Raw genomic sequence first — 72,089 nt, 5'->3', positions numbered from 1 at the left:
CAGACGTACAGATGTCAAACGAGCACATAAAAAGATGCTCAACATCATTAACCATTAAAGAAATGCAAATTAAAACCACAACGATAGCACTACACACCTATCAGAAGAGCGAGAATAAAAAATAGCGGCATCACCAAATGCTGGCAAGGATGTGGATACTCATACATTGCTAGTGAGAATGGAAAACGGAACAGCCACTCTCGAAAACAGTTTAGCCCTTTCTAAAAAATGAAACATGCAACTAGCATGCAATCCAAGAAGTGTACTCCTGGGTATTTATCCCAGAGAAATAAAAACTCATGTTCACACGAACACCTCTACGTGATGTTTATAGTAGCTATATGCACAGTAACCCACCACTGGAAATATCCAAAACGTCTCTCAGGAGGTGGATGTTAAACAAACTGTGGTATCCACACAGTGAAACACTGCCCAGCAATGAAAAGGAAGTAATTATTGATACATGTGACAATCTGAAAGAATCTCCAGAGAATTAGGCTGAGTGAAAAAAGCCAATTCCAAAAGATTGCATACTATATGAATCTACTCATATAATATTCTTAAAATGACAAAATTAAAGAAAGGAGAACAGATTAGTGGTTGTCAGGAATTAAGCAGAAAGTGGGGGTGGGAGGGAGGAGGGCACCATAAGGATCCTTGTGGTGATGAAATGTGCTGTATCTTGACTACATCATTGTCAGTATCCTGATTGTGATATTTTACTATCGTTTTGTAAGATTTAGCATTGTGGGAAACTGGGTAAAGGGATCTATCTGCATTATTTCTTACAACTGCATGTAAATCCACAATTACTTTACCAAAAGACATTTAATTTTTAAAAATCTGGAAGTCTAAGAGAACCAGAAGTGATGAAGTTTGCCTGGCGTTGATCAGACTATGATTTTTATCATTCTGTAGAGTGAAAGATGGAAAGAAAGATTAAGATAAGTTGTCAAATAAGTCAATTAAAGTAAAAAAACTTTTAAAAAACAGTGATATTGGCCGATAGTGTGTGTGTATGTGTGTGTGTGTGTGTCTGTGTCTGTGTGTCTGGGTGTATGTGTTGTCCTTGTCTGGTTTTGGTATCAGAGTAATGTTGGCCTCATAGAATGAGTTAGGAAGCACCCCTTCCTCAATTTTTTGGAAGAGTTTCAGAAGGATAGCTATTAAATCTTCTTTGAATGTTTGGTAGAATTCACTGGATAAGCCGTCTGGTCCTGGATTTTTGTTTTTTGGGAGATTTTTGATTACTGTTTCAATCTTCTTACTAGTGATCAGACTGTTCAGATTCTCTATGTCTTCTTGATTCAGTTTTGATAGGTTGTTAACCCACACATGTATGCACAGCTAATCTTTGACAAAGGAGCCGAGAACGTACAATGGAGAAAAGAAAGTCTCTTCAATAAATTGTGTTGGGAAAACTGGACAGCTACACGCAAAAAAATGAAAGTAGACCATTATCTTACACCACACAGAAAAATTAACACAAAATGGATTAAAGACTTGAATGTGAGACCTGAAACCATTAAACTCCTAGAAGAAAACATAGGCAGTATGCTCTTTGGCATTACCCTTAGCAGTATCTTTTTGAATACTATGTCTCCTCAGGCAAGGGAAACAAAAGAAAAAGTAAAGAAACAGGGCTACATCAGACTAGACAGCTTCTGCACAGCTAAGGAAACCATCAACAAAATGAAAAAACAGCCTAACAATTGCGAGAAGATATTTGCAAATCATATATCCAATAAAGGGTCAATATCCAAAATATATACAGGACTCATAAAACTCAACCACAAAAAAACAAATAACCCAATTGAAAAATGGGCAGATGATCTGAACAGATATTTCTCCAAAGAGGGTATACAGATGGCCAACACACACATGAAAAGATGTTAAACATCACTAATTATTAGGGAAATGCAAATCAAAACTACAATGAGATATCACCTCATGCCCATCAGAATGGCTATTATTAAAAAAGACATGAAATATCAAGTTGAAGAGGATGTGTAGAAAAGGGAACCCTCCTACACTGCTGGTGGGAATGTAAACTGGTGTACACTATGGAAAACAGTATGGAGATTCCTCCAAAAATTAAGAATAAAACTACCATATGATCCAGCTACACCATTTCTAGGTATCTATCCAAAGAATGTAAAAACACTAAATCTAAAAGATAAATGCACACCTATGGTCATTGCAGCATTATTCACAATAGCCAAGACTTGGAAACAACCTAAGTGCCCATCAACAGATGAATGGATAAAGAAGATGTGGTGTATATATATATATATATATATATATATATATATATATATACACACAATGGAATACTACTCAGCCATAAAAAAGGTGAAATCTTGCCATTTGCAACATGGATGTACCTTGAGGGAATTGTGCTAAGTGAAACAAGTCAGACAGTGAAAACCAAATACCATATGACATCACACATGTGTGGAAGATAAAACAACAACAACAACAACAAACTCATAAACACAGAGAATAGATTGGTCCTTACCAGAGGGGAAGGCGGGGAGGAGGGAGGATGTAAGGTGTAATAGGGCATGTGTATGGTGACGGATGGTAATTAGACTTTGGGTGGAGAATAGGATTTAGTCTTCACCGAAATTGAAATATAATGATGTACACCTGATATTTATATAATGTTATAAACCAATGTTATCAAAATGAAAAAAATTAATTAAAAGTTTTAAAACAAGGAAAGATACAAAAGTACCTTAAAGATTTTATTGTAACTTAAAATATACGAACGTACATTTATGTGATAACCTGCAGCTATAGAGCCACAGGGTGTTCTTTGAGTATCAAATACTGATAGACCTGCGTGTGCTTGCGCAAACCCATATTGTGCTCTCTACCACTTCCAATGTGGTTCTTTAAAGAGAAAAAAGCTTAAAGAACTTGGGACACAGAGCACTCCATTTCTAGGTTTTCACAGGTTGTTTTTGTTGTTCTTTCTTTTTTTTTCTAATAGTTTACAGTTATCTCTCACACAGGTCTAATTCAACAGCATTTTTTAAAGCAGTGCTCTGGTTTTCTCCAAAGGAACCATAAAAATGACATGACTATACTAGCAATCCCTCTGATACTCTTAATACGTGGTACAGATCCTTTAGTGCAGACCTAATCCCAATGTATTTTTAAATGGAGGTGATTTTTGGATGTGCTTATTTGTATTTTTTTACCTATAAATTATGTTACTTTTGTAACAAAAAATAAGCTGTTAATGTTCATATAATAAAAAATCAGGTAAATAAGTTTATGTTTTGTAATAAAAAAATAAGTTGTCAATGTTCTCATAGTCCTCCTTAGTCCCCTTTGTACCAACACAAAAAGAAGAAATTTCTGTCCAAGGCAAATTTTTTATTCACCTCATTTTCCCCTTGCACTCACGGCAATCCTGGACCACCTCCCTCCAACTTCAGGTAGTAACTGTGCTCAGGAAATATAAACTAATTTTCACCCTCAGTGAAAATAAAGCATAACTAGAATGGGAAATATGCTATATGAGTTTTACAAAGTAAGTACACTTTTCTAGTACATTCTAAACCCAAATGTAAATTGTTTGGGACAATTCTTAGCTCTGTTGTCCTGGTAATATTAAGCTGATGGAGACAGTTCATTAATGAAACAACTAATCTGAAAAATGAAAACATATAAATATCTCATCTGGGGAGTTAACCCAATGGTTGAGTAAGTGCTGTCAACCGTGTTTAGTGGTAACTGGGTTGCTCGTGTTTTGAAAGTAATGTTCATGATCACCTGAGACCTTCTGTCCTGCCCTGTCTAATTCAATCACGCCCCTGTACAGAGAGGTCTGGTAACAGAATATTGTGTGTGTGAATCAGAAAGGTAAATGTCTATACCCTGAAGTAACGGAATATGTGCATTTGTACACAAAAGATTGCTGTTCACATGTGAACCTGTGTGAACCTCCACAGCTCACACCTGCAGAGAAGCCTAAAGCTTTTGATTAGATTCCAGACCAAGCAGATATTATAGACCATGTGATATACTGGAAAGAACACTGGAGGAGAACCTGGGAGACCACCCACAAGCTCCATCTTTGATAATCCAATTTCTATGCTTGAATTTGACTTCCTGCTTACGCGCCAGCAGCTCTGCTAGCAAACTACCTGAAGACAGTGATTTCTCAGAGGACATGGAACAGGAAAGAGAAACTGGCTGAGAGAGAAACTAGTGCACTCAGGATGAACCCCACAATGGAAAGCTGAATCTCGAGGTTTAGAATTTAATTTTTCTGGTAATGGCATAATTCTACTCTCAAGTGAATCACTCTTTACTCCACTTTATTCTGCACATGTGATCTCTAAGGCACAATTTTTAATCTATAAGTATCTCATGATGTAATTTAGACCTTTGTTTATAGCAGTAAGATACGCACTACATAAAGCAGTCTGGTGCTAAATTGTTTTGCCAGGGTAGGTCTTATGATTCCCATTTTTTATATGTCTTTGTTCAGAGCCTGACTTGACGAAGCAATGGGATGATGAAACCTGTGTGACAATGGTTATGAAAATATTAAAACAAGCTCCCAACAAGCTGCTAACTCAAGGATTGGGAAAGAATGATCAGAAAGTATGCTTCTTTCTGCCAAGGGAAACTTAAAACATCTCATCCTGTTTCTCCCAAGAAGCTAAGAGGTAGAAAGAGCATGAGAGTGGATGTCAGACAGAGCTGCATCAGGAGAAAGAAAAAAGGAGGAAAAGGGGAAAGAAAGGGGCGAGAGAGAAACAGGAAGGAGTACTAAGTGCAGAAAAGTGACAGAACCTGGAAGAAGAAAGTGTAGACAGAGTCAGGACAAAGATTATTCTTTCAGTCATCACGACTATGAAATATAACCAATGTCTTCGCTGCTTTGGTAATCTCAACGTTTACTTCCTCTGTTTCCTGCAGAGCATAGCATTGTGCTTAGATGCAGAGAGAGAGAGAGAGAGAGAGAGAGAGAGAGAGAGAGAGAGAGAAAAGGAAGGAAGAAAAGAAGGAAGGAAGGAAGGAGGAGGGAGGGAGGGAGGGAGGGAGGGAGGAAGACCTGTTGAATGACCAGTCTTTTCTGTGTTTGGCCAGAGAGAAGCTCTTCTATAGAAAACATCTTATAATCTCCTACCTTCTTTCTCTGGGTCTCCAAATAGGAACACCCCAGAAAACACTCTACTGCCTTTGTCCTTAGTAAATTACCCAATAAACAGAATCTCATTGGAACTTTTGCCCTTGTCTCAGGTCAGCCTCTCAACTTAGTCATCCAGTCTATTGATGATGCAGTTGCACCTGAATTTTTATTAATCTGTTTTTACTTTGCCTGTGAATTACTTTGGAAAACAAAACTGACAGCAGATTCTCAGCAACAAACTGGTCCAAATTTGTGAGTTTTGGTCCCACCTTCTCATACCATCCAAAAGTGTCTAACATCAAAATTCTAGCTTCAGTGAAGTGTGTTAATGTACATTTTAATTAATGCAAACTTCAAAGTCTAGCAATGTAGTGGAAACACTCCCTTTAAAAAAAAATAGTTCCAGAAGGATATATGGATTTAACCTGTGCCTATAATTTCTAAGGAGTTTATTCCTAATAAATATTGGAATGTCACGTTACCTGAAAATTAAGTTCTTTTTAATCAGTGACTATGGAAAAACTGTAGAATGTATTATGCCAGTAAAAAAGAAAAAACAAACATCAAAACACTGAAGGTAATATAATACTGAGAATGTCTTGCAGATTATTATTCATATAAGATTTTAAAGAAGCATTTCTTATATTTTTAACTCAAACTTTCATCTGAAATTCATCACGAGATTTGTAAATAATAGTATGTTATATGGAAAGTCATTTTATTGCAGCAGAAATGTAAATACCCCTAAGAGCCCATAGACAATACTTTATGGTAAAAGTCAGTCAAAGAATACAGAAATAAGGTGCAAATCTAGAAACAGAAAGGTTTTCAAAGGCAAACAGAACAATGTTATGTTGCACTTATAAACACCACTCCTCAAAATTTTAGTGACTTAGAACAGAAATTTATTTCTCATGCAAAATTTACTGTCGGTCAAGGTGACCTTCAGGATTCTCTCTCAGACACTGAATGAGGACACTCCATAAAGCAACTCACTGATCCAGGCTGAAAGAGGCTCCTATAGCCATGCCATCGGGAACACATGATCTCCTGGTTCAATAGAACGAAGAGGAGTATGGAGAATAGCACATCAGCATTTATGTGCCTCTACCCAATTCACTCCTGCTTACATGTCGTTGGCCAAGGCCAATTCCATGGCTGTGTCTTTGGGGATAAGGGAAATTTTATCTTCTATGTGAATGGAGACAGGACCAGATGTATTGGTGGACAAGACAACCTCTACCACAAATAGTAAAAGCAAGTTGTGGAGAGGGAACTCAGTTTTGTTTTGTTTTGTTTTTTTATTGTATATAGGATGACTCTTTCGCCAGGGATGGCTTCATACATAACATGATGGGTAGGACTAGGGTCTGGAGGAGAAGGCATCAGCTGCATCTTTTTACCATTCTTATGTGCCACCTGAATGCTCTCCTCTCTCCACCCTACTCCCCTCTCATATTTCCATCTCACCTCCACTCTCATTTAAGACATTCACTTTCTCCTGGAAACCTAAAAGAATCCTCCTAGACTGGGTAGATGCCCTTCTTATGTGGTTTCATGGCATCCTGTAGTTTCTCCTATCTATCAGAGTGTTCACATAAAGATAAGACATTTTGATACCTGTAAATGCAAGTAAAATATATACTTGATACCTAGTAATTGCTCAAAAAAATGTTGTCATCATCATCATCATCATCATAGCACCTAGTACTTTGCATTTATTAATTAAAAAAACAAGACTGTGATATCCTGTCCCCCTGCCTCAAGTTCTTACTTGAGGACACATCCTACTCCAGGTCATTCTGCTCCCACCCAGTTCATACCAGTCTTGACCATTGACCTGGACTTGAGCTTCTCTGTGGTTCCATGTACCCACTCTTTCACTGACCCCAAAATTTCTTTATATCCACTTTCTTCTATAGTTGTGCTTGGACAGTTACAGTATACATAAGCACAAAGCCTTTCAGTAACATATACACACATGAGTAAATGGTTTCAATTGCAATGAAAATTGATATCAGGACATTACGACAGATAAATGAAGGAAGAAAATGTTCAAAACTTGTGCTGTCAGCTTCCATGTACATTACTAAAGTACTTTCTCCTCCCTCTTATTCTAGATAATTTTTTCTCCTACTTCCTGTTCCTAGTAATCTTTTCTACCACACCCCATGTAACAGTCATACAATGTTGATGGTTTGATTTCAAATTTTGTTTGTCCAAGATCTTTGCACTTTTAATTTCCAATAATTCCACAAAGCCCATTCACTTGTTCAGACATCTTAAATTCCATCTTTAAGAATAATAATTTACACATATATAATATTTAATATACATATGCTCTCTTATACACGTTATCTCATTTGATCAGCAATATACCATTTTAAAGGCCCTCTTTTAAGAACCCATATTAAAACTAGTGCATCACATGATAAATAACCAGAACCAACTATTTGTTTTATCCTAGAATAGCGTAAATTAGCACATTGCTATTATGTACATTTGTATATTCCTTATTAATATTCATTCTGGAAGTAGATTTTATCGAAATACTTTATACATCTAGTTTTCCCAAGAATAACTCCTGGCTTCTCTGGATGTCACAATGTCTTCTCCCTGTAGGGTAAAAACTCTGATCCTCTCATCAGTGTCAGCCATGAATAATTTTACAACCTCCCCAGTAGGTTATGTGCTTTGGAATTTTTCATTGACCTGTGAAACATTTATTATATTCTGAGAATTTATTAAGCATGGTATAAAACATGGAAAAGATATAGTCCCCATTCAGTACCCTCTTCATCTAAATAGCACAAGCAACCAAATAAAAATAGTGTGTCGCAAAGATTGGTTTCAATTTCCTTCATTTCTTTTTAGGATTATGATGTAATTTTTCAAAGACCACGTCCGGGAGCTTCGGTCTAAGGAGAGCCTGTGGTCATATGAGATTAGAGGATGGTTCACCAAAGAAATGAGTTTTGAGCAAGACCCACTGAAGCAGAATTTGGGCCATACATCAGAAGAAATGCTGAAATGGAGCCTAGCATAAAAGAACTGAAACACCAGCTTTTTAGGCAGAAGCATCTACTAGATAAAACCCTGAATTTGGAGTAAAGAAGTGTTTCCGTTCCTGTTCCTTGCTCTCAGCAATGATGAAGTCCATGACCTTAGGCAAATGATTTCACCTCTTTCTACTTCTGTCTCCCCAGGTGTGAAAAAGGGATGAATTTTCTGTTGAGTGCTACTTGCAGAGATGATGGAAGTGCACAGAATAAGACACAGAGTGAGCATTTTGAGATCTTGGTTGTAGGGGCCTGAGCACTTTGTGCTTGCTGACACTGGTTCCTCTCCTCCCACTTTTAAGGCACAGATGGACAGAGTAGTCAGAATCCTGTACGATTCCAAGTCTCAAGCTTGTGTGCAGCACCCAGAGGAGAGCAATTCTCCCTTTGCTTCTCACCCAGATCATCTCCCTAGCCCAGGGAGAGGGCTAACATCATGCTGTACTTCCCAGAGGAAGTCTGTGGACACTACAGATGATGTAGCCAGCTGAGCCACTCCTTGTTTGGGACCGTGTATACAAGATGGTCATGTGCCAAGGGACTCGGCCATTTGTCCCTTCTCCAAATTATGTTAACTTGTATTTACACAGGGCTTAATCATTTATCAACACTGTGTTACTTCACCAGGCTGTTATAAGAACCCCGAGCGCTATCATCCAAAAGCTGCATAGCACTAGGGGATCAGAGTCTGGAGATGGGAAGCCCTGGATTAGAATTCCAGCTTAGCCATTCACTAACTGTGCGACCTTGTGCAAAGTACTCCATGTCTCTAAGCCCCAAATCTCCATCTACAATATAAGGATCACGAAAAGGGATCTAATAGTTTGTTGTGAGTGTTAAGTACGAATTCAAGTAAGGCACTTAGTATCACACCTGGCTTATTGTAAGCACTCTATAAAACGCTGGCTATATATTTTTTTAATTGATTGTATTTTTTAGAACAGTTTTAGGTTCATAGCAAAATTCAGGAGAAGGTACATAAATTTCCCACATATACCCTTCCCCCTCACACACATATAGCCTTCCCCATTATCAACATCCCCCACCAGAGTGGCACATGTATTAGAGCTGATGAACCTACATTGATACATCATAATCACTCAAAGTCCATAGTCTACGTTACAGTTCACTCTTGGTGTTGTATATTCTGTGAGTTTCGACAAATGACATGTATCCATCATGGTATGATATAGGGTATTTTAACTGCCCTAAAAATCCTCTATGCTTCACCTATTCATCCCTCTCTTCCATCCCAACCCCTGGTAACCACCCATCTTTTCACTGTCTCCATAGTTTTGCCTTTTCCAGAATGCCATTGAAACTCCAGATGCAAATAGCTCTGAGGTATTGAGAAGAGGTACCTCTAAGGGATTCAGTAGTTGGAATCATACAGTATGTTGTCCTTTCGGAGTGGCTTCTTTCACTCAGTAACAGGCATTTAAGTTTCCTCTATGTCTTTTCATGGATTGATAGTTCATTTCTTTTTAGTGCTGAATGACATTCCATTGTGTAGATGTATCACCTGGCTATATTTTTAATGCACGTGTTAAACTGACACAGAGAGGTTATGTAATATGTCCAATCTTGTACAGACTGTAAGCAACAAGTCAGGACTTCAACCTGCAGTTCTCATCAGTACACCCCTGCAATCCAGCCTCAGATGCACCTGTGTAGCTGGCGAGCTCACAAAAGACGTGAAAAATGCAAGCCCCACTTCCAGAGTATGGTCAGTAGACTTGTACATTTCTGTTGTTGGAGAGAAATTCTTATTCCCCTTGAGTAGAGAGAGAACCACTACGGGCCACAGAAGGGTCTGGGGCCTGTGGTGGAGCAAGGAGGTCAAGCACAGGAAGTGCCTACCCTCTCTCTCAGATAGTCTGCTAGAGCCGTGCTGCTCTGATTCATGCTCTGGTACAGGGGGGATGGAGCAAAAACTACTGTGATCCTTGCTATTATGGAGTGTACATTTTATAGGAGAGGACAATTAAACAAACAAATAAAATAGTAACAAGCAAATGCGACAAAGGGAAAAAACAGGGCCTGAGGCAGACAGCGAAATAAGGATATTCTTTAGACTGTCAGAAAAGACTTTTCTCAGAAGTTGTCATTTAAGCTGAGATTTGAAGGATGAGAAGCTAGCTATGCAAAAAGTAGAAGAGGAACATTCTAGGCTAAAGCATTTGTAACATCTCTGGAATGGCAATAGAGGAGAAGAGGAAGCCTGAATTTCATTTTAATGTATTCTTCTATCTTCTGGGTAAAGAATGGACTGTGGGGGAGCAAAAATGTGGGCAAGGAAAGAAGCCAGAGACTATTGCAGGGGTTCAGGAAAGAGATGACGGAAGTCCAGGCATTTGGTGCTGAAATAAAGCATAAAGATCGCCTAGCAGAAGGAGAAGTTTAGGCAGGGGCACACAACCCAGAGTTTTTGATCTTTGTACCTTGCATCGTCAGTCTATCCCAGAGACAACAACAAAGGCATCACAAAGAGAGAAAATATCCACAATACAGAGGGGCTGGCTGCCCTCGTGGTGAGAAGGAAACATACCACCTTGGCAGGGAGAATCCAGATGGTAGCAATGATGCTGAGATGAGGACTGCGCCCCACAGCTCTAGAGCTGTGCTGTCCAGCATCGTAGCCACTAGCCACACATGACTATTTAATTTTAAATCAATGAAAATTTAATAAAATTAAATTTCAGTTTCTCAGTCTCACTAGTCACCTTTCTAGTGCTCAACAGCACATGTGGCCTGTGGCCACCATTTTGAACAGCAGAGATTCAAAGAACATGTCAATCATCATACAAAGTTTTAGTTGACAGTGCTGCTCTAGATGGCTAAGGTGTGAGTTAAAATAAAAGAAGGATGGCAGCTCATAAGATATTCCCTGAAGGAATAATATTGGTTATTTTCTGGCATATGGACTGTACCCAAGTAACGTGGCCTAGGGGTATATTTGCTGTGCAAGGAAACAGGAGAAAAATGTGTAGTGGGGCTTCCACGGGATGAAGATTGGAAGAGCAGGTACCATATAAAGAAACGAGTGGGTAAGGAATTAAAGGTGCTGACATGAGAATAATTTCGTTGCCCAATCAAGGGACGTAGGCCAGGCAGGAACTTAATTGAAGCCCAAATGAAAACAAAGGGATTTTGAGAACTGAGAGTGGTAAAGGGATTAGAGATCTGGATGTTGATCAGTAATGAATTCAGTAGAGGGGATGGGGTAGTAGTGGGTAAGATGGAAAGTGAGTGCAGATAAGGAAATTTCATGGTCGGAGACCGTGGGGGAGAAATAGTCTGAGTGATGTTGAGGTCCAACATGTGGCCTTGTCCATGGTAGCCGAAATGGAGGTGAAGATTATAGTCAGGAACTGTAAGAACAGGATTTAGGAAGAGTCATAAACATGGATTATTTTAATGTTTTATTATGAAAATTTTCAAGCTTAAATAAAAGTAAAAAAATAGTATAATGGGGGCCACCTGGTGGCATGGTGGTTAAGTTCTCGAGCTCTGCTCTCTAGCGGCCAGGGGCTTGCAGGTTCGGATCCTGGGCGCGGACCTGTGCATCACTCATCAAGCCATGCTGCAGCAGCGTCCCATACATAAAGTAGAGGAAGACGGGCACAGACGTTAGCTCAGCAACAATCTTCCTCAAGCAAAAAGAGGAGGATTGGCAACAGATGTTAGCTCAGGGCCAGTCTTCCCCCCCCCCAAAAAATAAATTTAGTATAATAAACCCCAATATACCTTTAACCCAGATCAGATCAACAATTAGTAACTCACGGCCAATCTTATTGATGTGGATTTTAACGTCACCAAGACGTTGGAAGGTCTTGGGGTGGAGAAAGGAAAGTGGGAGCAGATGGTAAAAACAGAAGAAGGATGGGAGGAACTCCTCCCCTTGGGCAACTAAATAGAAGAGGTGGAATTCAAAACAGGAGCGGTGCTGACATAGGAGCAATGGAAAGCAGCTAGCACAATATCTGGCACGTAGTAGAGATTCGATAAATAAGAAGGCAGCGAGGGATAGACAAGAAATATCCTATTTCCATCTCCCTACATTGGTAGGGTTTTGGCAGGAGGAGACAGACACAGTGAAAGAATAAACCTTGTGGAAAAAACTTCAAATTTTAAAAAATCTAGGTTGCAGTAATGGATACCGCCCCCATAGATTATAATTATAATAATCCAGCCAAGCCACATTATATCAATAAAATGTTGAGCAAAAACAGCACACCAGAGAAGTTTGTTCCTTGCTGATATTTGAAAATAAAACACAGCTACAAAGACTGGTCTCCATTAATGTGACTGCAGCTGGCTGTCCATCACCCTTTGCCCTGTCCTGATGAAGATCAGCCTCACCTTTGCAATTTGTCCTCAATAAGCTCAAAAACTCTTCATGAGCCGGAGAGTTACTCTTTCAGGTAAGTGCGGTGGGCGTGGCTGCCGAAGCACTGCCCTGCAATGTCTCAAAGACCTTCAATGGTTTTCTGCATTTCTTTCAATTTTAATAGAATTTTTGAGTGACGGAAGTCCACAGTCACATCAAAGCTGCCTTCAGATTTGGCCTCAGAGTATTCTTAGTCCTAAAAATCTAAATGCAACAAGCAAAAGCATGGGCATTAGTATTCCTATGTGTTCAAAGCAATTTTTTTTCCTAAGGAAAATACAGCAAAGATTCCTGACACCGCAGAAGTTCAATGTTTAGTTTCCTAAGACATTTTTCTGGTTCAGTTTCAGTCTGTGAGTCTCTTGAGCTGGTAGGGTGGGTACCACTAATACATGTGGTTTACATTAATGCTATTCATGATGTTTATCCTAACTCTGCAGGAAGCGGCGCACCATATGGTATTCATGTTTGCGTGTTGCTAAAATACATTCAGAATCCCCATTTTCAAGAAGAATTTATCCATTGCCATGTAAATAAAACACATGCCCTTACATTTGTTATTGAAAAGGCCATTTTCAATCAGAGTAGAAATACTGCAACAGTACGCTCAGAATTCAATGTTAAAATCAAAAGTCTTCCCAAGCCCGCATCATGATTCAGGGATCAGCTGATATCTGCAAAACAAAACAGATGCTTAGAAAGGGGAATTTTAAGTGAGTAAGAGTTTGGTGGCTTGAAGGAGGAGAGCAAGTGATTCAGTGCAAAAAGGGTAAATTTCCTCAGCACCTTCCTAACTGAGGACATTGTGCTCATCTCAGGCGGATACTAAGTGGTGCAGTAAAGCAGCAAATTAGAAGAATGTAAATTCTTTAGTAGGAATTGCACGCAGGGGAAAAATGTCTCCTAATGCTCATATTTGTTTTCATGTAAATAATGTACACTCTTCCTAAAATCAGACTGGCACAGGCCTAAGTAAGATGTCAAAACCTGCAATAGATAACAGGCTGGACTCCCAAACGACAAGGACACCCTTGTCTTCCTTCTTGGGTGCAATTCTTGCTGGCAAATGAGAACGATCTACCAAGTGTTGAAATCCACCGGTTTCGGTCTTTTCTTCCTCTCTGATTCTTGGTAGGCACCTGTATTCTTGTTCTCATTCTCTCTCTCCCTCTCTCTGATTTCTTATTACACTAAATTGTATGCTAATTGGTGGAGTGATCCCAGATGATATCATTTCTGTCTTCATTGGTGTAACTGCTATTGTTATTCCTTCCCCATCCCTCTGTTTGTCACCCTAGCACAGATCTGGTGATGCCCAGAGCTCTCTCTCAGGTTAGTCGGAGCTTCATTGTCTTGCAAAGACTGGGCCAGAGTGAGCCCAGTGGGTGAATCAGTGTGGCCTGTGTACTCCTCCACAGTCTATTATGACTGGGGGACTTAGGGGTCAAATCCCACCTCCAAAATGTCTTTAATTGGCTTTCTATCAGGCTCTCCTTCATTCTTCTGTCCCTGTTTATAACACTTACAGACCATATCTCAACAGTTAGCACCTAAGTGTAACATGCCTTGTATTGTCCACTGGGGACGTTATTCTTACACAGGTTAAGCTCATTCGCCCTCCCAAGAAAACTTCTCAAGGATACATTTTGTGGAGCATGAGGCACTGTTTGCTGCCCTCTGCTCTGTCCTGACAATTAGAAAGGTCCAACCCCAGCTCTCAGGGAGCTCATGACCTAGAGGCCGGGACAAAGGAGGTAATAAAGGATTTACAGTACAGTGCTCAGAAGGCAGTTAGAAAGGGATGGTTAAAATGCCCTGGGAGGATACCTGGTATATTTGAGGAGCCCAGAGTTCCCTGTATAAGATGATATCTCAGGATGGGCAGGATGAGTAGCAGTTGGCAGGAAAGGATTGGAACAGAACCATCTCAGGCAGAAAAGAAAAGTCAATATCTCTGGGGAGACGTGGGTGGGGCATTCGAAGACAGCAGCAAAGATGGAGCAAAAAAAGCAGATAACTTTTTCAAAGACACTCAAGGGCTATGTGTTTAGGTTGAATTATAGGAAATTATCAATCTTCAACCAGAAATTTCTGACCTAAAATATCACTTTTCATACATTATGAAACTCATAATATTATCTTTCTTTGTATTTCCCAGGCATGCTACCTATGATTTACGTCAAAATACTTTCCCATAAACAGGGTCTATTAGGTAGTTTCCATCTGGGTGGAGGGATGGACATCAGTGCTCTAATTGAGAATACTCCTTCCGGGGGTGCTTAGAATTTGAAAGACTCGAATGGAAACTTCACCCTCCACATGAGGCTCTAGCAACACTTCAGCTATCTTTATGGCCGATCAACTCCAGAGACTTTCTTTGTTAGAGTAATAGATATGAGAAATGATTTTTCTTCAGTGAAATGAGTGGTGATCAAGACGTGCGTATTGACCGAAATATTGTGCAGGCATTCCCACTCATGCGTGAACAGGCTGTAAGACTCCAGCGAGCCCCATAGCCTATGCAATTAGGAGCGGTGCCTGAGGCTTGATTCTGAAATTGTCCCGGGTCCAGCTGCTGATTCAGAGGATTCTTCTTGTCTGAATCTGGCTGGAATGTTAGCTGAATCCTGCTGCTAAATTACTGCCTCTTTGCCTCTAGTGAACCATCCATGCAAGGAGCTGTGGGAACACTCAAAGGGACCTAGAGCTAGGACTTTATCAAGCTTATAGAATAGGTTATATGACTCCTTTTGTGTCTCCTGACTAAAAAATGTATGTGTGGCAGAATTCAATCTGAGCTTTGCTGTCATTAAAACTTGGTGTCAAGGTTGTCCCAATCCAAGAGATCTATCACCCTCACCAACTTTTAATTATTCAAGGCTACCAATATTTTCCCAAAAAAGCTTAATGTGGATGATCAAATTGGCTTAGGTCAGTTCACAAAATCCCTCTAGTATAGTGCCCAGCACAGAAATAGGCATGCAACGGGTAGACAATCAAACTGTTAATTAAATTAAGGTTTTGACACAGGTTGAGATTATAGGATTATAGTTGCATATAGGCTAATAAGAGGAAGTTAGAGACATTTGCGAGAAGGTACTTTCCTTCCCCTAAACATCAGAAAGAACTGCCACTTTCTTCTCTAACGGGTGCCTGGTGCCATAATCAGAATGAATTCTAGCCCTGACCAGGAACAGCACTATGGAATTATATTCTGGCCTTCACATTTAAGAACGTTCCATTAATGTGCCTTTGGGTGCTTATGGTGAAAGAATTTCCACAGAGAGGACAACTCTTCAGAGATCATCCATTCCAACGCCCTCAGTTAAGGAGGGGGCCTCACACTGTTAATCTGTGACAATTGGCACTACAAGTTTTCTGACTCCTAGTATTCATTTCACCAGACAGTGGCCCTCAAACTTGTGTACACATTACAATTCGCTAGACAGTTTAAAATACAGATTGCTGGGTGTACCCCCAAAATGTCTGATTCGGTAGGTTTGGGGTGGGGCCTGAGAATTTGCATTTCTAACAGCTTTCCAGGTGAGGCTGATGCTGCTTGTCCGAGGACCACACTTTGAGAACTCCTGCACTACATCAGACTCCTTTCTTGCTTCTTAACCATCCCACACCCCCTCTTCCCATCCAAATACACCTGTTTCTTACAATCTGGGTCAGCTCCACTTACATGACCTCCAGCTGCAAACTGAACCAGATGCGCCCGAAACAGCACCCCATCTTCTCATGATATTCAACTTGAGGCTCTGCGTTCTCATCAAGGTTTAGCAAATGGTCCAACTTCAGGGAACTTCAAAGACATGTTTTGTTTTGTTTTCTTTTCAGGAACATAGGATGACTGAGAGGACATACAATAAGCTGAGCTTGGAAAAGCTTCTTGCAGCCAGCTTACGCTGGGTCTGGAATATCAGGTTAAGGCAGAGGACAACCAATTCAACCCAGTTCTAGTGCTAAAATTGAGCATTATGAGAAACCCCTTAGCCCAGGGCAAATTAGGCTAGTTGGTCAGCCTATAAAGTATGACGTTTGATTTGTGATTTTCAACAGTGGAATCCAGCCATTCCTCCCCCATACGTGTGTTACTATGCTTTGTTCCAGCACTATGTCAGGCCCTGGGAGACAAAATAACATACTACTCCAGATCTTCATGGTATTTGAAGGAGAAAGATAGGTAGATAACAAATTATCTTATTATATTACAGGTACTTTAATAAAAGGTGTTTCTGCACCACAGTTAGAAGAATAGGGTTGTGCTTTAGAAGTATTAGAGGCCAAGGGAGGGACATTGAGAGAAGGAAAAGCATGTAAGTTTCAAGGAGCTGTTTTTTTATAACAGGGAATGCTAAATACGTTCATAGACAAGAGGATAGAGAATAAATACAGAAGATAGAGAATAGTCCTCAACTGGGGAGGGGAGAATGAAACAGAGACAGTAGAGTTACCTGGAGAGGTTTGATTTTGTTTTAATTACACATCCACTGCTCCCCACTGACCCTCTTCGTTGAGAATGAGCTCTGTTAAGGATCTCCGGTGCAGCGGGAAAGACCAAAGTTGTCAAAGAAAGAGGGAATACTTGATAGAGATGGTCCCAGAAGAGGCAGGAGGAGGAAGAATCAATGGCATAACTGGAGGGGTTAGCCTTGAACAAGGGGAGCGCTTCGTCTTTCTCAGAGACCAGGAGGAGGGATGCATCTCTTTGATGTCCCTAATATCCCTATTCAAAGACCTTTAGCTCCAGGTGCCTACTGCTCTCCCTCCTTGAATCCCAGATCCATCCCACTCTTGCTGGGTAAACCTGAGGAAATCATCTAATTTCCCTCAGTCGAAGTTTGCCTGTTTGTAAAATAGAGATAGCAATGCCTACTTCAGCACAATGAAAATCAAGTGAGAGATAAGTCAGAGCCTCAGAGACAGTATCTAACTTACAATAGCTGCTCATTAAATAACTTCGTTTCTTTCATTCATGTCTTCTTCCCCAACCCCATGCAAAATCCTATTTGTAGATCCTTCATTCCCTATCTGTGGTTATATAATACCTTTTGAGTTAAAAACCCCTCTACGAAACCTATAGGTACACCTTCTCTCCAGAAAAATGCTTATCAATTTTGCATACAATTTCAGAGGGTTGACTGACCATTTGGATCCCATCCATGATTCCCAGATTAAGACCTTCAGTTTTAGAGCAAGAATCTATGAAGTGGGATTTGCCCTCCAATACACCGGGGATTGGGGGAATTGTATAATTTATATACATTTATATTTTCATTGTTATTTTTCCATTAGTATAATGTTGCCACTATAGTATATGTACATTTTAAATTAAAGATATACATATTTGGGATTCTCTTTAAATTCACTAAAGAGTACTCAAATTACAACCCACTCAGAGGAAATTCATATTTTAAGTAACTAAAGTTGAAGTAATAAGAGAAAGTAATAGAATTTCAGAGTGACCAGTACGTGGGGAACATTGGCAGACAGGAAGGATTTTAGGCCTTCCTGGAGGTCTTTGTGGTTTCCCTGAAATCGCCCCGCTAGGCTGCTGCCTGCTTTTTTTCTGCCTAGGCAGAGCTCAGAGAGGAAGGAAGGAAGAGAATGATTAGTATTACCCTAGCCCACAACGACAGAGAGATAGGATTTATGGCTGCTCAACACTTAAGACCTCCATACCCTGCCATCATCCATTCCCCCTTAAACAAATGCCAGTTGTCATCAAAATGATTACTATTACTATGCAGGCCAGATCCTCTGATGAATCGAAGCTGATGAAACACTCTTCTCAAGTAAAGAGACTAAACTATTCCCAGGTGGCCTGATTTATTCCCTGGAAGTTGTGGTTTTCCAAGTGGAACCCTGATCACTGAAAAGCACTCCCTCAGTGCATTAGGATGGAAAGTTAACCCTGAAGAGTACACGTCTCCGAAGCAGGAGCACAGGGATGCATATAGGTTCACATGCAGGGGACCAAAGAAGAAGGCGGCAGTTCGCCGTGGGGTATCCTATACAGTGGCATCGTCAGACTTGAATGTGTGTAAGAATCTACTGGAGAGCATGTGAAAAGTTTCCTGGACCCCATCTCCAGAGATCTGGACACCCTAGTCAGGGCAAGGCCTATGGATTTGCATTTCCCACAAGCTCCCCATGATGTCTGTGCTGCTGGGATGGCCATCACCCTTTGAATAACAGCAGGCACCCTGCTGTTCTAAGGTGTGACATCAATCCCCTCCCCACTAGTCTCTCTCCCTCGGTGCTTCCTACTTCAGTCTTTTTGCTTTGCTGGCTGCTAGAATGATCTGTCTAAAACCTAAGTATCTCATTCCCTTACTGAAAATAATGTTGACTGTAAACCCTAGTTAACTCTAAATAGAATGCAAATGGCTTTACACGGCGCAAGAAAGTAAATAGTAGAGTAAGCCAAAATTGTTTCATTTTGTTTCCATCCCCAGTGGCACCAGTGCAGGTGTGTGCACATCTTCTCCCCAGGCATCCTTTTTCCTTCTGCCAGAGGAAACCTGAAGATGCTCTGGGCCACACCAAGTCGTATGGGGAGGTCAGTGTAATGACACCAACCACAGGCTGCCTCCTGCGTTCACCTTCATTAAGACACTTTCCCACAGTGCACACCACCATCTTACTCTCACCAAAATTAACTCCACGATTTTTGCTTCTCTTATTTGCTTTTGATAAAATGAAAGTATTTTCTTTTGCAAGAGGGTGTTAAAGATATGGAGGGAGAAAGAAATAAAAGCATTTCTTAATCATAGCCTGTTAACCTAAAAAAACAAAGCAGCACATTTTACCAGCAAAATGTGTTTATTTGGGAATAGCAGAGGAATTCACATTCAGGACAAATAAGCTGTAGCAAAAGCCATAGGCAACTCCAGCAAGCAAAGAAGAGGAACATTATTCTGTAGAGAAAAAGGAGGAAGTTGGGAGGAGTTGTCTTGAAAAAAAGTCCACTATTGGAAAGTGAGAGTTGAGGGTGGTGGCAGTTTCTCATTGGCTGAGTTACTGAGGTGGTCTATTTCTTGTTGGGGATGCAATGTGGTCTCTTCCTATTGGGATCTGTAATTGACAAGCTTTTCTGTAATTGACCTGAGGACTGTGTGAGTGCTCCCCTTTCTTGCCTCCTGACTTCATTTTAAATGAGGTTTCCCTTTATTAATTTTCACAACCCTTAGTCTAGATCATCCTACACAAAAGCCATTTGTCTCTTAATATCACTTGTCAGTGTACTGGGAGAACTGAGAACACCTGATGATCTAGTTTTCCTGTCATAGCTACACTTCTACAAGTTCTCCTGTGTATTTTTATTTTTCCAAGTCAGTAGGCATCAGTAACTCTGTATTGGTGATCCTATTAGCAATCCTACTGTGCTGGGAGTAGGAGAAACTGAAACATAGTCTTAATTGTGGAGAACAAACACCACTTCAGGGGCTGTCCCCCATACCTCTGGAAGGAATTCTGTCTAAAAACCTTTATTTGGGTAACCACTAAAACAACTGAGAAAAAGAGGGAAAAAAGGCTGTGAAATAAGCAAATAAGTAATTTGGAAATTATATTCTCCTGAAGAAAGCCTAAAACACCCTTGCTAAGACATCCTTCCCAATAAAGTATGACCAAACCCTGAAATTCCCATACCCTAGACCTAGCCCTGCCTCAGAACCTGCCTCCGGTTCTGGCCCCTCTACTTGAGATAGGTAGCTAGGTAGACATGAGCAGGGGATCACAGTTGGAGACCTTGCTGCATCAGTGAAGCATCTTGCTGGCATCCTACAACATTCAGATAAAGCGGAACTGAGACCCGTCTGGCGCCACCAATGGAGTCTGAGGCCATCAACTGTGACGATAAAAATAATGGGTGCACAAACAGCACATACAAAGCCTTCTGCTCTACACCTCTAGAGGACATTGACCTTTCTTTAATTTACATACAAATTCCATATGCATTAGCCCCCATTCCACGGGGGATGACTGCCATGACAGTTCTGGAGATTCCTCTAGAAGGTCAAGAACTCCCCCTCCAGACGTGTGGGTGGAGGAAAAACCATTATTGGCGGATAACCAGATAATGCTAATTCCCTTCTAAACAACCCAAATAAAAATAAAACTAACCCAAGACACGGGGCAGATGCATTCTCTGGCACTGCCCGCTCCTCACTTGGAGTCTATCTGACCTTTCCTCTAAGAAATCTTTGCCTGCTTGCTGTTGCCGTTGTGTCGGTGTCTGAATTCCTCTCTTAGGCTGACCAAGAACCTGGGCGATCGGACCCTTCCGTCTGGTTACCTATTGATAATCCAAAAACCACCATTTTCAAGAGAATTGTTTAATTCTTAAGTTTTAGAATTTTTATTTCAAATAAAAATTGTGAACTAATTTCCCTTAAAGAACAAATTGATTTGATCAAATATCTTGGAAACCTAAGTTTATTGCAGGATTTATTTAAGTGCTTATTAAGTAGGACCTAGATATGAAACCTGACCTCTCCATATACATAGATAGATAGATATAGATATAAATAAATATATATGGATATGTAGGTATATATATTAATATAGATATAGAAACACACACACAACACACACACACAGAACTTAATTCACTTGCTACATTAACAGCCTCATTGGTACTCTCTTTATCTTTTAAGAATGGTATGGTTGGCTGCCTTTATGGCCTCATTTAGCATCTCAAAATGGGCGCTTCCTTTTTGAGAAGGGTTACAGCATGACTCAGCCACTTAGTTAATCTGACTAATTAGCATTCTGTTGCCGGTTAACAGCGTTAAAAACAAAAACTGGGGCTCTAAATACTTCTCACATTTCCAAACAGAACTTTTCAGCGTCAAGGACATTTTTTGCTCCCTGACCTTGGCGAACTTCCAGCTTAGTTAATACCCCAAGAAGCTCTCCTACTGCACTTAATAGAGAGGGCATCATTTTAAGTGGCCTCCTAAATTGTCAGCCTCCTAAATTGTACCACCTTTTCAGAAATACAATTCTAAATTAAAATTCTGTGTCGTGAGGAAAACATTAACTGAATTGCAACCATTCTTATTAGCTTCATTTAACTCCGGTGCAAAACATTAAGAAGGCAAATTTACATAAAGCTTGTTTTGAGTTTTGATGTTTCTCTTTTTTGGGAGGAGGGTGTCTATATATTCATAACTGTGTACGAGCTAAAATTTATGGCTAAAATTTAGATATAAAATTACAAAATTAAAATTCAGCATTTGTTCTAGGGCAGTGGGGAGAAAGAAAGAGAAAGCTAGCTAAATATGGAGAAAGCAGAACAGCGTGTGGATCCCGTGCCAGGCAAACTTATCAGGTTTTCCTTTACTCAAAGGGGGAAACTTAAACAGCAACTTCAGTGAGTAAAAGCAGATTCGAATTACTCATGAATCAAAGCAATGTTTTTAGACTTCTTAAATCTTCATTTATTTTATGTACACCTTTGCTGTAAAAATGTGGAAGAAAATGAGTCACTGAGTTATCTCAGAAAAATGTTGACAGTCATTCATTCATTTAATAAATGTGTGTGTTCAGTTTGTCCTGCTTCTATGCTGATGCTGTAGAGAAGGTAGACATGATCTCTGATGTTGACCACCGTCAAGGGGGAAGACAATCACGAGAAGAGTGACATAGTGGTAATCATTAGACAGGACCAGAGCAAAGAAGAGACCCACCTGCAGGCAGGGGGTTGATCAGGGAATTGTTCCAGAAGAACTGACTCAGCAAGCGAACCTTGGGTTTTCCTCTCTCCTTCCTCTTAGAACTAGGCAAGCACTTCCTTTATAGGTCTGCAGGATTTCTTCTCATTAGGTTATCTAGTAGTTACTAGGTCTCAGGTACTGTACTAAATATGTTCCATATATTTTCTCAATTCTCCTTCTCAAAATCGTATGCAATGGGTTTTAATATTATCTTCTTTGTTATGAGCTGAATTGAGTCCCTCCCCAAAATTTAGATATCGAAGCCCTAACCCCTAGTATCTCAGAATGTGACTATATTTAGATATAGGGCCTTTAAAGAGGTAATCAAGTTAAAACAGAGTCATTAGGGTGCGCCCTAATCCAATATTTCTGGTGTTATAAGAAGAGGTAATTAGAACCCAGGCAACACAGAGGGATGACGGTGTGAGGACACTACAAGAGCGGCCATCTGCAAGCAAAGGAGAGAGAGGCCTCCGAAGAAACCGACCCAGCCAGCACCTTGATCTTGGCCTTCTAGCCTACAGAACTATGAGAAAATAAATTTCTGTTGTTTAGCCACTCAGTCTGTAGTATTTTGTTATGGCAGCCCTAGCCAACTAATACACCTTTTTTACAGATCAGAAAGGGGAGACTTAGAATAGTTGCTCAAAGTTACACAGAAAGTACCAGAGCCAAGATTTAAGACTAGGTCTGTCTGACCCAGAGCTTCTCTTAATTCCCAAACCCGACTGCATCCCATGAGCCCCTGCAGACTCTGGTGTGCTCTGAACCCCACTAGGAATGATCCCGTTTGCACAGTTGCCCACCCCCTCTATGATCCCCCACTTCAGCATACCTAACTCATTAAATACTAACTTGCACCTGCAGTATACTCAGAACTGAGTGGGACACCCAGGGATCAGAGCCAGGCTGGGCCCTGAAGAAGATCACAATCCCATAGGAGATGAAAAGTAGCACAGCAAGGCAGTAAAAATAGCAATCCAAGGAATCAAGTGAATGACAAATGACAGTGTGGATGACAAAGAAAGAGCTGTCTCCCTCCCCATTGCCACATTCACCTCTCCCTTCCTACTTCAATCACTGCAGCCTTGCTTCTGTCTCCATTGCTAATTTGAAACTGCACTTGCCAAAGCCTCTTAGTTTCCAAATCCAATGCGCACTATTAGTTTTTATCTTATGTAGCACATTTTTAACTTTGACACCATTGGCCCTGCCTTCCTTCTTAAAAACATTCTTCTCCCCTGGTATTCTTGGCGTGATTCTCTGGTTTTCCTCCTTTCTTGCTGACTATTTTCAAGTATCCTTTGCTCGCTCCTTTTCTTTATCTCATCTTTCTATATGGGTGATCTTGGATTCTATTTTCAGTCCATCTCTTTTCTCCCTGCATACTCAACCTTGATGATGACATTCACTCCCATGATGTCAACCCCCACCTATCACTTCTAAATCTCTATCCCCAGGCCAGACCTGGTTTCTGAGCTCTAGACTCGTATATCCAACTGCCACAAAAACAAACTCAGCATCTTCCCACAAAATCTATTCCTTCTCAATTCCCATTTTTGGTGAATTGTACCCAGTCACCCAATCCAGAAGCATAGGATGCATTAATTTAGCAAGTTTAGGATTACAGCAACAGGAATCATAGTGGTCTTCATTTACATTCAAGTTTCATCATATCTTACTTAATTTCTTTGAGCTTCATCTCCATAAAAATGAAAATAATAAATATCCACCTGAAGAGACTTTTGTGAGGACGCAATTCAAGAGGCCCCCAAGACCACCCTCAGGTTCAATTGTTGGCTAGAAGAACTCACAGAACTCAGAAAAGCTGTTATACTCACAATTACAGTTTATTACAGTGGAAGATACAGACTAAAACCGACAAAAGGAAAAGGCACACAGGACAGAGTCCAGGCAAGTCCAGGCATGGAGCTTCTGGTTGTCCTCTCCCAGTAGAGTCATGCGTAGAGCACTTACCTCTCTCAGCAATAACGTGTGGCAACACAGATGGAGTATTGCCAGCTAGGGAAGCTCACTTGAGCCTTGGTGTCCAGAGTGTTTAAGGGATTTGGTCACATACACATGGCTGACCACCCGCATGGCTGACTTTACTCTCCAGTCCCTCTAGAGGTAAAGCTGATACTGCATGGTTCAAAGCCCTCACTGTAAATCACATTCTTACCATAGACTATCTAGCATGGTCCAAAGCCTCCCAGTAAACAAAGATTCTCATCAGGCCTAGAGGTTACCTGCAGAAGCCGTAAAGAACCAAATCCTTTACTGCACAGAGGATGAATGAGTTCATGCATGTAACATGTTTAGCACAATGCCCAACACATCCTAAGTGCTCAGTAAATGTTTGTTGTTAATAGTTTCATCTTATGTTCTTCTTTCTTCTTTACTTCCCATGTTTAGTCAGTTACCAAGTCCTGCCAATACTACCTTCTTTCTTTTCATAACTATCTTCTCTCTTTTTCATACAACTGCCTTTATGCAGAGTGGAGGAAATATCATAATGATATGATAGGAAAATATGTTTTAAAAAGAACAGGTGAATTTGAAAAGAGCCAAATAAAACTTCTCAAAAGTAGTTTTGAAACCCACTGGATATCATAAACATCAGGTCAGACACAAATAAGAAATAAATTAACTGGAGCAAACATAGCAAACATGCACCAAGGATTACTTTCAGTTCTGCAAATGTTTCATGATCTCTCTCTCTCTCCCTTCCTCCATCCCATGCCTTTTCATTAGCCAGGATTCAACCAGAGAAGCAGAACTAGTAAAAGATATATATATATATTAAAAGATTTACTACATAGAATTATCTTATGACCCACCCAAAGGAATTGAAAGTAGGGACTCAAACAGATATTTGTATGTCAATGTTCATTGCAGCATTTTTCACAATAGCCAAAAGATGGAAACAACCCAAGTGTCCATCAACTGCTGAACAGATAAACAAAATGTGGTTATATACATACAACGGAATATTATTCATCCATAAAAAGGAATAAAGTACTGATATATGCCACAACATGGATGAACTTTGAAAATTTATGCTAAGTGAAATAAACCAGACACAAAAGGACAAATATTGTATGATTCCACTATATGAAATATCTAAAATAGGCAAATTCATAGAGACAGAAAGTAGATTAGAGATTACCAGGGTATAAGGAAAAGGGGGAATGGGGAGCTATTGCTTAATGATTAGAGTTTCTGTTTGGGGCGACGAAAAAGTTTTGGAAATAGTGATGGTGATTGCACAGCATTGTGAATGTAATTAATGCTACTGAATTGTAAACTTAAAAATTGGTAAAACAGCAAATTTTATGTTGTATGTATTTACCACAATTTAAAAAATTAATAATATAATAATCAAAAATCATTGACCTGCATACTTTATTTTTTTTTTTATAGTTTTATTTATTTATTTATTTATTTGTGAGGAAGATCAGCCCTGAGCTAACATCCATGCTAATCCTCCTCTTTTTGCTGAGGAAGACCGGCTCTGAGCTAACATCTGTTGCCAATCCTCCTCCTTTTTTTTTCCCCCAAAGCCCCAGTAGATAGTTGTATGTTATAGTTGCACATCCTTCTAGTTCCTGTATGCGGGATGCGGCCTCAGCATGGCCGGAGAAGCGGTGCGTCGGTGCGCGCCCGGGATCCGAACCCGGGCCGTCAGTAGCAGAGCGCGAGCACTTAACCGCTAAGCCACGGGGCCGGCCCTGACCTGTATACTTTAAATGAGTTGATTAAATGGTATGTGAATTATATCTCAATAAAGGTGGTTTTTTTTAAAAAAGAGAGAGATTTATTGAAAGGAATTGGCTCATACACTTAGGGAGGCTGACTAGGCAAGCTGGGAATCTGTGGGGCAGGCCATCAGGACAGGGAGGCTGGAACCCGCAGGCAAGAGATGAAGTTGCTATCCAGAGAGGGAATTGCTCCTTCCTCAGGGAAGCCTGTTCTGCTCTTAAAGCCTAATTGGATCAGGCTTACTCAGATTATATAAAAGAATCTTCCTTTACTTGAAGTAACTGACCATACATTTTAGTCACGTTACAAAATACCTTCACAGCAACTCCAGATTAGTGTTGGGTTGAATGACTGGCTGTACCATAGTGAAGTTGACACAGAAAATTGACCATCACATCATGGTTTATGTTATGGGTATATCTTCTTCCTGTCCTTGACACTGACATGCAATCAAATTGCAAGTTCAATAGCATTCAATAGGGTCCACAAGTACTATGGAAGCATTTTGAAAAATATAAATTATTTTTCACATGTGATATGAAAATCGTGAGTATAATAATTACCCAGTGACTTTTAATATCTCCTAACAAAAGATGAGGATTAATGTATTTTAGTGTCTGTCATAAATTCTGCATTTACACGTGGACTTAAAAAAAAAAGTCTATGTACCAGGCATTGAGCTTAGATTGAGGACATTAAAATTAATTAGGCACAACACCTGGCCTCAGGGAGTTCATAGTCTACTCCTACTTATATAACAATAAAGCACAATTCTTCCGCAATCACTAGCTGGCAGACTCCACCGACTGTGTCTGCCCTAGACATGGTTCAGGTGTCTGTGTAAACAGCCTCAATGGATTGGCTTCAGAACCTCATGGTATACCAGTTGGAAAACTCAACAGTAAGAAATAAAAACACCTCCTGTTTCAGACAGAGTAGAGCCATTTCTTTCTGGTGTAATTCTTCTCGTGAAAAGCTTCCCAAGACAGAACTCCTTCACAGAAGCGGAAGCTAGACCCCTGTTTCTAACTGAGATGTAAGAAAATGATGGTCTCAGCACCTGAGGTAACTGATGACACCTCCCTGTGATCCAGTTTATCTGCTTGTAACCCTTTCCCCTACATTCTAGATCCTGCTCTTCTTTTCCGCTCTCCTTTTATACCTCTCTTTCCCTCTCTTTTTTCCTTTTCTCCTGCCTTTTCCTCTCTTCGGTCCTTGTGAAGCCCCGTGGTGGCCCTCAGACGTAAAGAAAATGCCATGAGCCGTTTTCCAACCCATCAGGTAGTGGGATGGAAAAAAAGCAAAACAAAGAAAAACCCTGTTCAAGGTGACACGGTAAGAAATGCGAAGTACTCAAGTTCACTGTTCCTTAAGTTTGTTTGATGGTGTAATTTTTTAATGATATTCAGTAATTATTTCATGTTGATGATGATAATGAATGATCAATGACTTTGTTCTTTTAAGAAACTTTGTCATGAAGACACAACCACTACTATAATGCTGTAACATTTTCTTTTTTAAAGCTTGTGGATTTTTTCCCCATTTTTGCTGCCTTTAATTATTAAATGTGTTTTGTAAAAGAAAATCCATACTTTGCAAACTGAAATTACAATCTCCACCCTTATTGAGCGTGATGCAGCATGCAACCATGCATATAAACTTAATTGTGAACAAATAATCCAGAATTCGATGAAATTAATTTAATTATGCTCTCAACGTTCTTCTATTGACGGAATGCGCATATAACTCCTTTAGGACAATAACACGGGTTATGAAATCTAATTCTTATGAGCAGAGGGTTTTTTGTTATTTTGTTTAAATCATTAAATTTCTTATTCCTCTCAGAAACCATTTTGTCCAAGTACGCAGTTTGCCATTTGAGAGGAGAAACTGAGGCAAATCTACTATTAAACTGGGAGGTTCCTCCCGAACATTACAACATATTCCCATGTCATTCGCCTTCTATGCATCATCACTGCATAGAAAACATCACTGCGATGTTGTATGCTGTTAGGCAATGCAGAACCCCAGCACTGCATAGTCCCTGACATTTTAGTAGAACAAATACCCAAAGGACCCTCCCAGGTGGATGTAACTTGGCTTTGGGCAATTAGTGTCCAAAGCTACATTAATGTTGTCTTCCTGGATCTGCAACTTGACAGTCTGATAAACAATAGCACTGAGAGAGGTGTGAACTTCCACTATTTATCTCAATGGGCTGTTAACTTTGAAACCTAATTATGATCACTTAAATGCCAACACTGTTAATCATTTCACTGCTGATCACTGTACCAGAAAAACCCAGCCACAGTAATGTGCTTCTTCCTGGGGCTGCCGGGCTCAATTGCCATGTCCTGATGCGCTTTTTCAGAAAGTCCTCTTGTTAGTGTAGTGTCAGCCTTGGACTGCTTAAACGGGTGTATTCAGCGCTTTAGCCTTTGGGCAAGCAAAGTGTCTACGACTCTGTTTAAAACAAAGAACATAAATTGATGTCTATTGTTGTTTCGTTTGTTTGTTGGTTTTTAAACACGGGGATTGATGAGTTTTCCTTATGGTAATCTCTTAAATCTCGTGAGTCTGTCGGGGGAGGGGGAGAATCCCGCTCCGCCCTTTCCCTTAAGGTTCTTCTGGCTGGCCAAATAATTAAAAGACAGGTTAGCAGGAGAAAATAATACCAAGTTTAATAACCTGTATACATGGGAGAAACCAGGGGCACTGAGTTTCTCAACACAATAGCAGAGATTCTCGTCTTAAGTACTATCTTCATCTAAAGACAAAGGAGGGTGTTGGGGGTGAGGGGAGTCAGTTACCGGAGATTAACAGTAAAGCACAGGAAACAAGTGTAAGGTTATTATGCAGATTTAAGGCCTCACATTCCACGTTGATAAGTTTCTAGAAATGAAGTCATCCCCCCTCTTCCCAATACAGAGAGGGAGATACCTTTACAAATGAAGATTTCCCTTATAAATGTAAATGTTTGTCTGGCAACTCCTAGCAGGGCCACCTAGAGAATGTGGCCAGAGAGACAGAATTTTTGATAAGAGGGGCCCGTTGGTGCCTTTCCTATTGTAACATCTATTTTACATTATATTACAGCCATCAGATAGTAACTCCTTCCTGGAACAGGTCTATGTTAAATTCTTTAGGCAGTTTGGGGGAGGTCAAATGTCCGTCAGAGAAAATAATCAAGGTAAAGAGACCTATTTCAGGGTGGCCAAATCTTGATCTCCCACAAGTCCTTATGGAAATCTAAATCCTTTGGAATACCGGAGTCATTACTGAGATAATGTAAAATAAGAGCAGAGAGAGTGATTTTCCAAAAGTCACTGGGGTGAATTCACAGTACAATTGAATTTGAGGAATTTCCAATATCATAGACTCCAACCTCCCATCTAAAGCAGGAATCCTTTTACGTAATCTGACCAAAACCAGGCAGCCTCTCTCTGACTATTTCTGGGTTAGGTAACTCACTGCCTCACACAGAAACCCATTCTATTGCTTGGCTAGGTTTGCTTCTCAGACAGTTCTTCCCTGTAGTCAGTGTAATTCTCCCTTGTATAATTTTTATTCCTTAGCTCTAATTCACTCTGATTCACTTATGTTGGGGGAAAGGGAGAATCTCCCTCTGCCCTTTCCCTTAAGGTTCTTATGGCTGGCCAAATAACTAACAAGACAGATTAGCAGGAGAAAATAATACCAAGTTTAATAACATGTATACATGGGAGAAAGCAGGGACACTGCGTTTCTCAACACAATAGCAGAAATTCTCGTCTTAAATACCATGTCCAACCAAAGACAAGGAGGATGTTGGGGGTGGGAGAGTCAGTTACAGGAGATTATCACTAAAGCACTATAAACAAGAGTAAGGTTTATTATGCAGTTTTAAGGCCTCACCTTCCACATTGATAAGTCTCTAGAAATGAGGTGTAGGGGGAAGAGGGAGAATCTCCCTCTGCCTTTTCCCTTAAGGTTCTTCTGGCTGGCCAAATAATTAACGAGACAGGTTAGCAGGAGAAAATAATACCAAGTTTAATAACATGTATACATGGGAGAAACTCAGAAATGAGCAACTCGCCCCTCTGTCTAAGCTGCTTGCTTAAGTATTGCAGCTAAAGGCGAGGAGCGTGTTGGGGGTGGGTAGTGGCCTGGGACTTCAGAGGGCAGGAGGACAATTCTTTTCAGGGTCATCTATAGATAATGTGGTCAGGGAGAGACAAAGTTTTTGATAAAAGAGGCTTGGTGACTTTCCTATTATAACCTCTATCCTACATTATCTTTACAGCCATCATGATAGAAGATCTGTTCCAGGAAGGAGCCACCATGTCAAATTCTTTAGGCAGTTACTGGGGGAGGTCAAATGTCCCTAGAGAAAACAACCAAGGTAAAGAGATAGATTTCAGGGTGGCCAAATCTTGATCTCCCACAGAGGTCATCCCCCCTCTTCCCAATACAGAGAGGGAGATATCTTTACAAATGGAGATTTCCCTTATAAATCTAAATGATTGTCTGGCAACTCCTCACAGGGCCATCCAGAGAATGTGGCCAGAGAGACAGAACTTCCGATAAGATGGGCTTGTTGGTGCCTTTCCTATTGTAACATTTATCCTACATTATCTTTACAGCCATCATGATAGATCTGTTCCAGGAAGGAGCCACCATGTCAAATTCTTTAGGCAGTTAGTGGGGGAGGTCAAATGTCCCTCAGAGAAAACAATCAAGGTAAAGAGATATATTTTAGGATGGCCAAATCTTGATCTCCCACACTTATCACACAGAAAATATTTATCCTCTCGTTTATCTTCAAATATTTTAAACAACAATTCTTCCAGATCTTCCATCCTAAATACCAGCAATTCATTTTATAATGGCCTCTTTTATTGAATACTTATTATGAGCCATGCTCTTTACATGTATTAATTCATTTAATTATCAAAACCCTGAGAAGTAAATATTATATTACTATTTTACAGATTAGCAAATTAAAACTCAGCAAGATTAAGCAAATGGGGTTAGTAAGTGAAAAGATGGGGTCTGAACCCCAGCTGGCTTTCTTGCCCCCTCACCACATTGCCTTCCTACCACAGTTTCTCCAATACTGGTCTTTTTCATTGCAATACTTTTCCTTTTTGAAGGTCTTTTCTAGCTTAACAACGTCATCTACCAAATAGGCATTATTATCCCCGTTTTATAATTAAGGGAACTACAGCTCAGAAAAATAGAAGTTCCTCTAATTCTTGTAGCAGTGTTTCAATACTTTTTGACATTTTCATATCAAATTGTTTGATCTATCCTATTCACATACCATGTTGAAACAACAGGCCAGAGTTTGCCAGTGTGGAACACACATGCAGCCATGTTCCTCTACGAGGCCCAACATGGACATAGCTAATGATGGCATTCTTCCCCACTGAGCTCAGATGCATGCAAAACTCACCTCGGCCTAGGGCTGTAGGCAGCCACTATATACCTATCAATTAACCAAAAGAATAAACCCTGTTTGTCATCCCAGGCTATCCAACAATGGTGGTTAACCTGCTTATATTAATAACATACAGCATATGACAAATTTCAAATGTGACAAATATGGTTACATTGGGATGAACAAACTGACAAAAGTATATATGATGAGAAAAATGTACAACAGCCAAGTAAAAGACCATTATTATATAAAAAGCAAGCATTTACTAAAGTACAAATCCAGATGGGGTCTTGGCCTTAAAGGGTAGGCAATTTGTTGATGTATAACACTCAGAAATCCCACAGACAATGACAAAGAACGAAAAGAAACTGGTTCCTTCCCACTCCAGCCGGAATTTAAGTGGCCACTTGCTTGCAGTTTAGAAGAGGCCTGCATAGTATACATTTATTTTGTTCAGAAAAATCACCTAAATATTAATGAGCGTCGCTTCACGTGTGAAGGAAAAAATATGATGGAAGAAAAACAGAAAACAGAAATGAAGGGCTGCAACTAAGTTCAGTATTTGTTGTGGCAGGATTGTGTGGAATAGGAATACAATGGAAAACAAAAAGCAGTGTGAGATGGAAGGAGGGTCCCCTGGGAAACAAAAGTTCGTATCTTCCCTAAGGCAAATATGGAAAAATAGCCTAAATATTTACCTTTCTAAAGAGCTCCCCGTCACAGGCCAGAGACATTGCTTAGCCCCACAGAAAAGGTCAAGGGCAGTGACTCTCAAAGTGTGTTCCTCAGATCAACAGTATCAGCATTATTTCGGAACTTATTAGAAATGCAAATACTCAGGCTTATCCTAGACCAAACGAATCAGGCGCTCTAGGAGTTGGGTGTGAGATTAAAACAGCGAGCCCTCCAGGGGATTCTGATGCTCTCTAAAGTTCAAGAACTACTGATCTACAGGAAGTCTACAGGGAAGAAGTCAGAAATAGCGCAGCTGCAGCCAATACTGTAGTTATTCGAAACCAGCTACCAACTAGTTCTCTGCATCCATTACAATTAATTCAATTGCAAAATTAAAAAGAAGGAAATCTATGCACCCATATTTGAAAGCTGCATCCAATGTGCCACTGATCAGACTCTGCCTGGGAGCCTGCATATTTTGGCTTTTTTTTCACACAGTGTCCTGAGTAAGCTCTGTGCCTTAGCTGCTAAGCAGAAAATTTAGGGAGAGATTAGATATGTGCATGAAATTTTAAATAGTTTGAATAAAACCTTTGGGCTTAACCTTTCAAGTGTATGTCTCTTGCATACAATTTAGAAAAACATTCCTAAAATCTGCTTTCACCCAAAGCTCTGACAATGCACAGAATTCAGAACCGTTTTACAAAAATAAAATTATTATCCTTTGTACACTCTAATAATCACTTTTTCTGAACAAACAAAGCATAGTTTCTCCAATAAACTTCTAAGATTTTCTCAAATAAGTGTTATTTATTCCAGAATGGCTCTTTTCCAGAAATCATGTACCTCTTGACACTAGACAGGTTGTGCTGTTGATGGATGCATATCAAGCTCTACAATAACAGCAAACCCAGATGGAGTGATTTTTCTCTGTGTTTATTTTATCCATCAAAATGAGTCCGCCAACCAAGGGAACTCAGCGAAGTGCCCTTCTATTTTGCAAACTTAAGCTGGAAGCTCTGCTTCAAAATATTCTTAACCAGAACTACACTTCTGGGCTGCTTAAGGAGAGTCAAATTCTCATTTATACATTTTACGTGTTGTTTAAGAGAGGGAGAGCAGAGGCTGCCACCAGTATACTACCTAGAAGTACATCATCAAAGATATTTGGATCATCAGAAGGCAATTAGCTCTCCCTTAGATTGTCATGTACCTTTTCGGATAGTGTTGCTGGACTTGTAGATGAGAGAATTATTATTATTCTTTTTTTTTAAAGATTTTATTTATTTATTTTTCCCCCGAAGCCCCAGTAGGTAGTTGTATGTCATAGCTGCACAGCCTTCTAGTTGATGTATGTGGGACGCGGCCTCAGCATGGCCGGAGAAGCGGTGCGTCGGTGCGCGCCCGGGATCCGAACCTGGGCCGCCAGCAGCGGAGCGCACGCACTTAACCGCTAAGCCACTGGGCCAGCCCAAGATGAGAGAATTATATTCTCTCATATATATGGAGAATTATATTCTCCATATAGAGGCAGTCAAGAACTATGAAGGGTCTGAGACTTTACCTTACTTGCAAGCTAACAAGTTAGCCTGCCACAGTTTCATAGAAAAAGACATGAGAATCTTGGGTCAGAGACAAAGGATCTTATTACTCATAACAATAGCAGTAGCCAGAGGATCAGCATTTGTACCAGTTACTGTCACCCTGATTCCCACAAGGTGGTGCCATGAGGGCCTGGTGAGGTCTGCACACCCAGTGGTTGCATTATAGGAGAGGAATCCTGAACTTAGGGAACCTGAATCTTTGATAATGGACAGTAAGCCTACTTGGTTTTTTTGTTTGTTTGTTTTTTTTAATTTTCCCCCAGAGCCCCAGTAGCTAGTTGTATGTCATAGCTGCACATCCTTCCAGTTGCTATAAGTGGGACGCAGCCCCAGCATGGCCAGAGAAGCGGTGCGTTGGTGCGTGCCCGGGATCCGAACCCGGGCCGCCAGCAGCGGAGTGCACACGCTTAACCGCTAAGCCACGGGGCCGGCCCACAGTAAGCCTACTTAACTTTTGCCCCAGAGAGAGACATTATCTTTATTATACTGGACAGTAAACACACCTGCCCTTTATGTTGCAGGGAGACACTGTATCTTCTAAGACCATTCATTATTTAAACTCCTTGAAAAAATAATTCAGAACGAGGCAGTCAGTTCCTCAGCTCACAAGACAAACAGAAATGCAAGAGATCCTTGGAGATTTCTCTCCCAACAGTGACAAGAGCCACCAGCACTGGAGAAGACCATCTTCCTGGCTTCAAACCACAGTTCTTGGGCACATAACTTCTCAATCTGTGTCTTAATCTATAAAATGGAGATAATAATAGGAATCATTTCAGAAGGTGTCATATTAAATAAGTGAGATAATATCTAATGCATGTAGAGCATTTTACACAATGTCCAATATAGAGGAAGCATTTAAATGTTATTATTAGTCCTGTTATCACCACAGGTGGGGGTATCAAGAGGAATATCCTCAGATGTCACTAAACTTCCCATTATAATAGACCCCCCCAAATTTTCAAACTCTAAAAAAAATACAACTATAGAAAAAATTATAGAACATGATACATAATGCTACATGAATTATGAAAAGTCACATTTCCTTTTATTCCAATATTTAAGTGTCAGGTATAATATATTTCTTATCAAAAAAAGGAACCAACCAAAAATAAGTACCATCTTGTGGAAAAATCAAACCCTATCACTTCAGACAGTCCTCTTTCACCTCCTTCACCACCATACCCAGTACTATCTCAGTCTCAATATGACTGAGAGAAATTCCCATAGTGTATTTGAATTTCAGCCACGTATTTAGTAGAGCCTGTCTCAGTGTCCTTACAGACCAGATGCAGAAATGTGGGCTGGAAGAAAACACAGTTTGGTGGATTGGTAGGAGGTTGAACAACCAAGTAAGTAAAGAACTTCAGTTAGAGGAAATATAGTTTACTAGTAAGACTATGGAGTTAGACAGATGTAGAATCAAAAATCAAGTTCGGGGGCCAGCCTGGTGACATAGTGGTTAAGTTCACACTCTTCGCTTCAGCGGCCTGGGGTTCACCGGTTCGGACCCCAGGCTCGGATCCCCAGCACAGACCTACGCTCCGCTTATCAAGCCATGCCTTGGAGGCATCCCACATGCAAAATGGAGAAAGATGGGCACAGATGTTAGCTCAGGGCCAATCTTCCTCAGCAAAGGAAAAAAAAAATCAAGTTCAGCACTTCCTAGTTATGTTACCATGACTAAAGATTAAATGTGATGATATACGCAAAGAATCATTTGTAGTATCAAGTACACATTCCATAAAACTTGTTTTTTTCCCATTTCCCCATTAATTAATCCATGTCAATCCACAGGAAATTCTTTAGGGTTTGGAGAGCTTTGTCCTCAACTCTGTCCTCTCCTCATTTTCAATCAATTATTTGGATGAAGGTACCAATAGCACAATTATTATATTTGCCAATGGCACAAAGCTGGGAAAAACCAGTAATATACTGGATGGTTGAATTAGTATTCAAAAATCTCTGAACAGCCTGGAAACTTGGCCTAGCTTAAAGTCACAAGGTAACATTAAATAGGGATAAATGTAAAGTCCTCTACTTGGTTTCAGGTTCCAAAAGTTTAACTCCATAAATTACATGATAAGAAGCTTTTAAACTTATGTTTAAAAAGTGGCATACAATTCAAAGTTGAATATGACTCAGCGTTTTTGCAAAAAGTAAATCGTGGAGGTCTTTTTTTTTTTTCTTCTGTTTTTTTTGAGGAAGATCGGCCCTGAGCTAACATCTGCCAATCCTCCTTTTTTTTGTGTGTGTGAAGAAGATCAGCCCTGAGCTAACATTTGCCAATCCTCCTCTTTTTGCTGAGGAAGACTGGCCCTGGGCTAACATCATGCCCATCTTCCTCCACTTTATATGGGACACCCCCACAGCATGGCTTGACAGGCTGTGCAGTGTTGCGCACCCGGGATCCAAACCGGCAAACCCCGGGATGCGCAGCCGAGCGCGCGCACTTAACCGCTTGCGCCACCAGGCCGGCCCCAATTGTGGAGGTCTTTAAATACCAGGCTATGGGGCTGTGACAGTCCAATCTGTTCTCCAGATTCCAACTTTACTTAAATCCTAAAATTTTGTAGGCACAGGAACAGTATCCAATATTATTGGATCCCTGCCTATTTTAATACACTTCACATTTCCTGAATGGCATTTGGCATGCAGTCCCCTTCATTCAGCTGGGGGAAATCCAAACAGAAGCCCTTTCAAAGGGACTCCACTGGCATCGATCAGAGTCACCCTGGAGAGATGGAAGGCACCTTCCTTCCCCTCCGAGGCTGAGCGCTCCCCCTGCCTCCACCACCCTTCCTTGCTGCTGCTGCTCCAAAGCTACTCTTATATCCTCAAATTATTGAACAATTTCATTAAAGAAATTAAATTACATTTAAATTATTGACATTTAAAAAGACCTCATGTTAATAACATCAAATAGGAGAAAGAGAAAAGGACATACTTAAAAACCAATTATCTTGACTGAATTCAATCTTACAATTTGCCTACAATTCATAAAATGATTCCAGCTGTGTTTCTTTCAGTTTTTGCTGCTAGGAGTACTTTATTGAATAGTCCCCAAACCAATACTATGTCTTTCTTGATCCCCCTTAGGAATCTTTATAGCGAAATCTCCAGTTTTTCTTCTCTGAAACCGCAAAATGGTCACATGATAAATTAAAAAGACTGTGCTACTTTTGTTAGAAATACAAAGGGCAGCGGGCCTGAGTCTCTCCTCTGAGTTTAGGAAGTGCTGACTTCAGATTCAGAGCCTGGAGGTGAGAGGAGCTGCCTCGCATCCCTTCCTCAACTATAAATTCTTCCGTCTGGTTATCTCTTCCTGATTCACTGATCCCCTCATCTTGCCTGCTGTATTGCTGAGCTCTCTTGCTGGAAAACTGCAGGCTTGGATATGCCCTGGACGCTGGAGACAACCTTATCTTTTTCTGGGGGATTTGAGGCATTTTATGGTGATACTGAAAGGCTTCAGCATTAACACAGCCTAATTTTTCTAGTCCTTCCAGCTCCTTGTGTCCTAATAACTGGACTTCTGATTCCAAAATTCCCAAGCTCTGCTACAGAGTCTATTTGGTTCCCCTGTGCCTGAGTCCGTTTCCTCACAGCCTGCCCACCTCCTCCTGAAGTGGGGCCTGTCTTTCATTTGACAGTTCACCTCTCACTCACACCCCAAAAGAAAGTGGAGATCTACCCTTGAACTCGTGAAAGTGCTGAGAGGTACAAGGAGGACTATACTCTACTTCTTGCTGCAGAGTGAGTTCTACCCACACCACCAATGAATCCATTCTTTATTTTTCTCTTAAGGTAACCAATGACTTCCTAATTACCGTACTCAATAGACAATCCTTAGTGCTCACTTTACTCCAAATTTTTCATTATTTAACATTGTTGAATACCCCTCTTTCATGATTCTCTCCTCTAGCAAAGACAATTCAGTGTCTTTTCAGCCCTCATATATATATATTTCATTTTGCAGTTATGGTAACACCGTCCTCCTAGGCATCCATTAAAACTCAGAGTCTTCGGAGAATTCCTTCTCCCAACTCCATCCCTATATTCACCTGTCACAAATCCTGTTGATTCCACCTCCTAAGAGCCTGTCCTTTCTTGCGATCATCTCTGCCATTGCCTTAGTTCAGTTCTCAACAGCTGTTAGACCTTTGCAAGAACCTCCTACCAGCCTCTTCCCCTCCACCCCATCCTCCATCTCATTGTCGGGGAGAGCTTTCTAAGTCACAGCTCATGCCAGGGGCAGATGCAGGTTTTGTGGAGCCTCAAGATTATTCCATTTAGAAGTCCCCCTGTAAAATAAAGGGTTTATTTTTCAAATTTTGCAAAAATATGCGACTATGGGCACATTGCTCAGTATCTTCCCAGGGTCTTGGAAAGCCCTACGCAAATGAGGAGCCCTGAAGCTTTAGCATCATTAGTTTCATGGTAAATACATGTCTAGCAAATGCCAGTCCTATGATGAAAACATTCAGTGGCTCCCCACCAGCCAGGGAACAGTATTCAAAGTATTTTATAAACACCTATCTGGTTATCACTACAATCACATATCTTTTCCCTTCCCCTGACATATTCTGCACTCCAATTCCTTAAAAGTAGTTACCATTCTCCAAATACAAGATGTCTTTTCATCACTTACTATCCCTTTACAAGCTGTTCCTTATATTCCTGTATCTTTAATGCTTTTCTTTCTTCTTAACCTGGCCAAATCTCATTAACCTTTTAAAAAACAAGTGACTTTTACCTCATTTATGAAGACCTACCCCTATGATTTAGTCATTTCTTTCCACTGGACTCATAAAACTTTGTATTTTTACCTATATTCTAACAGAACCCAGTGTAATGCAATTGTTTAGATTTTTCTTCCATCACTGGATTATGAGAAAGAGGCCGTGTTTCATGCATCTTATGTTTGTAACACCTAGTATAGTCACTGTCTCATAGAAGGCACTTAATTAATGCTTAATGAATGAAGGAGTAAATAAGTGATTCCAGGTCTGATGCCTCTTGCTTCAAAACTTGTGGACTTCATGCTCTGCTCAGCTTACTTATGACCCTTTTCTGAATCACCCTGACAGAGACCAACCTCCAGAACTGCTACCTGCTGCCTGTCATCATACTCCCTAAATAACTTTATCCACGTGGCTGGATTCCCTGCTGCCGACTACTGAATCCATCTTTCCATTCCCCAAGCACGTGCTCCAGCCTGATGAAGATATCTTTTTCTGTGTGTGTCTCAGACTTAGTACTAGGTGCTAGTTTCTATCTAGTTCTTACCCATTCATTATCTTCAGCAAATAATGTCACAACAAAAGAGAAAGGGAGATCATTTGAACAACCACCACAGTAACTTGTAATATAACTATAACTGTAATAGGAACAAGTGTAACTGTAATAGGGAAAATGACCTCGTCCTGCCTGGAACATATGTGTCTTTCACTTAGAAAAGTTTTCTAGTAGAAAAAGATGCAAGAGAATCTCCTCTGCTTTTTGTCCATTGGTTTTCCCATTAACTAAATTATTTCACTGAACTCTTCTCCCGTGCTTGATCAGGGAAATTGAGCTGTATGATACATTGATTGAGATTGGGTCTCCCACAGCTTGCTCCTAGAACTAGCTATATTTACATACAAACGTTTGAGAAATAATTATCCTTTGACCTGTAGAATGGTAATGAGCACGCAAAGAGTAGAAAGTAGTCATTCTAAAGAATATGTCAGCTTGACCTGTCTGGGGCTCTCAGGGCGCTGTCTTCAGGCATTTGGAATCTCTGTACGGCCTCTAATGAGCTGTGTTAATATGTGTCCAACTGCTTGGACAAGTTATTTCATCTCTCTAAGCCCATTTGCTCATCTGAGGATAAACTTGAGATTAAATTAGATGAATGTAAAGCATTTAATGCAGAGTTTACTAAATGTTGTTATTACTATTATTATTAACCCTTCTGCTCTTGGCTAAACACACACACTCACACACACACTACTGCTTTATAGGTTAACTTAAATGCCTATCAAAAAAATATCTTTATTCTGACTGCAATGGGACAAATGTGCACAACTTACAAATGTAGTGCTATGGATTTTAGCTCCAAAGTGTATGCAAAGCCAAAAATATGCTAATGTAGAAAAGGACCAAAGTGTAAAATCCTAGAGAAAAAATGCCATAAATAGAACTTTGCATTGATCATCAATACAAAATAGCTACTAGTAAGATTATGCCTGATTATAATTGTTAAACTACTCTGTGTATTTGTTTATAAACATCTACTCTGAGAAAATTTTTGGCGTTGCATTTGGACTATGCAAGCATAATGGAATCCTCATGTTACACAAATAGCGAGGTCTTATGATTGACCAAGTAATATTCAAAATGGAGTAACATCGCTGATTTCCATTGTCTTTTTAAATTCTCTGTGTTTATCTCTCTAAATTTAATTAAAGATGCAATTAAAGAACTTTTGGTACATTTCCTTGCTCTATACAAGGGTTTTTGAAAGTAACTGTGATCAATTAGTATATTCTTGTTAATTGACACACATTTTGCATCCAACTAGTCAGATCTGGTTCTTTTGCTTTGAAAGCAGAAGCAAAGCAAGCACATCCACAACTGATTCTGTACAAGTTTTGCCCCTGCATTTTTAACCATCCCAACTGTGAGTGGTATCACGTTTTCCCAGGAAGTCTGCTATTTGGAGAGGTTCTTGTGAAGCAATTTTGCCTGCAGAGTCCCCAGAGTAGACAAGCCAGCCATGAGAAGAGTTGTGAGATTGGCCTGGAGTTCATGACAAGAGGAAAGATTTTACTGCTCAGGAATGGATGCTCCCAAAGATGCAAGTTAAACATAAACCAAAAACTATTTATAGTAGGTTACAAATTATTTTGAAGAATTTTCCTAAACATTTTGAATAAAAAAACTAGGATCTTTAAAAAAGAATGAAACTCAAACTATGTAAAATGCATTTGCTTGAAAATGAAAGTTTTTACCAGCAAATGATACCCCATAGCTTAGGGGACACTACCTTTCCCTTAGAATTTACCCCATGGTGTTAGCTGCCTTAAAATTGTTATGGAATAGAGCAGAGAATAAACAAATATACCTCAGAGTTCCAATGCAAGATGTTCAGTCAGATTTCGGTCATCAAATATTTATTAAGAATATATCCTTTCTGGGGGCCAGCCCCGTGGCCTAGCAGTTAAGTGGCCGCACTCTGCTACTGGCAGCCCTGGTTCGGATCCCAGGCGCGCCCCCACGCACCGCTTGTCAGGCCATGCTCTGGTGGCGTCCCACATACAGCAACTAGAAGGATGTGCAACTATGACATACACCTATCTACTGGGGCTTTGGGGAGAAAAAGGGGGAAAAAAAAAGAACAGTGACAAAGACACAAACTTGGACTTCAAAAAAATATTAAAAAAAAAAGAATATATCCTTTCTGCGAGCAGATACTGAGTGATTTTTCAAGATATATTTTTAAGTTTAAAAAGAAAGATGCAAAATAATGTGCATACTATGTTACCTTTTGTGTGATAAAAAAGAGAAAATAAAAATATATAAAATTATTTTTTTTTCACCAAAGAGAAACACAAGAATTATGAACTATAAACTAATAAATTTGATGAGCTATAATCAGGGTGGGGCACAGAAGGCATCAGGGAAAGGGATGGGAGTAAGACTTTACTGAGTATATCTTCCTATATTATTTTGAATTTTTCATTATGTAAATATTTTACACATTCAAAAACTAAAATTACATCAAAAAGGATGAAAAAAGTACATGCTAAATTGGAATACAAACAAAAACAAAGGAAACTAAATGTATATCAAATTAATTTTAAGTAAAAAAATAAAATAACCTCACAGAGAAAAGAATCAATTCAAGTAAACTTTGAACGTAGTATTCTGACTAGAAATTTTTGTAGGCTATATTCTAAAGACAAAGAACTGTAAAGTAAACTTATGCTTTACTTAGTGGACTTACTGTTAGAGTAATATTGGTATTATCATTTTCTAACTGTTTTATGTATATTATAGCATAAAACAAATAAGGAAATTCACTAATGTTATCAGGAATCCAGATTTTCACTGTAACAGAAAAAAGATACAAATACAAAGTAAAAGATAGTAATATCTTTTACTCTATTGTGGTGTTAAATTTGAATTGGAAACATCACAAGGACATTTCTTACGTGTTTCCATTGAAGTGGCATAGAATAGTATTTTGCAGAGTGAGCTGCCTGTCTCCCTACACCAGAACCAGACATGGTGTTATTGGAAATGCAGATTCCTGGGTCCTTTGACAGACGGACTTAATCAGAATCTCTGGGAGTAGGATCTGTGAATACAAATTTTTAATTAAACTTTTTATATGGAGATAGTTATACATTCACATGCAGTTGTAAGAAATAACGGAGATCCCATGTACACTTTACCCAGTTTCCCCCAATGGTAACATCCTGCAAAACTATATCACAACCAGGACATTGACATTGATACAGTCAAGACACAGAATATTTACATCATTCCCAGGATCCCCTATGGCCACACACACTTCCCTCCTTTCCTCTTCCCCCCATCCACCTCCACCCCTTTCTTAACCACTGGTGACCCCGGATCTGTTCTCCATTTCTGCAATATTGTCATTTCAAGAATGTCATATATAAACAGATTCACACAGTACGTAACCTTTGGGAATGGGCTTTTTCCACTTAGCATAATTCTTTGATTTACCCTAATTCCTATATGTACCAATAATTCATTTTTATTATTGCTGAGTAGTATTCCACGGCATGGATGTGCCAAAGTGTGTTTAAACATTCCCCCATTGAAGGACATCTGGGTTGTTTCCAGTTTGAAGCTATTATGAATAAAGCTATAAACATCTGTGTACAGGTTTTTGCCTGGACATAAGTTTTCATTTCTTGAAATAAACTCCCAGGACTGCAATTGCTGGGTCATATGTTTAGTTTTTTTACTTGTTACATGCTTAGGTTTTTAAGAAACTGCTAAGCTGTGTTCCAGGGAGGCTGTACCATTTTATGTTCCCACTACCAGGGTATGTGATCCAATTTCTCCACACCCTTAACAGCACTTGGTGTTTCACTATTTTTTATTCTAGCCATTCTGATAGGTGAGTAGTGAGTTCTCATTGTAGTTTTAATTTGCATGTCCTTAAAGGCTAATGATGTTGAATACCTTTTCATGTACTTGCTTACAATCTGTATATGCTCTTCAGTGAAGTGTCTTTTCATGTATTTTTCCCATTTTATTGTATTGAGGTTTTTGTGTGTGTGTGTGTGAGGAAGATCAGCCCTGAGCTAACATCCATGCTAGTCCTCCTCTTTTTGCCGAGGAAGACTGGCCCTGGGCCAATATCCATGCCAATCTTCCTCCACTTTATATGGGATGCCACCACAGCATGGCCCGACAAGCGCTGCATTGGTAGGTGGCTGGGATCCGAACCCGGGTTGCCAGCAGCGGAGCTCGTGCACTTCACTGCTACGCCACGGGGCCGGCCCCTGTATTGAGTTTTTAAAAATCATTTTTTAACTGTTGAGTTTTGAGAGTTCTTTATATACTCCGGATACTAGCTCTTTGTCAGAAATGTGGTTTGTAAATATTTTTTCCCAGTCTATATCTTTCTTCTTCATTCTTTTGACAGGGTCTTTTGCAGAGCAGAAGGTTTTGGTTTTGATGAAGTCCAACTTATTAATTTTTCCTTTTTTAGATCCTGCTTTTGGTGTCAGGTCTAACAACTCTTTTCCCAGAGATGCTGAAGATTTTCTCCTATGATTTTTCTAAAAGTTTTATTGTTTTATATTTAACAGTTAGGTTGGTTATGCCCTATAAGTTAATTTTTGTATAAGGTGTGAGATTTAGGTCAAGATTCATTTTTTTAACCTATGGATATGCAATTGCATCAGCACCATGCAATTGCTTTAGCACCTGTCTAAAAAATCAAATGGGCATATTTGTGTGGGTATATTTATGGATTTTCTATTCTGTTCGGTTGGTCTAATTGTCTATCCCTCCACCAATATAATCTTTATTACCATAGCCCTGTAATAAGTCTTAAAATTATGTGGAATTTCCTCCCACTTCATTCTTTTTTCCAAAATTGTTTCAACTGTTCTAGTTCCTTTGCCTTTCCATATAAATATTAGAATAATCTTGTTTATAACTACAAAAAAATCTTGCTGAGATTTTAATAGGAATTGCGTTAAATGTGTATATCAGTTTAGAGAGAATTGACATCTTTACTATGTTGAGTCTTCCAATTCGTAAACACACTCTATCCCTCCATTTATTTAGATCTTCTTTGATATCTTTTATCAGCATTTTGCAGTTTCAGGAAACAAGTCCTGTAGTACACGTTTTAATAGAGTTACACCTAAGTATTTCATAGGAGTTTTTTTGAGCAATTGTAAATGGTATTGTATTTTTAATTTAGGTGTTCATATGTCCATTGCTGGTATATAGAAAAACAACCAATTTTTGTATATTTATCTTGTGTCTTGAGACCTCATCTATTATTTCTAGCTTTTTTTTTAGATTTCTTGGGATTTTCTACTGAGAAAATCATGTCATGTACAAATAGGGCCCATTTTAGTTCTTCCTTTCTGACCTGTATGCCTTTTATTTCCTTTTCTTGACTTATCGTATTGGCTAGAATTTCCAGTATTATGTTGAGTAAGGGTGGTAAAAGCAAACATCTTTGCTTTGTTCCTGATCTTAAGGAGAAAGCATTCAATCTTTCACCATTAAGTATGATGTTATCTGTAGGTTTTTTGTAGATGCTCTTTATCAAATTGAATAAGTTCTCACTGTTCTTATTTTTCTGAGAGTTTTTTTTTTGTTTTTTTTTTTTGTTTTTTTTTTGTGAGGAGATCAGCCCTGAGCTAACATCCGCCAATCCTCCTCTTTTTTTGCTGAGGAAGACGGCCCTGGGCTAACATCTGTGCCTATCTTCCTCCACTTTATATGGGACGCCGCCACAGCATGACTTACCAAGCAGTGCGTCGGTGCGCGCCCGGGATCCGAACCAGCGAACCCCGGGCCGCCGCAGCGGAGCGCGCGCACCTAACCACTTGCGCCACCGGGCCGGCCCCTTTCTGAGAGTTTTTATCATGAATAGGTATTGAATTTTGTCAAGTGCTTTTTCTGCATCCATGTATATGATCATGTAATTTTTATTCCTTAGCCTACTAATATGGTATATTACATTGATTCCTTTTTTTTTTTTTTTAAATTAAACCAACCTGGCATCCCTGAAACAAATCCCATTTGGTCATGGTGTATAATTTGTTTTACATGTTGAATTCATTTGTTAATATTTCAGGGATTTTTGTGTCTATATTTATGAAGGATATTGGTCTATAATTTTCTTTTTTGTATTGTCTTTGGTTTGGTGTTGGGTAATACAATCTTCTTAAAATGAATTGAGAAGTGTCCATTCATCTTCTGTTGCCTAGAGAAATTGTGTAGAATTGGTGTTAATTATTCTGTTAACTATTTGATAAAATTCTCCAGTGAAACCATCTGGACTTATAGATTTCCTTTTCAGGAGTTTTTAAGTTACAAATTCAATTTCTTCAATAGTTATAGGGCTACTCAAATTATCTATTTCATATTGGGTGAGTTGTGGTAGTTTGTGCTTTCAAGGAATTGGTCCATTTCATATAAGTTGTCAAGTTTGTGTGTGTTATGTTGTTTGCAGTATTCCCTTGTTATCCTTTTGATGTCTTCAGGGTCTGTAGAGCTATCCACTGTTTCATTCCTGATATTAGGAATTTGTGTCTTATCTCTTGTTTTTTGTCAATCTTTTCAGAGATTTTTCTTTTATCGATCTTTCAGAGAACAGAATTTTGTTTCATTCATTTTTTTATTGCTTTCTGTTTTCAATTTCATTGACTTTTTTTTTTTTTGCCTTTATCTTTATTATTTCCTCCTTTCTCTTTGCTTTGAATTTATTCTGCTCTTCCTAAGTTCTTAAACTGGGAGCTAGATTATTGGTTTCAGTCTTTTCCTCTTTTCTAGTGCATGTGTTTAATGCTATAAATTTCCGTTTTAGCATTGCTTTAGCTGTGTTCCACACATTTTGATATGTTACATTTCCATTTTTATTCAGTTAAATTAATTTTTTAAATTTCCCATGGATTATTTATAGTGAGTTGTTTAGTTTTCAAGTGTTTGGAGAGTTTCTGTTACCTTTCTGTTAGTGATTTGTTAGTAAATCAACAATTTGATTCCTTTGTTATTGGAGAGCATATGCTCTGTATGATTTCAATTATTTTAACTTTGTTGAGGTTTGTTTCACAACCCATATTTTTTCCCTTTCGGTTGTTCTTTCTTCCTGATTTTCCAAGATTCCTTCTTTTATCATTTCCTTCTGCTTACAGAATTTCTTTTAAGCTATTCTCTTGGAATAGGTCTGTTGGCAACAAATCCTCTGTTTCCCTTCATCTCAGAATGTCTTGATCTCCCCTTCAGTCTTGAAAGACATTTTTACTGCATATAGAAATCTAGGTTGACAGTTCTTTTCTTTCAGCACTTGAAAATGCTATGCTACTTTTTCCTGGGCTCCATAGTTTCAGAGGAGGAATCCTGTGAAATTCAAATTATTTCTCCCTGTCAAAAAATACCAATAATAAACATAAAAGGAATGATTAAATTTTCAAAAATCACCATTTTGCAACCACCGATATTGCAATTAATTCTGACAAGAATCATTAATAAATGCTAAAATTAATGAGTGAATGGTTTTTCCATTCACCAATGGAATGTTTGTAGCAGCATTATTCATAGTAGCCAAAAGGTGGAAACAACCCAAATGTCCATCAATGGATGAATGGATAAACAAAATGTGGTCTATACATACAATGGAATATTATTCAGAGTTTAGTAAGAATGAAATTCTGACACATGCTTCAACACGGATGAACCTTGAAGACATTATCTAAGTGAAATAAGTCAGATGCAAAAGGACGAATATTGTCTGTTTCCACTTATATAAAGTAGCTAGAATAGTCAAATTCATGGAGACAGAAATAGAATGTTGGTTACCAGAGGCTGAGTTAGGACAGAATGAGGAGTTGTTAATGTGTACAGAGTTGCAGTTTAGGATGAGGAAAAAGTTCTGGAGATAGATAATGGTGATGGTTGCACAACAATGCAAATATACTTAATGCACTGAACTCACAATGGTAAACTCATAAATGGTTAAAATGGTAAATTTTACGTTATATACATTTTACAAAAATGAAAAAAAAATCTCACCATGGAGAAATAATCAGAAAATTTCAGAATGTGGAACATTTTACAAGACAATGGGCCTGGACTGTTCAAAAGCAATGTCATGAAAAGTATAAAAAGATGGACAGATTTTTCTAGAGACTTAGCTAGAACAGTAGCACAACAACTAAATGCAATGTGTGAACTTTGAGTCCTAAATTTCCTTTTAAAAAGCTATAAGAGATATTTGGGCGATAATTGGGGACATGAGAAGATGGGCTCTATATTAGAATACATAGAATTCTTGTCAATTTTGTGATGATAATATTGTGGTTATGAAGGAGAGTGTCCTTCTCAGTAGATGTTTGTAGATGCTGAATTATCTATGAGTTGTGGTGTGATATCTACAACTTACTTTGAAATAGTTCAGCAAAATATAAATGTAGAGAGGGAGGAAATGTGGCAACATGGGTGAATCTAGGTATGGGTAGTCATTGAACCATTTGTTCAACTATTTTGAAAGTTTGACATTTTTCAAAATTAACAATTTGGGTTGGAGAGTACCGTTTGCTGATTTCTGTTCGTTATGGCAGACAGGGTAGGAACAGGAAGCCCTCCCAGTCCCTACTCTAAATATATAAAAATTCTGGATAAAATATTTTTTTCCCTTAATACATGGCGAGGCTTGAATCAAGAAAAAGAAAGCTTGGGCCAGCCCCGTGGCTTAGCGGTTAAGTGCGCGCGCTCCGTCGCTGGCAGCCCGGGTTCGGGTCCCGGGTGCACACCGATGCACCTCTTCTCCAGCCATGCTGAGGCCGCATCCCACATACAGCAACTAGAAGGATGTGCAGCTATGACATGCAACTGTCTACTGGGGCTTTGGGGGGAAAAAAGGAAGGCAGGAAGGAAGGAAGGAAGGAAGGAAGGAAGGAAGAAAGAAAAAGAAAGCTCAACTTTCAGAAATGAACATAACTTAAAGGCAAAGTGTTGAATAGAAGCTGAACTGAACAGCCAAGGAGCATCCAAACCAGCAATAGATATTGGGGGCTGGAGAGGATGAGTCCCAGGCCCCTGAGAAGCGGGCAGCTGGACTAACCTTCTGGGACCCAGGAAGGACTCTCCATATGTGGAATTTTAAAAATTAAAAAAAAAAAAAAAAACCTCAACCTCACAGAATCTGCGTGGCTACCAGTGTCTGCCTAGAGACGAGAAGGGAAAAAGAGGGGAAGAATTCAGAAATCCAGCCCAGCCCCATGAGTGGAGTTAGGCCAAGTCCCCACTAGTCCAGAATCTATAAAATCTCAGAAAAAGTGAATGGGAACAAGCCCCACAGGAGCACCTCCACAATCCAATGTAAGAAGACAAACCAGACTGGGGCAGAATCAAGGGAATTTATTGCTACTTTATTGTGCTCTGCTTAAAAAAAAATTGTCAACTCTCAGTTGAAAGTTCCTGGAATTTCCCTTGCCTTTTTACAGGAACCGGAGGGGAGAAGATATTTGAAGGTGGCTGTGGCCTCTCCTCCCTAACCCAGCCTTTGAAAATACATTTTAACCCTAAGCATCAAATTTTTCTATGGGGCCTTAAAGTGCCTGATTATTAAACAACCAGTTTTATTTGGGGTAGAGGATGTCATTTGGTTTTTTATTTGTAAGCAAAGTGACATAGGTTGTTTCCTATTGATGTAGATCTCTGGATATTTCAATTCTTCATGGAGATGCACCCTCTCTGCCCACCATGGTTAGGCATTTCTGAAAGTGACTTCTTCCCAGAGATCTTTCTGTTGTTCTGATGATTTACTAAAGAACATATTCTTCCAGTTCAGTGACCTTTCCTTATCTCTTAGCATTTTCCTCATCACTGTTCTATAATCTACTAAGTGCTGCTTGTGACTTCTAACATCTGACAGCTGGCAAGAATAAAGGACACTTACACATACGTTCCCATTAAAAGAACACTGCTTTTTACTTCTTTTCAAGCACTAGATATTGACCTGATTGAAATTCCATTTGGGGTATGAGAGAATGGAGATTGATTTTAGGGAATAATCCATAATGATGGTAACTATATTTGGCTTTTTTCTATTCTTTCTTCAATCATGTCTCATCTCATAGCTTGTGGCCACCTCTCAGGAACTATATTCTTTTTCCAAGTCAGTCTAAATCATGCCCCTTCCACTAGAACCTGTGCAATGATAGGCGCTCACTGGCAAGCCTGTTCTCTTGATGGACAATTGTAATTATAGGGAAACACTTTTTTTGAAGTGATCTGAAAACTGCTCTCCTGTAATTTCTACTAAGCAACTCTAAGTTCTGCCCTCCAGAGGTACAGTCGAACCCTACGATTTGTGGATTTATATTTGCAAATTTGCCTACTCACTAGAATTTATTTGGGTTCCTAAAATCAGTACTCGCAACACTTTCATGGCCATTTGTAGACATGTGCAGAGTGGCAGAAATTTAAGTAGCCCAACACACACATTCCGGGCTGAGGTCAATCAGGGTGACATTCTACCTTCTAGTTTCAGCTCTAACATTATATGCAAGTGTCCTTTTCACAGTCTATTTAGTGCCACGTGTTTTGCATTTTGTGCTTTTTGATGGTGATTTCACTGTTTAAAATGGCCCTCAAGTGTAATGCTGTTTAGTGTTCCTAAGGGCAAGAAGGCTGTGCTGTGCCTTACAGAGAAAAAATTTGTGTGAGAGAAGCTTCATTCAGGAATGAGTTACAGTGCCATTGGCCATGAGTTCAATGTTAATGAACCAATAGTAAATATTAAATAAAGTGTCTAACAAAAAACACATGTAAAACAAGGTTACGTATTGATTGGTTTACAAAAATGTTGTGACCAGAGGCTTGCAAGAACCTAAGCCTGTATTTCCTCTAGGAGCAAATGGTTCAATACTCACTAACTCAGCATTCTTGGCAACTTTATAGAACATGACTATTGAGAACAATAAGAATCAACTGTACTTCTTCATGTCAGCACATAGTTCACCTGTCATCAGAGAAAACAAGCAGGCTCATGTGAGTTTCACTTTTTAGAGATGAGATGGAAGGGGAAAGGAATAGATGTCAGTGAGGAGGAATGGGGAAAATTATAGTTGGAAATAAGCTCTGAATTTTTCCAAGGTCTCATTACAAATACAAAGGAACTCTCAGGACATGATGAGAGTCAGAGAACAATCAGACTAAGAACATTCCAATAATCATCATCATCACCACCACCTCCCTTGTGGTGGTGCTTTACATCTTATGAAGCATTTCCATAGGCATGATTTCATTTGCTTTGCACTTACAACCACACTGTGAGATAAGGAGTGGTATTATCTCTATTTCCAAATGAGGAATTAAGATCCTTAAAGAGGAAGCAAATTGATCAGGTCTCACAGCTTGTCAATGGCACCACTGGGAGCTGAACCAGACCTTCTGATGCCGCCTGCTCTTGTTATCACACCGTGGTTTTCCAGGCAAGCCGTGGTTCTCCCGCCTCTTTTTGCTCCTCCGCTTTATTAGTGCATCATTCTTGACCCTCAATTTTATAATCCATTAAGCTAGATTATTGTTAAAAACCAGCCCTCAAAGGAAAATGTGTGTCTTTGTTGCGTATACGGCAATTTAGAAGCATTCTATTGTTCAGTGAGCATCTATTAAGGGCAGGCTGTATTCTCAACAGGAACAGGAAAGTAGAGGAATTTTTGTGTATCTGGGAAAACGAAGTTGGCATACAGAAAACTGAGTAACATTAGTGCTGTGCAATCAAACCATCACCACTTCAATCATTTCACAGTTGGGGCATACTGGTAGTGCAATCTTGAGAGAGTAGTGATTTGTTTGTTGGCAAAAAAAATTAGGATCACCCTTCAGAGTACATCTGCACATCACTGTGTAGTACTGCCATACCACTATTTAGGTGCTAAAGATGCATTCCAGAAAATGGGAGGGTTAGGAGAGTTAACAGCGTCCTTATGGAGACACAGTCCCAACATCATCCTTATTGCCTGTGACCACAGACTACAATCACTACTCAAACAGGGGTTTATTGGTTGATATTTAGATATCTCTGTAGGCCTTAGAATTGTTCTAATGGTGTATCTAAGTAGGCCTAGGAAGGCAAGGACCTAAGCAGACTCCAGGCCGCATTCACCTGACCAATGATTGCCTATAGGCAGTCACATTTGCATTCGAACTTGCAGTCTCTAATTTAACCTTTAAAGTAATGCCATTTTTACTTATCCTTTGTGAAATAATCACATTACTTGCTATGAATTAAGAGACTATAATAAAAAAAAAATAGCTGCTAATGGTAAACAAGAGAGCCCCTGTGGAATAAACAAAATAGAGATTAGCTAGTGCGTGTCAAGCTGAGGAAGGCAGAGGACGGCCGCCTCTGCTCGTTAGAGGCTCCACCGGCTGCTCAGCCCCAGATGAGGCGGCTCCAAAGAGATAAGGCCACGCTGGACGTCAGGATTTTAAAGGCCTAGAGGTCAGCCTGCCCACTAATCTGGTGTGCAGAATAGCCCTGAACACACACACACCGCTTCAGAGAAGTACCTTCCAGATTCTGCGGAATGCGCTGGGCGCTATGGAAAAGCATCCCTTAGGATATTTTTTTTTTTGCTTACCTGGGGGACCAAAGGAAAAAGTAAAAAAAATGACTGCAAATCTATCCTCAGATCACATACGTAACCATCCACACTGTCCGCATTTTCCTTCTTTAAACTGGGAACAGAGTAGATACAGAGAAATTTGGACAGACGAGTCAAGCCCCTCACTATGTAACTCTTCATTGCGAGTTGCAGACTTAAGAGGTCATCAGCTTCCCCACACCATGTAGATATTCTCCTGGGCTGAAAATTCCCCTCCAGGACTCAGAGGCAGGAGAAGGGAAAGGCTTCAAAGCCCCAAAAGAGTATTTTTCAAGGAAATATTAGGGGCTGGTAAAGTTGGGAAGAAGAGGACCCAGACCTCAGGCATTTTTACTATATTTTAATAATTGAGAAATAGTAAAATATTTACTCTCTTTAGAATGAAATGCTGGTTTAAAGGTCGGGAGAATGGGAAAGCGCTCCCTGTGCTCCTGGTCTTACCTGGGCAGATGAGGATGGAGACAGCCAATCCTTTGAACATAAGAGACTTGCTGCTGCTGCTGCTCCTGTAATTATTATTATCATGAGCAATCTACATCCTTTGCCCTGGAAAAATGTGTTGACTTATTCACCTGATCAAAACCGTTTGGATGTCCAAAAGCCCTTAGGAAATAATTAGGGGGAAAAATGCCCCGTTGCATTTTTCGTGCTTTCTGAAGTGTAACCAAGAGACTTTAGGTTTGTGTTTTACATACGAATAAGACTGGGATTCCAGGTCAGCCCCTCGTGAGGGGAAAGAGAGGAGAAGGGAGGGCAAGCGGCAGGTCACTCATTTTTGCCTTTCTGACGGAATGTGACATTTATCCTTACCACTCTGTCAGATGCCTGAAATTCTCATGTCTTCACAAAATATTTTTCTATTTAGTTGAATCAGGCAGCACAACTACAATACATCTTCTCTCTGTGACTGCCTTTCACAGCCTCTGCCTTCACGAGACTTAGATGAGGTTTGAGTGATTCATGGCGCTTAAACTTCTCCAGAGCACTTTTTCAATTGGAAAATTCTCCTAAACTGAATGCATCATCAGCACGGTTGTCCATGCATAAAAGAACTAGAAGCAAAACAATGAGCACCATTTTTTAAAACCTACGCTTAAGCCAAGAAAAACAGTTATATCACAAAATGTTAAAAGACCTTATTTTTCAGTTTCAGGAATCTTTCATGGAGAACATGGCCTATCTTTGTCTGAGAGCCCCTTATCCTAGACTTTCTAAATTATAAATAAAAGAAATAGTTTATATTCAGTTTAGCTTGTTTTCAAGTTATTAACATGATATATAACAACATAAGTAATGTCACCTGCTATATTTATGGAGAACTGATCACCCCTCAACCACATTAATTCTTTTCTTCATTCTTTGGGAAAATGATCAGAAATTTTTTGTATTGTAGGTGGTTTTCTCTTTATTATTTTTATTTTTATTTATTAAATAATAAGACAGTCTTTAAAATGTTTTAATGTAGAAGATAGTCTTTTGTGAAAATATAACTTATACTGATGAAGCCAAAATCTTACCTGGAACTTCAAATTAAAATACTTGCCTATATTTTTGATCCACAGGTAAACATTGGGTAGTGGAAAGATTGCCCCAGTAGGAGTCAAGAGATGCAGACTCTAATTCCTCTCAATACTGACTCAGTTTCCTCAAATGTAAAATGGGCATCATAAAATTTTCCCATTCCAATGTCAGAACTATTTATTCTTTCACTTAACAACTATTTATTGAGCACATCTGTAAATCAGGAAAAGCAGTGCAGGGTACTGGTTAAGAGACAGACTGTGTAGACTTGAATCTCAGCTCCATCACTGATGAGTTATGAACATAGGTACATTTCTCCATCCATACAATGGTACCCACCTCTAGGTTTATTGTGAGGATTCAATGAATAAAACATATGAATCTGTGCCTGGCACCCATAGTAAACACTCAGCAAGTGTTAGAAATTATCAATGTTGTTTTTAGCAATTCGTAAAGATACAAAGATAAAAATACACAGCCCCTGTCCTCAGGAAGCTTACAGTCTAATGTGAGGTGGTTATGTGAACAGAGGAAATCAATCATGTAATTCTTATAATAGAAAGCCATGTAAGAATGGAGTAGAGGTGAATTCTTCACTTGCTAGGATCAGTTGGAGAAATTGAAGCCATTTTGTTCTTCCAAAGTTATATTTGAATCCACAAACATATGCTATTGCATTGTGTCTTCTTGCAAAACTGAAAATTTTTCACACCAATAAAAACGGTAGAAGTTTTTATAATAGGACTTGAAATCATAACACATGATGTATAAGTTGGAACTCTTATTATTACATGGAAAAGAAATACAAATCAAATTCACTTAACCAAAAAGAGAATTCACTGCCTCATGTAGTGGAGAAATCAGAGTTCAGCTGGCTTAACGAGGTCAATATCTCTCTTTCTGTCTCCTTCCCTCTTTAATCATAGTCAGGCCTTTGTTCTCCCCATAGGCTGGCACCAGGAACCTCCACACTCCAGTTCTCCCCAGCATAAACAGAACCTCTCTTCCCTACCAGATCCAGCAAAAGTCCCAGTATGACTCTCATTGACCCAACTTGGGTCACAAGTCCATTCCTGAACCCACAGGAGGATGAAGTACTCTGACTGACTAGATTTTGGCCACCTACCTACATTTGGAGCCCACTTTAGGACCACAGGAAGTGAGAAGAGGGGTGGGTTGTTCCCACAAGGAAAAAGGATGGTGAGTTCTGTAATCAGAAAGAGGGTTCAAGACCCAGCTGTAACTTTAATAGCTATATAAGCTTGGGAAAGTGTCAGAACCTTCCTGAATTTGAATTCCAACATCCAGAAAGGACGAATATTGAACTAAATTACCTCTTTTACCATTGTACCATTAGAGTTATTGAATTCTGTTGCCCTAATTTTCTAGGAAAATGACTAGTATATGGCACGTTGAAGGACATTTAATTCTTGGAAATAAATTATTCTATAAGAGGCAGTTTTTATGAACTTCCCAAAATGGAGCTCTGGCATGGAAGATTAAAGATGAAATGGAGTCAGATACAGGTCTCAGGGCACAAGTTCCTCTTAGGGATATTTTACACACCAGCAAAATATGACTGATATCATTTTATATTACTTCTTCCTTTCAAGGATCCACCCCAGAGCAACACTGTCAGAATAATTTTTTAATCAATTTTCAAGAATTTTCCCTGGGGAAATCAGATGAATCTGGTACAGGTATTTATCAACCTCATTTCACAAAAAGAGAAACTGATATAGAGTTTAATTGGTATACTAATGAGATATAATAAGCTTAATCAGTTAATGGAGCTAAAGTTAATCCAAAAATCACCAACTGGTAACATCCCAACAAAAGTGACAACTTGAAATAACAAAAACTCAGATTATCAAACCAGACTCACACAAAAGAAATATCTAACCCACAGGATCAAACTTTACTAATAATCTCAAGGATACAAGTAAGACTGAGGTAGAGGCAGGGACAGATCCAGCGTATCAATTCAGCTCCCCAGAATATATTTTTTGCCACATTGGATGCCCTCTAGGCCCAAATCTACCAAGTGATGTCTCTAAGCAGTAGATATGATCACATCCCTTACACAGAAGGAGCCATTTTGACCATGAAACATTTGTATGTTATCCTCAATTGGTTACACTGTTTACTTTTTCCAGGAGCCATGCCCCCAAATCCATACATTCTAGGTTGGTTTACAGGAAGAAACCCCAGAAAATCAGGTTCGTTCTGCTGAAAACATTTCATAGTTAAGGACTTTCCCGCTAGTAGACTCTATTATTTTGTTTGCAGGAAGTCTGCCCTTAGACCAAGTCACCTTATTTGTTCCCCAAGGTCATCTCCTCTGTAACTTGAGAGGAAGGATTGCACAGTTGTTGATTAATCATTTACTTGCCCACAAGTAAATCCTAGCTCATAGGGGCTCAACGGTACTGGACTGAAAGGCCAATGTAATCCTCCCTCCCAATTGAAGCTGATTTGAGGAGCCAGAAAGCTAATCGTATTCAATGCCATTTCAATGATTCTATCTTGACCGATTTAATCCGAGACCTCCTGAGCTACACTGGAATCAATCTGAATATAGTCAAATTTATGTAGTCCCCAAGTGTTCCAGCTTTCTGGAAGCTCTCCGGATTACGACCCATCTTGGATTAGCCCTAATTTTAGTAGAGAGTGTTCAGATGCCTAGAAAACGCTTGTCTTATGTATACTCGGAACAGACTATCACTTACATAGCACAAAGTAAAGGACAAAAGAAAGTTTCCTGACTCCAAACCATCATTGCCTACCAACACAAAGTGCTTGAAAATCGACTTTCTACTTCTGTGGGATTTACTTGTTTGGGTTATTCCTTTCTATGCAATTATCTTTAAAATACCTCTAAAGATGAGACAGATTGGGTCATTTACACCTAGAATAAACAAATGAACCACAGCATCATCTTTTGAAATAGGAGGTGCCCCAGAGCTACTGAGAATACCAAGCGTTCATAGTACTTAGGAAGAGTGGGGGGAAGGAGGGGAGTAAAGAGTAGCAAAGGGAAAATGGAAAATTCTGAAGGAAAATTTTAAATCAGTTTTCTTTATGTAAATTATTGTCATCTATAGATCTATCTCTGACACAAAATATGTTTAGCTGGAGCATGGTCAAATTTTTCTGCCTTCCTTAGATATATCAAGGGCCTAATACAACATCAGCTAACTATACATATTTTATATTTTTTCCAGATTTTTTCAGTTTGATTACTTATTCAGTTTAGACCATTTATTTATGTTAGTAGGTAGATAGTTGCTTTATCTTTCAACATTGCTCATATCTGTGGCTCACAGATAAGGTAATATTCAACTTCTGGTACAATCTGGCCACCATTTTATTTTGTTTGCCCTAGGACTATTCAGTTTGAACAAGCCTGTGGAAGATATTTTCATTTTAGAAGATTTTTCTTATCCTTTCCCCTCTATAGTAGACATAGTTTGAGAGTATTCCCAAGAGAATTAAAATTACAATATGCTTGACATTTTTTGCATAATCAGGAAAAGAAGTGACATGATTTCTATAAGATGCCACAGTGATGACATCCAGATATTCAAAAGCAACCACTTCCTGAATTACCCATGGAAACTTCTTACTTAGGAGTGAAACTATAAATAAAACAGCTATGGAAATTTGGCTAAGTCCTTTAACCTATTTATGCCCAGGTTCCCACAGTGAAATAGAGCTAATAATACTTAGGTACTGGAGTTGTACTGAGAAGCCAATGTGATAATATATGTAAATAAAATCCCATGAAAATGTAACTTGTTGCCCAATTATTATTCAGTCATTAAACAAATATGTATTGAGTGTCTACTATCTGCCAGGCACTATGCCATGCACTAGGAGCTTGATGATAAATAGGACACAGTCCCTACTTTAATGAGCTTACAGTCTAACAAAGAAAAGAAACAAATGGTTTACGGCAATGCAGTGGATTAAGTGCTGTTGTGAAGAAATTGTGCAGGGCTCTATGCGGGTAGCCATATACATGGACAGCTAATCCAGCCTTGAAGAGATGGGCAGTGTGCAGTAAAAGATCTCTGAGGACTAGAGTGGAGGGAGAGAAATGGGCATTACAGACGGAGGGAATAGATGCAATGTCCTGAGACAAGAAAGAGCATAGAATCTTCAGAGGCCTGCAAGTATGCTAGAGGGGAGTAGGGAGTGGTGAGACAAAAAACTGGTGGGGCCATGTCGTGATGATTCTTTGTGCCCTTTTCATGTGTGACCACTTGAGAGTGTCTCCTGCTAGACGCTGAAGGGTTCTACAGAAAAATTTTAAAGGACGACATGGAAAGAGGCAAGATTTACAGATTTGAGAAATATTAAGGAGGTAAAGACAGCACTTGCTCATTCAACAAACATTTATTGAACTATTTAGATTAAAACTATAAAACTGCTTTTAAATTCACAAATAACATGAATAAGGGAGAGAGAAGGTAATCATTTTTAGAGATATTTGTAAGAAAGTGAATTTTTTCTTGGTATTCTCAGCAATCAAACTTTTAAATTACAGTTTGTAAGTTTACTTGTGTTTCCTAAGCACCAACGCCAGAATCAATAGTCCTCCTCACATGCAACCTTGAGTCATTTCTAACACCATCTCTTCTTCCTACAACTGGCAACATCCCTAAAGCTTTCAACAGGCGGCCTTATGGCTCAAAGCCTTGATAACTCTTTGGAGACTGCCATTCCAAATTAAATCCAAATGGCTATTTCCTACTCCTTCTTCATGTTTGAGCTTAGATATCGCTTCTTCCAGGAAGCCTTCCTTCAGCTCCCTCCCACCCCCATCTTGGTTAAGAGACTTTCCAAAGTGCTCTCATAGCCTCTGCCCTTCCTCTATCATAACTGTCACCTCACTGTATGATAATTGTCTATCACTCATCTGTCTCACCCATCAGAATGCTGATCCCTGAGGGTCATAAGCATGTTTAGCATGTTTATTATTTTCCCCTAAATGCTTGGTACAATATCTGTCACATAGCGAGCACTTGATATTCATTGGTTGAATAACCAAATAAACAAATGAAGAAACAGGTAGGAACTGAAGAATAGTTGTTGATCAATTGCCATTCCACAATTGATAAACACATACTGAGTACCAACTATGGACAAAGAATGATGACAAGGTTGAATTTACTATTTAAAGGACAATGACGATAATCACTTTTTTGTTGTTTCTCTTTTACCAAAATGACACGGCATTGTAAGAAACATGCTTTGATCATTGAAAAGATTGTCTTTTAATAGCAGATAGTAGGTGGCTTCAGTTTTCCCAAGATGATCATCTTTGGAATGCTGAAGACAAAGTGGTTTGGAAAAGCATAGATCAAAATAAGGTGCAGTAACCCCATGCAGGCAAGACCACCCACAGACACCAGACGGAGAACAGAGAAGAGCCACAAACCAAGTGAGCTCAATTTTATTTTATTTTTTAGTCTTAGAAATTATATCACCATTACGGCTTTGTGTTTGTTTAAGACTCTTTATTTCTGGCTTCTGTCATTAACACAGTTCTTACGTGTAACATCTATTATAAGGATTATTTAGGTACCAATCTAAATCTTTTATAATTGGAGACAGTAAGTGTAAAATGATGAGAGACTAAAGTAAAGCAGGGGCTGTGAGTCTGAAGTGTGGATGGGAATTCAGCAAATGGTGTTCACTGACCGATAGAGGAGTGTGGTGTGAAGGCCTAAGATAGAGCACTGGGCAGCTAAGAATTAGCGAGGATATTTAGGGTTGGGGGGATATTTTAAATTACTTGATACTTGAACATATTGGGGGGCTACAAGGTAAGTATCGATGAAAAGGGAGCAATTAGAAATACAGATGGGGCGGGGGGGGGGCGGGGGTGAATGGCTGGAGAATGGTCCAAGAGGCTATAGAGAGACAGGAGAGGGGACACAACAAGAAAGCTGTCCACCCGAGGAAAGTCGATGGAATCAGAGATGCTGCCTGATGAAACATCCTGGCAACTCTTCGAGTATAGTCCTCTAGGCTGATACTTCTGACCCAAAGTTAATAGCACCCTGAAGTTATCACAACGGGTCCAGGAATCCAGAAGTGAGCCAAACATCAGAAGCTGATGGAATAAATACTTTCTCCCACCTGTACCACTTTTTAAGTATATAGATGCTGTCATGAATACTTAAATATGAATTCACTTAAAGGTGTAGTGAATTGATTCTAAAAATATCATGTGCCTGTCCACTTTTTTTTTTTACATTAAAAGGAGTCCTTATTACTCTGAAAGATTGAAAGTTTTAGGTCGAGATAATGTGGAATCGTTGATGATTCCTGAGACAGGCAATGATGTGATAACTGCACAGTTTTTTGGAAGATTAATCTGTCCGTAGTCAATCAGATGAATTGAAAAAGGGAGAGAATAGAGGCAGGAGGCTTCATATAAGCCAGTCCTAAAAGCCCTGAACAACTTTTCTCAAGCATCTCACAAGGCCACACATCACTGAGACAGAGTGTCTTTTCCGGAAATTTTCTCTCTGCTTCTGAAACAAAACAATGTTCCTGAGGATCCAGCATCATTTAAAATAGCAAACCTGGTTCTTTTTTTGATACTCACTCTTTTTCTGATGATGCAATCGACTGCAGCATCAGAACATAGGGATCTGTAGCTCAATACGGTCATGGTCATGCTTTGTCTTTTCTAAAGTGTGTATCATTCTTAACTTTCTAGAACTCCGCTGGGAGAACAGCCAACGTCGGGCTCTGACTAGGGCACTTGTGGCCCCCTAGTGGGGCTACGGCAGTTCCAAGTTGAAATCAGATTGGCTGAGAACAAGTGCAAACAAAATAACAAACCATAATAGGTGAATATAAGAATGTCTTGAGATGTAATGAAACATTTGCTATAAAAATCCCCCCGTGCAAAAAGCATACTGACAACAACAAAAAAACTGAAACTCAGATAATGAGGCTGAATACAAGAGAAATTGAATATGGAGACAGTAGGAAATAAAATAAAATTAAAATTAAATACAAAATAAAGATTAGAAGAGCAACATCAAAGTGATTATCTAGTCTAAATATAGCTGACAAACTGCCATCATAATGAGGGAATGGGGTCCTTTCCCAAAGGGCTGGTGGCACAGCCTGCAATGCTGAGGATCACAATGTTGCCAGGTCCCTGTCAGCCCAGTGATTTTCTTCTCCACCACACTCTTTGCTTGCTCACTTTGGGAACTTGGAGGGGGAGTGGTTGTTTTGTTTTGTTAGCCCCCAGATTAACCACTTTGAGAGCATAACCATCCTCTAGAACTTGACTATCTTTTCAACCACAATAGTAAAAACGAACTGGAAATCACGATACTTAGAACTGTTCTATTCCATGTGCTAATTAATAACTACTTAACCCTCCTGTTGGGCCCCAATGCAAAGCACACTGGTAGTTGCGGTAACTTGGTGACCTGATCCCAAGCTTGCCTACACTCCAAGGAGCATAAACTCTGTGAAAGCCAGGACTACAGGTTGACAAGTCACACATAGGACTGTGGGCTGCTAGGGAAAGGCCAGTGATCTCTTCATTCTTCTCCCCACCCTACACTCTCCCCCGCCTCCCTCGCTCACTGGAAACCCAGTCTTCAAGTTGAGGATCCTGCTCTGACCAGGGAGAGAGAGAAATCTATCCTGCTAGAATGTTCCATTCTCCCTTGTTAATTCACATCAATAAATAATTCCCTGGGAAGTCTTTCTTATCTCTAACCTAAATCAAGGGCAGTTTTGTTCTATTCTCTCTAATTCTATCCTCAGGGAAGATGTATTAAAGCTGGTCGTTGTCTTTTGTATAAAAGCCTTCAATGTCAAACAAAAATTAAATTTGCTCCTGGTCTTAGAGAATCATCAAGTGTTACAGCTGGAAGTAATATTAGAAATCATCTCCAGCAACCACTTGCCCATTTTTACCCCACCACAACACCTGCACCTTAAAATATGAAACTGAAGCCCAAAGGGGTTAGGCGACTTGCCCAAGGACACACAGCGAGCTAATCAAGTTTTACTACACCATATATTTTTTCCCTTGTTCCTTTAGCATTTCCTCGTGTATTTGTCAACTACAAATAAATTCTGAAGTTCTCTTGTAAGTAACAACCTCTACCCATGTGATAGCAAACTCTAAGGCACAAAGAGGCCCCAGACATAAGGAAAGAGAGCTAACGACTAAGGAGTGGCAGTAACTGTGGCCAACTAAATCTCATACACAGGTCTAAAGGTGGCAACTCTGCAGGGCGGTGATTATCACCCCCATTTTTCAAATCAAGAAACTAAGAATCAAAGTGGCTAAATGGCTTGTCCGTGGGCTTCCAGTAGGTGAGCAGCACAGCCAGATTCTGAACCCAACTCTGTCTCCAGAGTCCTCATTGGTTGTCATTAAACAAGGGAGATATTGAAAGTGCTTTTAAAAGTTAACGGAACATTTTTTCTAAAGTATTACAATACTTTATTTGTACTTAAATTTCTGCATTAAACGCTTCAAGTCTTCTTTTTGTAGAAACCAATCTGAATGCTGTCTCTTTTAGCCTATAAGACTTCTACAGAAATCTTGTTTTTTAGAAGGGTGCCATAGGCAACTATGCACTGACTACATTTTATTGGTTTGAATTGACAATGTTAAGTAAAAAAGGAACATTTTCTCCAGTGTCAGTATGCTCTGCTTATGTTTATCACTGAACTAATTTTACTTTTTAAACCACCTAGCTAGACGGCTGGCCCAGATCCAGCCTCTAGTCCACCATTCCTGCCTTTTCTGCTATATTTCACACAGCCCGGCTTTGCCTTCCTGTTGTTTTTTGAAAGGTTGTTTTTATTTCCCCTGCATATTAATACTTCCTTTCATTGTCCGTGTTTCCAATCTCTCCTCCAAATTAATAGGTTCACTGTGGACTCTGATCCTACTCCCTAAGGATCTAGAATCCTGATGAGTCTGTTCTGCCAAGCTTTGGAAAATGTCTCTCATTAATTGACATGTTGTAGTCAAGGCTCTTTTCGTTACATGGAACATAAATTCTCTCATGCTGGATCAAGAAAGTAAGAGAGGCTTATTCAGAGAACGTGAGCAAATCTCACACTTTCTAAGGGCAGCAAGTAAAAGAGAATATTATTTTCAATGCATTATTATGCTTATCTGTACTTATCCTCTTGCATTTGATGCCTTAATCTGTATACGATAGTTCATCTGAGTGTTCTCTCTTCTATATTATAAGCTTCTAGAGAGCAGAGATGATACTTGTTATCTGAGATGGGTGCCAGAGTCAAATACATGTCTTATGGAGACAGAAGATGGGAATTTGAAATGTGAGGCACAAAGGTGACACTTAATCACTCTGGGAAGTCATTTCTTCTCTCTGGTCTTTTTTCCTTTCTGTCTCTTTCTCCCGTGGTATCTCTGCACCTTTACCATCTCTTAACACCATTACTATCTCTTCAACATTTCTGAGCATCTTCATCTTTCTCTCTCCACACAGGTTTCCTTTCCTTATAGATGGCCCAGTTTTGGCCCTCTCAGTCCCTGAGTCTACAGGAACTTAAAGCTTCATGTTTCAGAACCAACTATCAATAACAGTCTCTCTTTTTCTTAATTCCTCTTCTCAGGAAGGAATCTGATTAGTCACTGGTCAGCCATAGGATCCAGCTGGTCCTGGCTGGGAGCCCATTCCTGTTTTAGTTAGCCATAATGGGGAATGGATGAGGAGAGTGGCATGTGTTAGGTAGGGCTACTCCAACCAGCAGCTGTAAGTATGGTAGGTTTTCTAGAAAGGACCAAAGCAACGTTGTCAACCAAACTTATCTGGCACATCCCTTTGCCCTGGCATATGCAATTCTAAAAGTGTGGTACATACCTAACGTGTTCTGAATATCCACATTAAAGCCATAACCACATTTACCTTTACCCAACAGGGGACAATCCAAAGTCACATCACATCACATCTGGCTACTCTATCCCAAGGCGATGCCATGGAGATATTTTTCTCCAAGTTTTTTCCTCATCTAGCTCCATCTCACAATTTTGTAACCCTCAGGCTAAACCTAAGGTAGGTGTAATCACCACCTTTAAATATATCTTAACAGAGGAAAAACAGGACACAAAAAAATTAGACAGAAGGAGAAAAGAGAAAGGTCTACAAGGTAGCATCAGATTAAAGCATATAAATCATGCAATAATAAAAACTCTTCTTCATCACTCATCTCCCCAGACACAGACTCACATCTTATAGCATTGGGGCTCCTTACTGGCCTTGGAGGTGAGATGATCACATTACGGTAAGTTATAGGACAGGTTCAGTAAACTCCAACTACATCAGCTTTTTGACACTTCCTTAGCAGGCTAGTGAACTGCTTTAAGTTTGATATAAGAAAAAGACTCTGCTCCCTGGGAGTATTTCCCTTCTCCATTTTCCATCAGCGAAAGGGACACTAGCAAGAATTCCCAACTCTCTAACACAGTAACAGTCCATCTTTATAGATATAATATCTTCTGGAGATTTGACTCAGACTTGGAAATTGCTTGAGAGATAAACCTCCCTGAAATCTTGGTCTGAGTTAAAGGCCCTTGTCTTAGCTCTTAAGTGGGATTCCCTAAAAGTAGAGCCTGGAATCCGTAATTCTTGTTCAAGGGACTTATCTGGGGAGTGCTCTCAGGAGAAGGGCAAGGGATCGAGATGACGGAGGTTAGTGTGTAGCCCCCGAAGAGGCAGCTCTCATTTGTCTGAGGCAATTCTCCAATAGGATGCCAACAGCATCCACTCAGTGTCTTAGTGCAAACTCTCAAGGAAGAATATGAATGGTTGCTGACCAAGGCTATAATCACATGGCACCTAACCTTGCCCTTTCCAGAAGCTGTGGGTGGGGCAAGTTTTCTAGAAGGTTATGAGCAGAGCAAGCAATGAAATCTGTAAGTATATAACATAAATAAATTAATGAATATGTATTTTACATCTTTTGTATGTGTGTATGCATAAGACTGTGGTGGACACAAAGAAAAATAGCACAGAGTTTCTGTCTTTGAAGAGATTTTAATCTATCTGGGGAGCAAGATACCCTCACCTGAAAAATAACAACACATGGTAATGGATTAGAAGACTCAAATGAGTGTGTCAGAAAATAAATACCACAGGAGTTCAGAATAATGATTAATTTAGTCTCAGAGGAACTGAGATGAATTCCAAGCTAAGTACAGGGGTCAGCACACTTTTTCTGTAACTGGTCGGACAGTAAATACTTTAGGCTTTGTGGGTCATATGGTCTCTGTTGCAGCTACTCAATTTTGCCATTGTAGTGTGAAATGAGCCAAGACAATATATGAACTAATGAGCATGGCTGTGTTCCAATAAAACTTTGTTTACAAAAACAGGCAGCGAGCCAGATTTGACCCATAACCATGTTACCGAACCAGGTTCGTTTTGCCCATCGCCCAGAAAGCTAATCACTGAGACGACGAGATTGCAGAGAAAGAGGGTTTAATCACAAGGCAGCCACATGAGGAAACGGAAGAATGAGTCTCAAATCTGCTTCCCTGAAAATAGGGACTCAGGGCTATTTATGGGGAAGGGGGCAAAGTGGTCTGAAATGTGGAGATAGCTGATTGGAGGGAGGAGAGGTGAGGTAATTGATGATCTGCGCAAGCACAGTCAGACTTCATGCCTCTTCATAGGACGCATGTTCACAAAATGGCGGCGTTGGCATGACCTGAGGGAGGACCTCTTGACGTCAAAAGGTCGCTTGTCGGACATCTGCTTGGGCCCAGTTGATGGGTTGGTGGTCTCAACTGGCCTGAAGTGGACAAGGGGTTCAAATTCCTGAAAAACAGCTCAAACATCCATTACCATGGTGACCCAGGCTTCAAGGAGATGTTATCTATAGGAACCAAGCGGGAGTCAGATAGCATATTGCCTAAAGAGCACAGTTAACAATGGGCAGGGGAACAACTGAAAGCTACAATCAGTAATGGCAAAAAGAAAAAAAAACTTTAGTCCCTAGCTATTTAATCATCAATGGCTAACTGTTTGCGGGTTTCAACCATAGATTACTGCTATGGACTGAATATTTCTGTCCCCCCAAATTGATATGTTAGAGCCCTAACCCACCCCCCTACCCCACCCCACCCCAGCAGTGTGGGACCTTTAAGGAAGTAATTAAGGTTAAATGTGGTCGTAAGGGTGGGCCCTTGATCTGATAGGATTAATGTCCTTATAAGAAGAGACACCACAGAACATTCCACGACCCCCAACATTACCCCATCCTGCTATTAACACCCCCCACACACACACATGGAGGAAAGGCCATGTCAGGGCATAGCGAGAAGGTGGCCATCTACGAGCCAGGAAGAGAGCTCTCACCAGAAACCAAATTGGCCAGAATATTGATCTTGGACTTCCAGCCTCCAGAACTGTGAGAAAATACATTTCTATTGTTTAAGCCACCCAGTCTGTGGCATTTTGTTATGGCAGCCGGAGCAGACAAATACATTTACCAACTCCCAGATAAGCGTAATTTAGATAGAGAGGTAAGTAGCAGAGCATCTAGGCAGGGGTTAAGTGTGAAGAAAGGTATACTTTTGTCAAGGTTCCAGTGACCCCTTCACTGCTAAAGCCAATGGTCAATATTCAGTCCTCTTCTAACCTGATCCATCAGTAACATTTGAAGCAATTGATTTCTTCTTCCCTCTTGATAATCGTTCTTCATTAGGTTTCTAGAGCATCACAGTTTCTTAGTTTTCCTCTTCCCTCAGTGGTAGTTCCTTTTTAATCTCTCTAGTTGGTTCCCGCATTTTCCCTCCAACCTCTTAACATTGGAGAAACCCAGGGCTCAGTCCTTGATCCTCTTCCCTTCGCTGTCTACCTCCCTCCATAACCTTACTGAGTTCATTCAGTCTTGTAGCTTTAAATGCCATCTATAAGCTGATGGCTCCCAAATTTGTATCTCTGGGCCAGGTTTCAAAACTATGCTCCAGGCTTGTATATCTAACTGCTTACTTGGCAGCTCCATCTGAATGTTTCAGAGCTATCACAAACACAAGTGTCCAAAACTGAGCTCTTTCTCTCCCCTCAAACCTTCTTACATACACTTTTCGCCATTTCTATTCTCCAGCTTTCAGTTGCTCTTCAAAAGACCGATAAACATTTACAAAACTTAAAAATATATTAGTCTGAAATCAGGATCTCAAAGAGATGTTTGCACTCCCATGGTCATTGCAGCGTTATTCACAATAGCCAAGATGTGGAAACAACATAAATATCCATCAACAGATGAATGGATAAAGAAAATGTGGTACATACACACAATGGAATATGAGTCAGCCTTAAAAAGAAGGAAATCTTGCAATACCCAAGAACGTGGACGAACCTGGAGGACACTATGCTAAGTGAAATAAGCCAGTCGCAGAAGGGCAAATACTGCATGATTCCAGTTATATGGGGTATCAAGAATAGTGGAACTCGTAGAAGCAGAGAGTAGAATGGTGGTTTCCCGGGGCTGAGGGCAGGGGAAATGCAAAGTTGCTATTCAATGGGAATAAAGTTTCAGTTATACAAGATGAGTAAGTTCTAGAAATCTGCTATACCACACCATGCCTCTAATTAGCAGTACTGTGTTATACACTAAAAAATTTGTTAAAAGGATGGTTCTCAAATTAAATGTTCTTACCTCACTTTAAAAAAGTTATTAGTCCACAAAGATAATATAAATTCTACCCAAATTGAAATTGCATGAATCACATGAGCCCCATTTTTCCAGCCACAATGCAAAATTAAAAATTAACAAACTCAATCACTTGTAAATCAGATCTAAATAATTCTTAGATTAAAGAGGAAATCAATACTGAACTGCAATTTATTTAGAAATTAACAAAATAAAAGCACTACAGATCCGAACCTGTAGGACGTGGACAAAGAGAAAAACATATAGATTTAAGTGAATTCGTTAGCAAATAAAAGAAGTTGAAAATAAAGAAATTAAATATTCAGTAAGAAGTTAGAAAGAGAATCACAAAACAACCCTAAAAAAAGTAAAATGAAGAAATTAATAGTAAAGAGATAAATTAATGATATAGAATATTTTTTAATATAAACTTGATCAAAAAAACCAAAAGCTGTTTTTTTAAAAGATCAGTTACATATGCCTTTTACAAATATATTCACATTATTAAGGAAAAAAGAAAGAAAATACAAATTAGAAAAAGCAATAACAACGAGAAAGGATAAACAGGTATAGATAAAGAGAAATGTTTGAAGTAACAAAGGGAAATACACAGGTATATACAAAAAATTTGAAAATTTACATAGAAGACACCATTTTTAAAGAAAATACGAGCTACTAAGAACTCAGCAAGAATCATAAACCTCAATAGTTCAACAATCAGAGAAGAAATGTAAAAGTTGGTCAAATTTCTATTTCTGCAAAATGTTTAAGTCTTAGCTGGCTTTACAAGTAATTTCTACCAACTTAGAACAAACCCTAATCCTTATATTATTTAAATTGTTCCAAAGCATAGAAAACTATGGGAAGTTTTCCAACCTCACGCCGCGAGGAGAGCATAATTCTGATGCCAATTCCAAGTGAAGAGAATACCAAAAAATTCTATTGTCAAAACAACTTACAAGAATCCTAAATCAAACTTTAACAAATTAAGTTCTACAGTGTATTAAGGAGTACTATATGCGATTCAACTATGTTTAACTAAGGAATAGAAAAATGATTTAATATTAGGAAATGTATTCATGTAATTCACTACAATAACATATTACAAACGAAATAACATAAAATGATCTTGCTAAATTTCAAAAGCACTTTGTAAATTAAGCACTTATTCCTGATTAAAACTTACAGTATGCTAGAAATAGAAGCAACTTACTAAAATTGACAAAGAGTATAATATAGAAATACATCATAAACGTCTCACTTAAAAATGAAATATTAGAAGCATTCACATTAAAATTACGAGCTGAACAATGATGCCTGCTAACAATACTTCTATTCCACATTATTTGCTGCACCCCCATATTCCACTATTTATTCATAAGAAGGCAATAGTATCATTATGCAGATGATATAATTATCTATCTAAAAATATCTAAAATAATTAACTGAACAACTATTAAAACTAATAAATGTAATTTAATAATGCACTGGATTTAAGACATAAATCCATAGCTTTCATATATGAAGGCAATAATCAGAAATAGGAACAGAAAAAAAAATCCAGTCACAATTGCATACCAAGAAGCAACATGCCTAGAAATTACCTTTAAAAGCATTCAAGAAATATAGACAGGAAATAATATTTTATTGAAGAACATTTTTTTTAATTTTTTGTTTATTGCAGTAACATTGGTTTATAACATTGTATAAATTTCAGGTGTACATCATTATACTTCTATTTCTGCATAGAGTACATCATGTTCACCACCAAAATACTAATTACAACCCATCACCACACACATGTGCCGAATTATCCCTTTAACCCTCCTCCCTCCCCCCTTCCCCTCTGGTAACCACCAATCCAATCTCTGTCTCTATGTGTTTGTTTATTGTTGTTATTATCTACTACTTAATGAAGGAAATCATATGGTATTTGACCTTCTCCCTCTGACTTATTTCACTTTGCATAGTACCCTCAATGTCCATCCATGTTGTCACAAATGGCTGGATTTCATCGTTTCTTATGGCTGAGTAGTATTCCATTGTGTATATATACCACAGCTTCTTTATCCATTCGTCCCTTGATGGGCACTTAGGCTGCTTCCAAGTCTTGGCTATTGTGAATAACGCTGCAATGAACACAGGGGTGCATGTACCTTTACGCATTGGTGTTTTCAAGTTCTTTGGATAAATACTCAACAGTGGAATAGATGGATCATATGGTAGTTCTATCCTTGATTTTTTGAGGAATCTCCATACTGTGTTCCATAGTGGCTGCACCAGTTTGCACTCCCACCAGCAGTGTATGAGAGTTCCCTTGTCTCCACATCCTCTCCAACACATTTTGTTTCCTGTCTTGTTAATTATAGCCATTCTGACAGGCGTGAGATGATGTCTCATTGTAGTTTTGATTTGCATTTCCCTGATAGTTAATGATTTTGAACATCTTTTCATGTGTCTGTTGGCCATCTGTATATCTTCTTTGGAGAAATGTCTGTTCAGGTCTTTTGCCCATTTTTTAACTGGGTTGGTAGTTTTTTTGTTGGTGAGATGCATGAGTTCTTTATATATTTTGGAGATTAAGCCCTTATCAGATGTACAGTTTGCAAATATCTTCTCCCAATTGTTAGGTTGTCTTTTCGTTTTGTTGATGGTTTCCTTTGCTGTGCAGAAGCTTTTTAGTTTGATGTAGTCCCATTTGTTTATTTTTTCTATTGTTTCTCTTGCCCGGTCAGACATGGTGCTTGAAAATATGTTGCTAAGACCGATATCGAAGAGTGTACTGCCTATGTTTTCTTCTAGAAGTTTCATAGTTTCAGGTCTTACATTCAAGTCTTTAATCCATTTGGAGTTAATTTTTGTGTATGGTGTAAGGTAAGGGTCTACTTTCATTTTTTTGCATGTGGCTGTCCAGTTTTCCCAACACCATTTGTTGAAGAGACTTTCTTTTCTCCATTGTTTGTTCTTGGCTCCTTTGTCAAAGATTAGCTGTCCATAGGTGTGTGGGTTTATTTCTGGGCTTTGATTCTATTCCATTGATCTGTGTGTCTGTTTTTGTGCCAGTACCACGCTGTTTTGGTTGCTATAGCTTTGTAGTATATTTTGAAATCAGGGAGTCTGATACCTCCAGCTTTGTTCTTTTTTCTCAGGATTGCTTTAGCTATTCGGGGTCTTTTGTTGTTCCATATAAATTTTAGGATTCTTTGTTCTATTTCTGTGAAAAATGTTGTTGGAACTTTGATAGAGATTGCATTGAATCTATAGATTGCTTTAGGAAGTATGGACATCTTAACTATGTTAATTCTTCCAATCCAAGAGCACGGAATATCTTTCTATTTCTTTGTGTTGAAGAACATTTTAAAAAGGAGCTGAATAAATAGAGTAGCAGGCCATCATCCTGAGTGAAAAATTTCCATGTTCTAATGAGACTAACTTCCTTAAAGCAATTCATAAAGTCAATATAATCCCAATTAGAACCCCATTGAGATTTATTTGTGGTATCTGACAAAATTATAAAGTTTATCTGTAAAAGAAAATGTACAAGAAGAGCCAAGATATTTTGGAAAAAGAACAATTAAGTCAAATTTGACTTACTTTTTATCAAAACTTACTATTTAAAAAATGCTGTAAAGTTATAGTACTTCAAACAGTGTGATATTGGGGCAGGTATAGAAAAAAGATAAATGACCCAGAATAGAGATCCAGAAACACAGCCATATATATGAAAATCTGGTATATGATAAAGGTGGCATTTCAAAATAACGGGAAAGAATATACTACTCAAGTGGTGTTGAGACAACCAGCTACTCATTTGGAAAAGCTGAATGTCACACAAGCCATAAAAATATCATTCCAAAAATATTAAAATCTAAAAAGTGTTTAAAATATAAAACATCTGTGTAGTAAAGAATAAACTTTACCCAAAATGAGGTCTGGTCTTTGTCCCAGCTCTTAGAGAGAGTGGAATTAACCTCTAAACTCTTAGAATTTTCCCAGTGATTGTAGTATCCTTATTATTCATAATGGGCCCCTCATACCACACTTAATAATTTATGCGAACAAGGTGACTTATGGTGGGTAGTTTGTACTAAGGAGATAACTCAAGATGGGGACTGGCCACACCATAAAGACCAACCATGTAATTAACGGGTTGGGGCTTTGAGCACGTGATATGGGCCTGATCTCCCCAAAGGAGAAGAGCTGGAAATTGAGTTCAACCCCTCGGCCAATGATTCAATCAATCATGACTATATATAATGAATAAAAACTTTGCATATAGAAGCTTGGGTCAATTTCCCTGGTTGGCAGTACTCTGAGAGTTGTCACATATCACAGCCAAAAGGAAATAATGCCATCCAAGATGACTGGAAGCTTTGCATTTGGACCCCTTCCAGACTTCACCTATGCATCTTGTTTAGGCTGGTTCTGATTTGTATCTTTTTGCTATAATAAAACTATAATCATAAGTATTGCACTTTCAGTGAGTTGTGTGAGTCTTTCTAGTGAATTATGGGAGTGTGGTTACGGGAACCCCTGAATTTGTAGCCAGGTAGTCAGAAGCGAAGTTGGCCCTGGAGACCCCCCAACTTGCAGCTAGCAGCTAAAGTGAGGGCAGTCTTGTGGAGGACTGTGACCTTAACCTTGAGTTTGACAGGCTTATTGCAACATACAAAAGGAAATAGTGGAGGATATTTTCATAATCTTGGGATATGCAAGCCGTTCCTAATACAACTCAAAATACAGAAACTATAAAGAAAAAGATGGACCAGGACTGGCCCGGTGGCGTAGTGGTTAAGTTCTCACACTCCACTTAGGCGGCCCCAGCACAAGGTTCGCAGGTTCAGATCCCGGGCACGGACATTTGCACCGCCTATCAAGCCACGCTGTGCCAGGCATACCACATATAAAAGTAGAGGAAGATGGACACGGATGTTAGGCCAAGACTAGTCTTCCTCAGTGAAAAGAGGAGGATTGGCAATGGATATTAGCTCAGGGCTAATCTTCCCTAAAAAAAGAAAAAAGAAAAAGATAGATCCATTTAATGATATAAAAATATAAATTTTCTGCACAAAATAAAAAATGATACCATAAAACAAAGTTACAAGACAAGTGACAGATTATGAGAAAATTTTGAAACCAATAATAGACAAAGAAATATTATTTATAATATGAAAAGTTTCCTTAAATGAATAAAAAAATGAT

This window comes from Diceros bicornis, chromosome 16, assembly GCF_020826845.1.
Source record: "Diceros bicornis minor isolate mBicDic1 chromosome 16, mDicBic1.mat.cur, whole genome shotgun sequence".
NCBI lineage: Eukaryota > Metazoa > Chordata > Mammalia > Perissodactyla > Rhinocerotidae > Diceros > Diceros bicornis.
Note: the sequence above shows the minus strand (reverse complement) of the source record.